Here is a 61,051-nt window from a genome sequence, read left to right as displayed (position 1 = left end):
CCTGTTCTCATGTATACAAATATAATTCGGGGCTGAAAGGGTTAACACAGGTAAAACTAAACCCTAGAAAAACCATTTACATTATCTTAAGGTACTGGTTAAAAAAAAAGGGGGGAAGAAGGAACGAGAAAAGGCCGTTCTGCCCATTAAGGCCCGTCCCTTGTTAGCACAGCATTCTCCCCTACTGGATGGTCTAATTTAACAGCACAGAATCTAGTCTCCTTTTAAGTGTTCCCAGTTTCAGATCCTACTATGCATGCATTTATAACTCTGTGTAGAACACTACCATTCTAAAATCAAGCACACAGTTTGATAAACGCCATGTGGACCCAGTACCTAGTTCCAGGCCATGCAGGGTCTAGAAACATTAGCAGTACCTTTTTTATCAAGAGTGCTCATTTGATCTTAGGCTTCCTACACTAACACTTCAGTGCCTCCTCACGCTGGGATGTTGGTGTGACAAATGGCTTCAGCAGATAACACTGCAATAAATGATAGACAAACTAATATGACAAGACACATTTGCTAAAGTAACCCAAGTCACCCACACTCGCACTCGTTTATTTATTTTATTTAACCCTCCGGCTGATTCACCTTCCAGATCAGGTTTCACTTAACATAAATTAAATACTTAAATCATAGTCCAATGCAAACAACATTATATTTGTGCTGGAAGCCGGCTTTCTTGAACAAGAAAAAAAAAAAAAGGAACAAGATCATGAAATGCAAATTCCAACAAAAAAAGCAGAGAGTGAGTGAAGCGGAGCGGAGTCACGAGCCCTCATCTGCCCACTTTGCCCAGCCGGTGGTCAGTCTTGGGGTCGGCGATGATGGCCTGCACGGCCACGATGGCCTCGTTGATCCGGGTCTGCAGGTCTCTCAGCTCCTCGATGTGCAGCAAGCGCAGGATCGCGGCCGCCTCGTTCAGAGTGGCGTCTGTGTGAATCACAGGGAGCGAAGAGTCAAAGACAACGTCCCTCCCTGACTGCAACACGGCTTTGTGTTCTCGTGAATCACAGTCTGCCTGGTTCAGACTTGAATGCCTAAAATATTTATTGTTGCTTTGAAGACTGCGTTCACGGAGGGGGCTAAGGCCTTGGCAGTCAGTTAGCAGACAGCTTCCACACCAGTGCATTCCCCGTATACAGCACTGTCACCTGTGTGGAGCAACAGCTGCCTGTCTACACTGACTGAGCACTTTCACACTGAGCCACCAAGAGGTCATTAAAAAGCAATCTGATCAAGCAAAACACACAAACAAACTAACAGCACAGGGAACCCCACCACATGCAATGAAAAGAGACAGCAGCAGGGACGCTGCAGTGAGGGGATCACCTCGGGAGTGGAGCGCAGAGCAACAGTAAACGGTTAATTGCTGGAGAGGATGCGTTTGCTGTTTGAAGCGGGTGCCTGTTTCCTCTGCAGCAGCTGTTGTGTCTGCGAGCGACTGGAAGGAAGTCACTTTAACCCTGGGAGGGCTGGCACCATCGTCCACAGTGAACACGGGACCAGAACAGACCCTGCTCAAATCTGACAGTGATTATGGGGCCTGCTCTGCAACACTACCCATCAAACAGAAAAACACATCTCGATATTTCTGTTACATAGCATATAGACAGAGGCAGGGCTCGGGGGAAGGGATTTCCCCCGGGGGCTACACATGTTACTACAGCACACTAGAAGCTAAATGCCAAGGGCAAGATTTCAGTCCAGGTAACTTCTCAAACTCCAGGCTGTCGTTGACAGCTTGCCTTTCTCCGGAAATAAAAATATAACAGTCTCCGAGTCATTTTTTTTTTTTTAATTGCTTTTTTTAAGTTTCATGAAACAATTGTCGCAGTACGGTACGGAGGGAGAGGGCGTCGTCAGTAACCGGATAAACTTCTGATAACTATTTCTGTGACACTAACAGCCTGCCTCGTTTTAATTCCAGCTGTCACACTTCTGGAAACAGCTGGCTCTCACGGTTCACTGTTTTGTTTTTAATTCCTGTTCATTCAGTTGGAGAATCACGATGGGAGTGTTGCTAAACCTCCCTCTCCAATCTGAATGGGAGCTGCAATTTTCTATGAAATTAATTAAAAAAATTCTATTGGGTGGATTTGATCTATCTCTAGTACACCCTGCTGGGATAAAGCTACAGCTAGATTTTTTATTCTTTTAGTTTTTTACGGCACTGAGGAATCACCCTGGATTGCAACAACCACCTATTCATAAAAATAATCAGGGCTAGTGATCACGTGTAAATTATTTTCATTAATATATATAAAATACAGATTTGCAATGGAGATACTGATTATGCAACAAATCAGCAAGGCTGTAGCGCCCCACAGTGGCCAGTGATGTAAACTCTGCACATCTTCTGAAGATTTGCTCCACACTCTGCAGCTTACCTCCTGTATCGAAGCCAAGCAGGTGCTTTTCCAGGGCGACCGGCAAACCCTTCAAAAGAAAAAAAAACATCATCATACAAAACAGGTCCCTCAGCCAAGCAAACAGACTACACACAACGTGCATGACCTCTGTCCCTGCATTATCATCATGAGGAATAGTTATACGACTGATGATGCCTCATTTTAACATGTTATTTAAGTTTGCAAATGCACGGAGACACTAGGATATGATCAGCCTATACTCTGCTGGAAAGCCACAGCTGGATTTCTGAGAGCATTTCACAGCACTGGGAACTCCCCAGGACTGCATCAGCCACTTGTTTTTAGGGATACTTCAATACTGACAAAATATACTGTCTAAAATTCTTATTGCCCAAAATGTACATTGTGCCAGTAGACCACGCATTGCAGAACGCCTCCAAACCCTCTCTTACCTCTTTGGACCTGCCTGCCTTTGCTATGGCTTCTTGAGTCAAGCGTTCCTGAACCAGAATTCGAATAGCCTGCAACCAGACAGCATGGAGAACATACTTTAAAAAATAAAGTCAACAGTAACACCCATTCACCCGTCACTCATTCTCCAGGCATGAAATGCGGTGTGCTTTCCCACTGAGACCTCCCGTCTTAACTCCGAGTACTGGGTCCGATGTAGTTTGACACACACACACCACTCACCTTCAGCATTACCAGGTAGTCGTCATGGCGTTGGATCTGAAGGAGATTGGCTAGAGCCAACACACCTGCCTTAAAATCAGGGTTATTGACTGGAAGACAAAGAAAGCACACAAGTGAGGCTGAGCGATGCGATGTTTTTCTTAACGCATGCTTCTGAACGCTTGAAGGCCAGTAAGGAGTGCACTCACTGTCCAGGTGGATGAGTGGGTCCGACTGGGTCCGAGTGTTATCGACGGCTGCGTGAGGCTGGCAGTTCTTGTATTTGTCCGCTGTTTGGAAAGCAAACGCACAGATTAGATCTCCAGGAAATAACTAATGTACAGTACTGCCGGCTTTGTAGCAACAACAAAAAAACTGTTTAAAAAGCAATATTGACACCTAGGCAGAGGCACAAAACTAGGTGGGACCAGAGGAGGCAATCAGGATGAACAGTGAACGATATCTGGCACATAATCGCCACCTCTGTGCTTGAGTAAGAATGGAAGGGGCCCTGCAGCACTGTACAGTATGCAGCTATAATGGTACAGTGGGTAGAGCTGTAAGACAGAAGGAGCCATATTCATAAAGCATTCACCTCTGTGATCATTTTGCACCATTTGTTTTGTAAAATGGAAAAACTGTTACAGAACTGGCAAGAAACCACTAAGCAGCTCTTACACTGGGCAGAGGGAGAGAAGAGGCGATACCGTACCATTGTCTCCATACTCAAAGCGCACTGCGAGGCTCAGCAGCCAGTCCACAGCCTCCTGCCGCTCCAGCACAGTGAAGGGGCTGGCAACATCCTGCAGGTACTGGAAAACAAAAGGGGAGGAGGGAGCGACTAGGGGATCCTACCAGTACTGTACTGAGGAGCGCAACACGATCAGCATGCATTCCAGCCCAGTGGAGCTGCACACTCTCACTCACACACAGGCAGACTGGCTCAGCATGCATCCCAGCCCAGTGGAGCTGCACACTCTCACTCACACACAGGCAGACTGGCTCAGCATGCATCCCAGCCCAGTGGAGCTGCACACTCTCACTCACACACAGGCAGACTGGCTCAGCATGCATCCCAGCCCAGTGGAGCTGCACACTCTCACTCACACACAGGCAGACTGGCTCAGCATGCATCCCAGCCCAGTGGAGCTGCACACTCTCACTCACACACAGGCAGACTGGCTCAGCATACATCCCAGCCCAGTGGAGCTGCACACTCTCACTCACACACAGGCAGACTGGCTCAGCATACATCTCAGCCCAGTGGAGCTGCACACTCTCACTCACACACAGGCAGACTGGCTCAGCATGCATCCCAGCCCAGTGGAGCTGCACACTCTCATGTTTTCCAACGCTCTCCCTCACCCTCTCAAAGTGTTTTGGCCACTCAGGGCTGTGTATGTTCCTCAGATTCCCCCGGTCTTCAATCTTGTAGTGTCTGATCTTCTGATCCTCGAGCCAGACTATGAAGTTCCTGAACTCTGTCTCGTCTGAAAGGCAGGTCAAAGGGAACACAGGTGAGCTAAAGTCAGTGCGGTTTGCTGCCCTCTGGGGGTCGGAGAGAGGCACTGCAGCTTCTCCTGCTCTGCACAGGGAATAAATACAGTACTTTATCATAAGCATTTATCATAAAACTAAAACTTCCAGCTGGAATCATTAATAAAAAAAACATTTAGAAAAAGATAAATAAATAAATAAATAAATAATGAACTGGCTCTCAAAGCAGACTTTTTTTTGTTAGTTTACTGCACTGTTTCCTTTTCGCTTTCAACGCAACTGAAATATACTTTTTAATCACTTAAACATTTTGTGTGTGTGTGTCTGTAATTTATATATATATATATATATATATATATAATCTCGTATTGGGCTCTGCGCCTTTGAAGCCGCAGTTTGTGTTCGTGTTAACGACTGTACGCAGACACGTCTGCAGTGGGTGTGGACAGGACACGCCGGGTATAACAGGCACACAAAAACCCTGAGCTGACCACGGACACTTCCCCACTTCGCTGACCGCTCCACTCCTGCACCATGTGACTCCACTCCTGCACCGTGTGACTCGACTCCGTGGGCCTGCGTGTTATGTTTCCCAGGCTGGCTCATTGGAATCCACACCGCTCCGCTCATAAGATTACCTTTGCAGTTAAACCCAGCGGGGTTGTGATAATCCAGAGCAGCGAGCTTCCTGCGAAACATCTTCAGACCTGCTGTGGAGATCTTGCACCGCGTTGGTTTAAAATCGCTAATGTTTCAGTCCTCCTCGCCTCACACACATCCGAGAGGCGGGCCACGTTATTACCAGCTCACGCCACGCTCCCTGTGATTGACGGTACAGCCAGCCAACCGAACAGCGCGGTATTTGGACCGGCGTCAGTGAAAGAGTTCGGTGGGCGTGGTTTTCATGTAATGTAACCGTAGAGATGATTGGTCGTGTTCTTACAGCTCAGACTCGCGGAGATGCGCGTTCTTCCAGGGCTGCTGCGTGACGTCACTCAACTCCACCCACAGAGATCTGTGCAGATTCTGCACAGCCCAGGGCAGCTTTGAAACGTTACTGCCACAGGGACGAGGCAGAGATCACGAGCAAATACCCACTAAAACTACTGCTGCCCCTTGTTAGTGGAGGCGAACGACATCTTATCATAAGAACATAAAAACATAAGAAAGGTTACATCGAGAGGAGGCCATTCGGCCCATCTTGCTCGCTCGGTTGTTAGTGGTTTATTGTTCCTGAATCTCTCCTGCTTCTTGAAGGATCCCAGGGTGTCAGCTTAAACAACGTTACTGGGGAGTTGGTTCTAGACTCCCACAATTATCTGTGTAAAAAAGTGAGATGCAAAATGAAATGTAAAATAATAATAATAATTTTAAAAAAAAATCCCTAGACAATTGTGTTTATTTATTACCTTAAAGTAAATACTACATAAATGAGTGTGTTATCATGGCAAGAAATACTAAAGTAAAATAAAATCAATAAATAATAATGTCACAGCCTTAAAGTCATAACTTTGAAGTCATAGTGCATTCCAAAGTGTTATCAGGGAATCCTGCGTTGTGTTTTCAAGCGCGTCACTGCGCTGCGCTGCAAGGTTTCGAGACGGCGTTTCTCTAGAAACTGCGTGTGACGTCAGAAAGACAGCAGCCGGCGCAGCCAGCTCTGGGTAACAGAACGCAACCAATGTGTAATCTAGGGATGCGTTTCTGTGACGTTTTGCTATGCTAGCGCTCGTTGATTGGTTGGAACTTCCTTGATAGATTGTTCCCCCACAACCGCTGATTCAGGATCAGTTTTTCAGTCGTTCTATAAGCCCCGCCCCTCTTAACGTATTCAAGCCCTGCCTCTTCATGACGGCGAAGAACAGAATAAAACTGACGTCACCGAATACCGCTATTCGAAACTCCAAACGAGCGGGGAACATTTACAGGTGAGTTTATCTGCTTATATAATCATTATTAAAGTGTTTAAAAAATAATAGCGTGCATGGATTCATTGCATGGTATGTATTGCACGAACCCAGAGAAGCATTCCATTGTATTTGCTCAAAGATGTCGTGACGTTTCTGTGTTGTACCAATCTGTTGCAGATTATTACTCAGGAAGAATGCACTTTGAATGGCACATTACTAATGCATCACTTGTTTGTAGTGTGCCCGTTTATTAGATCATCCTGTTGCTTCTGTTGTTTTAATTTGTTGTGCATGTGAAATCAAACCACTATATCTCAGATTCACTGAGATCCTCCCACCCTGAGGTCTTCATGCAGGTAGGCGTGTAAAGGATAGAAATGACAGATGTGGAGGTGTTCTAGGAAAGGTGCACGCTGCTGTGTAGCATCCTTTGTAACACATGCAGAGCTGCATTATTCATTCATTAGCTCTCTACCATCCACACAGCCTCCGCAGCGGCTTCAGTTCACTTTGTCATGAAGCGTTTTCGATCAGCGCTGATTACAATACAAAAAGAAAGATCTTGGACAACAGTGTGTGTTTTTATTTATTTATTTATTTTAAACAGATGCAAAAGTGGATTTAAACCCAGTACATTGTTCACATGGTATGGCGTTATGAACGTCAGCTAAGCATCATTCAGAGACTCCAATGGAAAGCTGGATTAAAAAGTCCCCCCCCCCCAAACCAAAACACCCCAACAACAGATTTCAACATGTGGCGTGCCCTGCAGGAGGGCTGTTACTGGCACAGCAGTACACGTGCTCTAGCAGGGTTAGGGTTGGGGTTGGGGTTGGGGTTGTGGTCTATGATTCTAGGCGACTGGTCGATTGGTTCACTGGGAAAGAGAAGAGTTGCTGGGGTTGGGGTTGGGTATTGAGGTTGGGGTTGAGTATTGGGGTTGGGGTTGGAGGTTGAGGTCGGGGGTTGAGTATTGGGGTTGGGGGTTGAGTATTGGGGTTGGGGTTGGGGTTGAGTATTGGGGTTGGGGTTGGGTGTTGAGTATTGGGGTTGGGGTTGGGTGTTGAGGTTGGGGTTGGGGGTTGAGTATTGGGGTTGGGTGTTGAGTATTGAGGTTGGGGTTGAGTATTGGGGTTGGGGGTTGAGTATTGGGGTTGGGGGTTGAGTATTGGCTGTCCTTTCCCCTGAAACTTCACTGTCGAAATGGCATTAAGAAGTTGTTCTCTGAGCAGGCGTGGGACGAACTCCACTGGTTGAAGCTATTCACTGAAATGCGGCTGTAGCTGTTTGTTTCGGGTCAATTTACATTTTAATAAAAAGAAAAACAAGGTTCAGGTTGAGCAGGAAATTAGCTGCAGCTTTCTCTTTGTACCACGTGAAACAAATCCTGACAATAAAAAACAGGGCAGACAGGCAGAAAGAAACACACAAAACCTAGAGGGCTGGCTAGAATGAGACTTGCTGGCTAGAATGAGTCTCTGCCCAGCTGGGTATTTGGTAAAGTTTTTACAGCAGAAAAGAAAATGAATGATTTTCCTGATCTGTCTGCTTGGGTTGAACTATGGGAATTAAAAAAATAAAAAATAATACAAGTTGAAAAGGGTACATTTGTCAGCTTTGCCCATTTCCATGCAGTATTACTGTGTTCATCATCATCATCATCATCACCACATTCATAACACTGAGCACGACACAGGGTTTACTCCCTAGCTATCATATACGAAGGTTAAAAAGAGCGATTAGTATCGTTACAAAACAAATTCACACTGCACTGCACTTCTTCTGTTAAATACATTGCGGTAAACACCTTTCATTTCTCGAGCTTTCAAAACTTTTTACATTCTTTCCTAAAAGGCATTTAGCTAACCTAATGAAAAACAAACAATCACAAAAAAAGTGCACAGAACCGAATAATCAATAATTGCCTTGGAAAGCGACCGTCTCGTGAATTTACCATTGAACTAAAGAAAGAAACAAAAAACATACAAAATAATGATACCGGTCCATACAGCCTCCAGGCACTAATCTTCATTAAGCAAATCAATCAGATTTGGAAAGAACCACAGAATGGTTTGTTTTTACATCTCTGTGTATCAGTCAGTGTCGGGCTGCTGCGCTGTGCGCTCTGAAGACTCCCCGATCTGAAGTTTGGATCTTCATCAACAGAAGCCTGTCTGTAAAACATGCACATCTCTGCAGCCTCCACACTCTTTTTTAAATAGATTTTTTGTTTCTGTGCGCGTGGACTGGGAAAGGCGCCCCTGCCACACCATGGGCTATACAAGTGTGTGTGTTGAGAGAGCCCAGCGCCCGCCGGCTCCTCCTCCCCTGCCAGCCTCCCTCACAGGATGGCGCAGAAGAACTTCTTCTCTCTGAAGGGGTTTTCGGAGGCTGGGACGGGCGACAGCAGCGGGTCCTCCTTGGCATGAGCCTCGCAGTACGACATCAGATCAGCCGCTGCTTTAGACACCTGAAACACAAACCATGCGCTATTGCTGTGCACTTTAGGACAGGGGTGTCCCATCCCGGTCCTGGAGGCTCATGATTCCACTCCTGGTTTAACAGGTACAGTGAGATAATGAGCTACTTCAGGGTCTGGATGGAGGTTTCATTGGTTCAGTTAAACCATTTAGAACAGGGTTGGAACAAAGACCAGGACTGGAAGGGCCAACTGGGTTACAGTTTAGGAGCTGCGCAGACATTTCAGATTCCTCTTGAGTAAAATCACAAGACTTGGCCACCTTTTAACTTTGTATCGTTTAGAAGGGGTAGCCAAAGTTGGCTCTTCCACTCCTGGTCTTTGTTCCAACCCTGTTCTAAATGGTTTAACTGAACCAATGAAACCTCCATCCAGACCCTGACGTAGTTCATTATCTCACTGTACCTGTTAAACCTGGAGTGGAATCTTGAGCCTCCAGGACCGGGATTGGACACCCCTGGAATAAGGACTACAGTGTAGAAAGGCTTGCATCATTGTTCTTGAGTCATGAAGTTCAGACCTACAGCATGGATTATCCAAGCATGCTCAGTGCTAGACAGAGACAGCTATAAAGAGGTATAGAGAACAATGCATATGTCTCCCTGTGAGACAGCGCAGAGCTATCCTGAAACACCACAGTAAAGGGAAGGGAAGGTTGAAATCGTCTGTGTGGATGCAGACTGGGTGCCACAGTGCCGGTGAGGGAACACTAGAGGGCACTGTTCTTTAATTCCGAAGCAGTTACGAGTCAAGATTCTACATCAGCCTGTAGAACAAAAGCACTGGGAAAGCACTGGCACAGAGCAGAGTGACAGAATCGGTTTGATTTCTGCAAGCACTGCAGCTGCACACTTCCTTGAGCCAGGGAGCAAAGGTCAGTGTCACGGTCACCTGAATCTTTTGTTAAGCTTAAGACCTGCATCCAAACTGCAAGAGCGACAGAGCAGGGGAAGGGGAGAGTGGAGGAGGCTGTTGTGGTTTGGTTTAGTTCAAGAGAAGGCTGCCCCTCCCCTCCCCCCTCACCCCTCACCTTTATCCTGTCGATGTTGGCCTCCATCTTGAGCTGCTCCACCAGTTTGCGGGCCTGCGCGATGCTGGCAGTGTTGTTACTGGCCATTGAGATGCTAGTTCAGCGTCCTCACCAAACCTGGAGGGGAGGGGGGAGGGGAGGGGGGAGGGGGGAGGGGAGGGGAGGGGAGAGAGGAGAGGATGAGCATCGTTATAGACTAGGGATGTAATATTCTGTTTAATTTTCTTTTTTTAATATCAATACTTTATTGTTTTAACAAAATAACATCAACACATTATCAGTTCATCTGCTAGCGTACAATAAACAAAAACACAAATATCACTCCATAGATACCATCAAGTGGTTAAAATGAAAAGGGTCCATTAAGTTTAAATGCATACATGATCATGTGTTAATGTTATACTGTAAGATATTGGGGATTTTTGTAACCATTCAAAAAGCTCAAAATATGAGACAGAACCAGTATCTTTTATTGTCCCAGGAAGGCATATTGAAATCCCAGGACAGCTTCCTCAAAACCAGGAGGATGCAGGTAAACGGGGCAGGTGGCAGTGGCAGCCCTACCCAACACACTTCTCTAGTGTCGATCCAGTAAAGAGCTCAAGTGCAAGGTGGGGTCCTGTCATCAACCCACTGAAACACTCAGTGGTGTAACATTCCCCTTACAAACGCTGACCACGGCAAACAATGACGCAGTGTTTTTACTGTGGTAGACTTCTTTAAGGGAGATAGGAATACTAATGAAAATTCATCGACAGATATTCCTGTTCTTGCACCCGACGGGACACTTCCTCCCAAACAGCGCGCTTTGTAGAGATCAGACCCTGCCGGCTGTTTAAATATTAACGTGCAAGCCTGTTCCCTCAAACCCCCTGCCTGCCTGCCTGCCGAGAGTGATCAGAGTGGGCTCGGCTTGGCTCGCTCACACCATTACAGCGTCTCAGAGGGGGACACAGAGCACAAAGACCCCTGGGTGTGCCTCTGCCCTGTCTGCCTGCCTGTCTCGCACTTTCAATTCGGCCCCGCTGGCTTCTGGTGGGGTCCTGCTGAGTTGTGCTGAGGGCAGCCAGTGATATGCCTGTTAGCGGGAGTCAGGATGGCTCTCCTGTCAGAGCTGATTAGATTCACCTCGCTTCCTAACACCAAACAATGCTCCTGTTTTCCAGCTGATTATCCACCCACGCGGTTTTTTTTCTGCTGTTCTCTTTTATGTCCTCTAATACTAACAAAGGCAAGCTGTCGCTGTTGTTTTAAACATCTTCCAGCACCACTGACATAGCCCAGAAGCAAACTGCACCGCAAAGTCAGCAAACCACAGCACCGCATACAAGCATCGTGACATGGGATTGTCTTTTTACTTCCCTAAAGGCGAGGTCATTCGTTTATGTACAGATGTGCGTCTTCGTAGAGGCTCGTTTCATCTCAGTTTCATGAAGCCTCCTCCACTGAAGCACTCAGAATGACCCTGCTGACCAAGCCCTGACCCTTCTCTGGGTTAACGAGCACAGCGGAACGACGAGACACAGGCAAGCCCAGCTCGGAGCTTTCAAAGCATAGGGGTGAGACTAGCGTGGAAAACACAAACACGAATCCTATAGCAATCCTGTGGAAATATGAACCATTTCCTGTACGTTTATGATAGGAGTCAGGGGCTTGTAGGAATCTTACAGGGTGAAGGAGATAAACGCACCTTTTACCCAAAGATAAAGAAGCATCCTGCATCAAGCATCCTTAATACGATCAACAGTAACATGGGACAGGTGGGGCATTTCTTGCCCTAAATCTTATTCCCATGAAGAGATATTCACATATTGTAATGTTATCCCGGTGCCAGCTTACCAAGGCTGTTCTTGATAAAATAAAGCCGTACTGATAAAACGTTTCTAGTCTCTAATATGCATGTCACTAAAAACAAAAAGGACAGAATGAAGTGTAGCTGCTGCTGCTGCTGTTGAAGTGCAGCCCTGCTCTGGTGTGGAGAATGAACCGCAATGCGAGTACAAAGTTCTGGAGCGCACTGTGTTTATAGCACACCATGCAGCCCTGATAGAACTTTGCACCCTCTAGTTCTGAGCTTCGCTTGATTGACACCCTGCACTTCTGCTTTCTCTGGTCTGTATTTACTGATCGCACTGCACCTGCAGGCTGTCCAGGGTGACCTATATATAGAGGAGGCGTACAGACAGGGAGCAGCAGCACCCATTGACTGATACTAGCATCTTTACATCATTGCATGATTACATCATTACATCATTGCATCATTGCATCATTGCATGATTGCATGATTGCATCTTTGCAATACTGGCTTGTGTTAAGTGAGAGTGTCGGGACAAAAGCCTGAATTATTAATGTTATCTTCAAAAAGAGAAACACCCAATATTATGATGAAAACGTAAATAATTCAAACAATTATAACCCTTTTAAAACCTATTGCTGCTCGCAAATCCAAGTTTGTTTTTAGGGTTGGGTTTTTCGTTCTCTAGTGCTTTGCACCACCAGCGCTTATTCTAAACAGGAAACAGAATCTGCCAATGCTGCAAAACAAAAAATAAATAAACCCAGAAGAACTAGAAACAACTAGAAACTGTCATTCCAAGTTAAATCGCATGCCTATGTATTTTTGCACATCATCAGTTTTTATTTCCTTTTAAGAAGATGAGCTGTTTTCAGTTGTGGTGGAAGCAGCAGCTAAGCGGGGCTTGCATTTGCAATCCATCACATCTGCCTTCCAGACTCCCCTGATCACTGTGAAGGGGTGCGGCCCAAATCCATCTCTGACATCATGTCTTTTGAGTCCCATACAGAAAGTTACAGGACACCCAGAAGAATCTGAATCTCCACAAGGAGACCGTAAACACTCCAGAAACACGATTACTACTTCCCTTTGACTGACTGCTGGAATATAACCACAACTGAAATCACTGGGGTGAACAAACCAACATGGTCCACACATGTTAACAATTATTAAAGGAGTGGATTATTAGCGTATTAATTGACATGGCAGACCAGGATAGCCTGTGCTAAATGCACAGTATAACCATGGGACAAGCCAGGTAAAACTGCAAAAATACCGTGCAAAAATACCATGGGAAGCTTTTAGAAGGGACCCGAAACACACACACTTGATTTCACAGATAAGATAACTCCTGTTCCCAGGGCTCTTTACCAGTCCAAAGCAGGTGTGGAATATTCATGTAATAATCTGCATTGCTTCCCAGCCTACAGCACTCTGCAGCACTCACACTGCCCCTCTGGGGCTGAGGCTGCGGGGTTTATTCTGCGTGTGTAAGACTGGAAGAACTATTACCTAATAGGACCAGTTTATTAACCTGATGTAAGCATGACTCCTGTCGAGAGCTGTAAACCCTTCACTTCAATAACCTTGCAAAATACAAAGCTAGAGCTCCCCTCTGTATTTCACTATGCGCTGTGCAGATGGGTTCATACAAAGCTAGAGCTCCCCTCTGTATTTCACTATGCGCTGTGCAGATGGGTTCATACAAAGCTAGAGCTCCCCTCTGTATTTCACTATGCGCTGTGCAGATGGGTTCATACAAAGCTAGAGCTCCCCTCTGTATTTCACTATGCGCTGTGCAGATGGGTTCATACAAAGCTAGAGCTCCCCTCTGTATTTCACTATGCGCTGTGCAGATGGGTTCATACAAAGCTAGAGCTCCCCTCTGTATTTCACTATGCGCTGTGCAGATGGGTTCATACAAAGCTAGAGCTCCCCTCTGTATTTCACTATGCGCTGTGCAGATGGGTTCATACAAAGCTAGAGCTCCCCTCTGTATTTCACTATGCGCTGTGCAGATGGGTTCATACAAAGCTAGAGCTCCCCTCTGTATTTCACTATGCGCTGTGCAGATGGGTTCATACAAAGCTAGAGCTCCTCTCTGTATTTCACTATGCGCTGTGCAGATGGGTTCATACAAAGCTAGAGCTCCTCTCTGTATTTCACTATGCGCTGTGCAGATGGGTTCATACAAAGCTAGAGCTCCCCTCTGTATTTCACTATGCGCTGTGCAGATGGGTTCATACAAAGCTAGAGCTCCCCTCTGTATTTCACTATGCGCTGTGCAGATGGGTTCATACAAAGCTAGAGCTCCCCTCTGTATTTCACTATGCGCTGTGCAGATGGGTTCATACAAAGCTAGAGCTCCCCTCTGTATTTCACTATGCGCTGTGCAGATGGGTTCATACAAAGCTAGAGCTCCCCTCTGTATTTCACTATGCGCTGTGCAGATGGGTTCATACAAAGCTAGAGCTCCCCTCTGTATTTCACTATGCGCTGTGCAGATGGGTTCATACAAAGCTAGAGCTCCCCTCTGTATTTCACTATGCGCTGTGCAGATGGGTTCATACAAAGCTAGAGCTCCTCTCTGTATTTCACTATGCGCTGTGCAGATGGGTTCATACAAAGCTAGAGCTCCTCTCTGTATTTCACTATGCGCTGTGCAGATGGGTTCATACAAAGCTAGAGCTCCCCTCTGTATTTCACTGTGCGCTGTGCAGATGGGTTCATACAAAGCTAGAGCTCCTCTCTGTATTTCACTGTGCGCTGTGCAGATGGGTTCATACAAAGCTAGAGCTCCTCTCTGTATTTCACTATGCGCTGTGCAGATGGGTTCATACAAAGCTAGAGCTCCTCTCTGTATTTCACTATGCGCTGTGCAGATGGGTTCATACAAAGCTAGAGCTCCTCTCTGTATTTCACTATGCGCTGTGCAGATGGGTTCATACAAAGCTAGAGCTCCCCTCTGTATTTCACTATGCGCTGTGCAGATGGGTTCATACAAAGCTAGAGCTCCCCTCTGTATTTCACTATGCGCTGTGCAGATGGGTTCATACAAAGCTAGAGCTCCCCTCTGTATTTCACTATGCGCTGTGCAGATGGGTTCATACAAAGCTAGAGCTCCTCTCTGTATTTCACTATGCGCTGTGCAGATGGGTTCATACAAAGCTAGAGCTCCCCTCTGTATTTCACTATGCGCTGTGCAGATGGGTTCATACAAAGCTAGAGCTCCCCTCTGTATTTCACTATGCGCTGTGCAGATGGGTTCATACAAAGCTAGAGCTCCCCTCTGTATTTCACTATGCGCTGTGCAGATGGGTTCATACAAAGCTAGAGCTCCCCTCTGTATTTCACTATGCGCTGTGCAGATGGGTTCATACAAAGCTAGAGCTCCCCTCTGTATTTCACTATGCGCTGTGCAGATGGGTTCATACAAAGCTAGAGCTCCCCTCTGTATTTCACTATGCGCTGTGCAGATGGGTTCATACAAAGCTAGAGCTCCCCTCTGTATTTCACTATGCGCTGTGCAGATGGGTTCATACAAAGCTAGAGCTCCTCTCTGTATTTCACTATGCGCTGTGCAGATGGGTTCATACAAAGCTAGAGCTCCCCTCTGTATTTCACTATGCGCTGTGCAGATGGGTTCATACAAAGCTAGAGCTCCCCTCTGTATTTCACTATGCGCTGTGCAGATGGGTTCATACAAAGCTAGAGCTCCCCTCTGTATTTCACTATCCGCTGTTCCACTATCCCCTGTTCTCACTTCTCTTTTCTGCAGAATTCAGCACATCGCAACATCCTTTCTCTCAGTAAAAAGGAGTCCTGCCGAGCGTTCTCAGTGTTCTCAGACACTCACACACACACACTGCACAAGCTGCCTCATTTCACATCCTCTAATGAATTACTTCTCATCTTCACATTGAATTGAGGGTGTGAATTAATCCATCCGCCCGGCCGGTCCCACCGGGAACAGAATCAGGAATCTAGGTGTGGAAATTGCTTGGATTGCAGCCGTCGTTTTGAGATTTGTTGTTATTCTGACAGACAACCTAATCCAGGAGTGCTTTATTGTTTGTTTGTTTGTAGCCCCTCCGGTCATTCACACCCAATTCTCACAGGGAAAGGCGAATCTCCACCACTAAAACAGATGAACACCGACAAACACACTTCTTATAGTTTAACCAGGAAGAGAACCTGCATCTCTGAAGGTCTCCTGGAAGACAGCAATACGTCACACCAGAGCTGAACTCAACAGAAACACAATGAGGTCAGGACAATCAAAACAGAGAGCGAACAGGCAGCCAGGCAGGCAGGCAGACAGGCAGGCAGGCAGAGAGACAGACAGACAGACAGACAGACAGGCAGGCAGGCAGGCAGACAGGCAGACAGGCAGACAGGCCATTAACACTGTCGAATGTTAAACTCACACACCTGCACTCAGCGGTTGAGTGCTGCTCTCTTGCAATTTAAACACAGCATCATGTTTACTCAGATACACTGGCTACAGTCTCGGGAGAGTTAGGCAGGCCGTCAAGAGGAGTTTTTAAAAGCCTTTCCACAGGCAGTACCACCTGGAAAGTGTTATCACCACCCCCCTGTAACACTGTATCACAAACAGGATTGTAGCACAGCATACAGCGCTGCTGGTGGCACAATGCTGCAACTGCAGCTACCTTCCTGTGTGTGTGTGCCTTGTTCTTTTCCAGATACTATTGTGCTGAAGCAATGCCAGTTCATTTTTCTCAAAAGCGTTATTGTGCTTCTATTATGGCATTAAGGCATGACGATCTGTCCTACACCACAGAGCCAGTACCAGTGCTAATCGCTACCAGGCAGAGGCAGCACCACTGTCCATCCTCACAACGCGTAGCTGTTCATGTGTCTGTTTTATGAACAGTCAGCATATCGGTCCGGGTCGGGTTAGAGTGAAGTCATCGGGGGGCTTGTTTCCAATTCATACATTTATTCAAGGAAACATGTGAACACATCTATATTAATATGGATTATGCTAAAACCATAGCACAGTGAAATGCACACGCAGCCCCAGCACAACGAAGCCCAGAGAACAGGAAGAATAGCCTCTTTCTTTTCAGCGCTGTTGGGAAACGTCCCGGGGTTGTGAACAATGGGGATTAGCAGAGAAGTGAGCGGTTTCTTGCCCTGTTTGCACACAATGGACCATTACAGCCACAGATTCAATAGACACTTTGGGATTCATTGGCCTCTCCACATCCCTACACCTGCTATTGGCTATAGAGTCACTACAACCCTCCGCAATGCTGAGACAAACAGAGACCTCTCCGCACTGTCCTGGGACCTCACAACTACTGTACAGTAACAAAGCCTCCGTCACATCCAGTGCCTTTGAAGCACTTCTCTGTGGGGTAAAAGAAACCAGTACACTGCGCTGTCAGTCCAGTGGCTCTCAGCTTCCTCAGACTGGGGTCTAAATCATTCAAACGAGGCTGTGGTCTGGGTACCCAGGTTACGAAAGCAGTGTCATTCTGAGTGGCTCTGTTGAGCCAATAAGTTATAAAGCATTTCTCTCTAAATCTGACCTGGATTTGCTTTGAGCTTGTCTGGAGAATCCTAAATGCCAGGACTGAACAGACTTCCTCTCTGCTGCCCCGCCTCCTCTCTAATGCCCCGCCTCCTCTCTGCCTCTGTACATGTAGAGTAGGAGGGGCTGGCAGAGTTACAAAGTCTCATTGCACATGATTTCCGATAGAACAGACTAGTGATGTGCAGAGAATACCAGGCGGGGTGCTTATCCACTGCTAGCTCCGAGGGCTCAGGGTCCCACAGCGCTGTTTCAGGGGGGAGGAATCGGAAGCAGGTTTGGGTCCCGGAGTGTCTCAGCGGTTCAGAGTGTCTTTGAAGAGAGCTGGAGCTGGAGGAGCTCATTGAATTATAATTCCCTGAGTCTGGGACAGATGGCAGGGTGTGCCCTCCCTCTTTAAATTACCAGCACAGCAGTAGAGAGGTGGGGGGAGCGGGGAGCGCAGAGGGAGGGATTGAGCGGGGGTGTTCTCATTCATTTATTTAAAAAGTTTAATCAGGCTGCCCACTTGAGAAAAAGAAAACGTTGCCCTGCAGACCAGGGACGAGCGGCAGCAGCTGTTTAATTAATATTGACGTTATTAATTAAACACGGACAGGATAAATGGATGGCCGGACAGACAGACAGATTGAAGCAAAACATTGTTTGAAAGGACATGGCCGTGGCTATCTGAAGCAGGGGAAGTCAGTTCATTGGCTTCAATCACACCCAGACAACACCACTTTTTACGAAGGAGTACAAACAGTTGTGAGCAGATCAATCAGTAATCATCCAGGAACGCCCGCGTATACAAGAGCCTCCCAAACACGATTCAAATATTATACAAGAGCCTCCCAAACACGATTCAAATATTATACAAGAGCCTCTCAAACACGATTCAAATATTATACCAGAGCCTCTCAAACACGATTCAAATATTATACAAGAGCCTCCCAAACACGATTCAAATATTATACAAGAGCCTCCCAAACACGATTCAAATATTATACAAGAGCCTCTCAAACACGATTCAAATATTATACAAGAGCCTCTCAAACACGATTCAAATATTATACAAGAGCCTCCCAAACACGATTCAAATATTATACAAGAGCCTCTCAAACACGATTCAAATATTATACAAGAGCCTCCCAAACACGATTCAAATATTATACAAGAGCCTCCCAAACACGATTCAAATATTATACAAGAGCCTCCCAAACACGATTCAAATATTATACAAGAGCCTCTCAAACACGATTCAAATATTATACAAGAGCCTCCCAAACACGATTCAAATATTATACAAGAGCCTCCCAAACACGATTCAAATATTATACAAGAGCCTCTCAAACACGATTCAAATATTATACAAGAGCCTCCCAAACACGATTCAAATATTATACAAGAGCCTCCCAAACACGATTCAAATATTATACCAGAGCCTCTCAAACACGATTCAAATATTATACAAGAGCCTCCCAAACACGATTCAAATATTATACAAGAGCCTCCCAAACACGATTCAAATATTATACAAGAGCCTCCCAAACACGATTCAAATATTATACAAGAGCCTCCCAAACACGATTCAAATATTATACCAGAGCCTCTCAAACACGATTCAAATATTATACCAGAGCCTCCCAAACACGATTCAAATATTATACCAGAGCTCCCAGCAACCCCCTCCCCAGACCTGCAACAATCTGGACCTGAGCTCCCAGCAACCCGTAACATTCATTCCAACACCTGAGCAGAAAACTAGGGCAGGTTTTTAAAGCTGAACTTTGCAAAACAAGAACTGAAAATTAGTTTCAAAAAGCACGGTGTGGTTTTTGTGTTAAGCAGAGATGCACAGCCCAGCTCAAATAAACTGAAACTGTACCGCAATTCTGAGCAAAGTGCACACAGCTCTTAGTGCTGCACGCTCATTACAAAAACTACATTGAAACACCCAAGCAGCCTTATGGGAACTGGACATTTCCTGATTGCAATCATCCCCTGAATCATTAGCAGACCGCAGCATTACCAGCCAGGGCTACACATTTTGCACAGCTGTTCTGAAATGGTGCAAGGTCATATTGGCATGTCAGTGCGATACCAATGACCCATTCCAATAAAGCAGCCCATGTACAGAACCATTGCTGTGTTGATAATGGACATGGTGTGATGTGGAAAGGGTGGTGATGTGTTTCAGCTTCTGTGTTCCTTCTGAGATAACACTGAGTCGTGTGTATGCCCTGTGTTCTCTCATCTCCATTAGCTGCACAAGCATGCACGCAGGGACTTCACACAAGCAGTAGCACAGCAAGATAAACCGCAAACATCTGTGCAAGAAATAACCGTGCTTTACTGAAACAACGCTGCACACGCCCCGGCATGCACAGCTCAATTAATAAAAACACAGAAACAACGCTGCACACGCCCCGGCATGCACAGCTCAATTAATAAAAACACAGAAACAACGCTGCACACGCCCCGGCATGCACAGCTCAATTAATAAAAACACAGAAACACAAGCCTGCGTTCGTTCATGCTGTGTGCTGTGTGCTGGGACTGGGTTCTGCTCTATTAGTATCAGTGGGCTATGTGCTGCAGACACCCCTGTGCTGTACATCAAATCTACATGAGGTTTCCCAGGTTAATATTGGGCTTATTTCTCCTTGATCAGGATTTTGATAATACAGCAGAATGTGACGTGACGAAAGAAATTCTCAAATGAATACACATAATAAAATACACATACAAATAAATGAGGCACTGCATCGCCTCTTACAAATATACTGCACAACGACATAGAAGAAAGAAAAAGAAAAGGGATTGCTGGGTTTTCCATTCCTCTACCATTCCCTTCATTCTCTACCCACCAAGCAAGATACCACTAGCAGCTGCTACTACTTCACACAAACACACACACACACACACAGTCACAGTGTGTCACTGATAATGAGAGAGAGGAGACACACACACACACACAGTCACAGTGTGTCACTGATAATGAGAGAGAGGAGACACACACACACACACAGTCACACTGTGTCACTGATAATGAGAGAGAGGAGACACACACACACACACACACACACACACAGTCACAGTGTGTCACTGATAATGAGAGAGAGGAGACACACACACACACACACACACACACAGTCACAGTGTGTCACTGATAATGAGAGAGAGGAGACACACACACACACACACACACACACAGTCACACTGTGTCACTGATAATGAGAGAGAGGACACACGCACACACACACACACACACAGTCACAGTGTGTCACTGATAATGAGAGAGAGGAGACACACACACACACACACACAGTCACAGTGTGTCACTGATAATGAGAGAGAGGAGACACACACACACACACACACACAGTCACAGTGTGTCACTGATAATGAGAGAGAGGACACACGCACACACAGTGTCACTGATAATGAGAGAGAGGAGACACACACACACACAATGACTAATCTGATCTCCATCACAAATATAAAAAGCATGCATTTCTGTAACCGGTTTGCAATGGGCTAATATACCACATGGTCAACACCAGTGTGAATCCCATTCCGGATTATATTCTAGATGGCCACGAAACAGAACAGGAAAAGCAAGCAATGATGTGTTCAGAACAACACAGAGAAACAGCAAGAGCTACACTGGAAGAGAGACAGAGAGTGATCGACTAGACATTATAGTAGGAGGAGCCCCCACCAGTATGGATTGGATTCTAGATTCTATATTCTACATTGTGTACGGAGGGAGGATGCTGGGATATAAAAAAATAAAAACAGACAGAACCACGAGAAAAACAATAAGTGGAAACAAATATCGTCTAGAACAAGGCTAAACCAGACGCACGGCCAGATGTGCGCTGCGTTCTGTTCATTTGGGTTTTTTTTAAAAATGTATTTCTTACCTTTTTCTTAGCTGCTGTCCTCAGAGCTGCTGTCCTGTGCTCCTGCCTGCTCTCTCACCCGCACTCACACTGGCTGTGTCTCTGCTCGATCGCTGGCTGGGCTGGAGTGGGCACTGGTGCTCTCAGAAGTTGTGCAAGCAGGCAGCTCCGAGCTCAGATCAGTCTCCACCCAGCCTGCCCTTTATTCAGTCAGCAACAGTCAAGCTGCGGAAACAGCACAAGACCACACCCCCCCCCCCCACCCCCTCCTCCGCTGAGCTGTATCCTGCCTCCCCACCTCCCCCTGTCTCTCTCTCTCTGCTCTACAGCCTCAGCCTCTCTCGTGGCTCCAGTCTAACCCTACCTCTGCAGTATGCACTTGACTCGTCTACAGCTTCTACACAATAGTCTTTTCTTTCTGGTTTGCTCAGCTGTTGCCTCACACAGTAGCCTCTGCAGCCTCTTCTACGGAGAGGCAAACGACCTCAATTCTTTGTCCTCCTCTCTCTCTCTCTCTCTCTCTGCTCTGCTTCTACAGCACTGTTGTTTCCAGCGAGGCTTGATGACTTCCCTCTTGTTTTTTTCTTCCCTCTCTCTATCAGGGCTCTGCTCTCCCTCTCTCCCTCTGCAGCCTGCTTGGTCTCAGTGGGGTTTCCCTCCGTCTCTGTTTCTGCGGAGATCCCAGCTCTCCCCGATCCCCTTTGCTCCGACCTGAGCTGCAGGAATCAAGAGGTTTAATCTTCAGGTCGGCTAACCACAGAAGATTACCCCCCCCCCCCCCCACCCAAAAAAAAAAATGATAGGAACAAAAGACCAGCAGCTAGTGTATTTTGCACACAAAGAGCCCCACATACACAGACACACAAGTGCCTCTCTCTTTACTGGTCTTTACTGGGCACCCAGCAGACAAGGTTTACAGCAAAGAGATTCATTTAGGAGAGGAGACCACAAACACCCCCAGTAATGGCATTTGCTCTCTTTTTATTTGTATTTGTTTCCTGTGTTTGTTGTTTTTCAATACTGCACCAGTATATCCTGGAAAAATTGATTGCTCCTTTGTGTTGCCATGGTGATGGTGAATGACCGATTTCCTATGCAGAAGCACTAGCTGAAGAAAGGAGAGAGAGAGAGAGAGAGAGAGAGAGAGAGAGAGAGAGAAACAGAGAGAGTGTGTAATCAAAATAAAAACGCATAATCCACTTTTCTACTGCCTCGGTGAGAGGGAGAGAGAGGGAAAGACAAAAAAAAAATTGAAGGAGTGTAAAGCCTGGCCTGGGATTGGCTTGTCAATAGGCCAATCACAACACAGCTGTGTGGGTGCGACTCACTCCAAGTCAACCAGTCTTAGTGCATGTGCAATAAAACTGAATCACAGCTGCTATCCATGTTTTTTATCCTTTATTTCATTCATCTCTTGTTGCAGAGCACACTGTGCCCCCAGGTGGTGAGATGTTGTTATTGCAGTCTTTTACCAGGACCCCTGGGACACTGGAGGACGTCATTGTATTCTTCTTGATGTTTGGATGTCTCACTGGAACACCCTGGCCAGGTGTTGCGATGCACGATCATAACCCCTTTTTCACTGCGTTTCTAATCAGTAAGAAGCGCACCCCCACACGCCTGCACTCCGGAAGCTGGCCAGCCTGTTCTCTACACCTGTGTCAGTGGATCTGCCTCGCTGAGGTTCCGGTGCAGTTTCAAAGATCAAACACCAAGAGGAAGTGCGACCTAACTTCCCCAGCCTGCTGCCTGCAGCGCACTCAGCGCGGATAGCATCTTAACACAGGCTTTACATTTCCTGTGCATTCTTCTCAAACAAGAGAAACAAAATGCAAATACAGACGGGAATAAGAATGGCAAATGGTATTGGTAGCACCAAAACAGCATGTGAACAACAAAAATGAATTCCTGTTTTGCACCCTGAGCTTGAATATGTCGCCTATAACATTTCAACCATCGTGGTGTAACCAATACAAATGACTTCTTCTCAGTCCTATACACTCATTCTTAATTCAATTGAATGCACACACCAAGAAGATTTAAAAGAGACTTGGAGGAGACAAAGCATTGTTTGCCTCCTTCCTCTTTTCTCAGGCAGCAACACCCCTCCTCCTCCTCCTCCTCCTCTCCTTTACTCTCCTGGGGGACAGCACAGCATGCTAGTGAATTAGCGCACTGTGCCATCTCACTGCCATGGAAGAGCTTGCTTTTTCATTAACTTTATAGGAGATAAACCACCTATTTGAAAATAAAAGGAAGCAACGAACAGGATTTGAACCCAGACCTGCCAGGTGAACGGCACAGCAGGTTGGTAAATGATCACACAGCACCACTCAGCTCCATGTGAGAAGCTGCCATAGCACACATGATCTCATGTCAACCTCTTTCTATTATTACTTGTATGAAAAGCACTGACACCTTGCCCCACGTTGTAGAACACAGTATCAAAAAGGGCAAAGTCTGAAAATGAAAGGAAAACACACGCCCCTAACATGGGGCTTGAAGCGACTGCCCTGGGAATCAGTGTCTGCTGCTCTACCAACAGAGCCAGCCAGTGAAACCCATTATTACATTGTGTGATGTGGACCTGGAATCAGAGTCCGCTGCTCTACCAACAGAGCCAGCCAGTGAAACCCATTATTACATTGTGCGATGTGGACCTGGAATCAGAGTCCGCTGCTTGGATCATGGTTCGAGGAAACCTGGGAACTGAAATCACTGAGATACAAACAGAGGACAGTCCTGTCAGAACATAAGAAACTGTCTCCTAGCCTCGCTCAACCCTAATCACTACTGCAAACTGTAGCACAAAGAGTCCCAGCACAAACCACTTAGACCTCCCCAGCAACCAGATATACACAATATCACGTACAGAGAACAGAGAGAGCGAGAAAACAGACATTATTCCTGTCCTGTTTTATTTGTATTTTTGGGGGTAGCATAAAGTTTGGTGCCATCTAGTGGACAGATGTTGTAATTACAGTGGTTCTGTTTCTGTGAAGGTGTTTTTTGTTTTTTTTTAAATCAATCTATAGCTCATTCTCTAGCATGCAGTGGTCGGCCTGTTTGTTCTGCGGCCGGGAGCTCTGCTCTTCAGATCACTCTGCAGGACTGCGCTTTCAGTCTCTTTAGATCAAACTTGAAACCCTGTGCTAAGCGCTTGGGACGGCAGCTGCATTGAAAACAAAGATTTTTGATGTGTTTACCATATCAGTGTTCAATATTTAGCACATCTAAACATGTTCAAGGATTTCCTGAAAACTGAAGTCGTTTACAGGTGGCACGCATGTACAAAAAAACAAAGTAACTTCTTGAATGTTAAAGTTTCATTTTAAACAGTGAAAATGCACTCTCCAACAGACCCACAGCAAATTATAAGACAAGGCAGAACTGACAGCAAAAGCTAGCTGTGTTACCAGGCTGAAGTGGAAAGGGAAGGAGACGCACATTGATCTTCTCAATTCTGGATTTCAGATAGCTGTGTTACCAGGCTGAAGTGGAAAGGGAAGGAAACGCATTCCTCTCATGTGATCTGCATCCAGAATGCCGTTTCCCATCCTGCCCAACAGCTGGAACTACTGCAGGACAACAGTGACCCACAAACTGTACATTAAACCCTGACTTGCAACATGACTTTCAAATACATGCAAAATATTCCAAGAAGTCTCACAAGGGGCATGCCCAATATCTGACTCCTCAACACTTACTTCCTGGGAAAAAAAAACACACACACAAAAAACACAACAACAAGCAGGCTTAAGCAAATAAATGTACCTTTATTGTCTCTTTGCACACCTGTACCCAAAGACACTCCTAGCAAGGATTCAGCTAGAGGCTTTCACAATATGAACCCACTTCGAAGAGCTCCTGAGAGCAGATCCTTTCACAGAAAGGATTATTTACAAGTCGTGCAGGTGCAGTACTGGCACACAGAACAATGCCTTCAAGAGGAGAACGTTCCATCCATGTGCTGTATGGCAATGTGTTTTAAACCAATGGTTTATTAAATCACTACAATTTCATTTCTTGTCTATATATATATATATTTGGTCTGGCCTAACCCTGCTTGTACCAGACTGCATGAAAGGCAAGTTTGTTTTGGTTTCTATGTAGAAAGCGAGACCCTGCAGTGCCTTCGGATACCTGCACACAGACAGATCTGACAGCTGTGTTGACGATCAGCTGCCAAGCCACAGCAACACGGACTGTACTGCTTCGTAGCTGGTTCGTTTTTTGAGAAGTGCCAGGTTTCACTGCACAATGCATGCAGTCCCTCCTGCCATGCCCAGGTGTGTGCACGCTTGCTGTAGATCCTGGAAGAGACTGCTCTGCTCTGGGAGTCCTATTAGTGTCACTGTGGGACTCGCAATACCATCCATACCTAGTACTCCACTTCCAGCAGTTATCAACAGAGCTGAATTTCAAAATACTAAAATTCAATGACAAGCGTTTAGTTTTTTTCAACTCCTTCAAAATGTTGCCGACGTTGAAAAAGACTGAGTGGAAACATCTGTCCTAGAATTTTTAGAATTGCATTGACCACAAAAAAAAAAACAGAACAAAGTGTAACAAGAGATATTAGCCCATTTCACAGAAATACAATCAATAACCGATAACCTGCGTTCTTTCCCAGTCCTACGGTTCCAACCAATCCCTCCCCCTTCCCACCAGAACGCGCCACAAACCTGCCAAATGTTTGCGCCAACATTCCTTCACCCTTGTGTAAGCCGGATGTTCTAGAACCCTGCCACAGCACAGGGGAATTCCACTCCGTTAAGAACACATGCATACACAGGGCTAGTCTGTTTTACAATAATGGTCTACACTTCTCAAACATTCCTGGGAGGTTTTTTTTTTTTCTTTCCCTGAAATAAAGCAGATGGTTTTAACTGCTCTTTCTATACTGACATGAGCAAGAGCATGGTTATAAATAGAGAAAAAAGAACAAAACAATTCAAAATCAATGCCACGCGCTTATATTAATACTGTCTGCAATGTAATGGTTAGTATAATACTGATCAACTTTTACTAAACAATTTCATTCTAAATCGAATAATTGCTCTCTTTCTATATAAAAAGTTTCATACAAAAATACTAATAAATGCTGATATTAAAAAGGAAAACAATATTTGTAAGCATTTTCCAGTTAAAGAAAATGAAATGAAAGCTGCTATTTGCCGTATCCTCTAGAACGGAATAGAAGAGAGTCAGCTGGCTTCTTCGCTGCGAGTCCAGCAGTGATCTAGCTTGTTATTATCATTATAATCATTTCATTAAAACTCAGATTATGCAAACACCTCTGCTGTTTATCTCCAGATGAACGCTGCAGCATTTAATTTGAAATGGCCTAAACAGCTGCAGCGTTTGCTCAAGTCCAGCCCTTCTTGGAGGGCGCAGGTTACTGGGAGTAGCGCAGTTTGAGGACGAAGACTCTGGTAAATCTGTCCTGTGTTGGTTTGTTTCTTGTTAAGGGCTGGATGTATTCAAGGGCAGAGAGGATATACAGGTTATCTGAACAGCCCCGTTAACCTGTCTTGTGTGCTGCTCTCTTCTGTCCTAAATGCAGCCCTCAAATCGCTGGTATTTGCAGGACAGTGAGGTACTCTAGGTTACACCTGTACAGGTTTCTTGATTGGGAAGGTCATGTAAAAAACGCCACTGTCATAATTCAATTATGAGAGCATCTCCATTACCCGAACACCCCCTGATCCCAGCTAGTCTGGAGAACAAAAGTTTTACTGCATTACAATTTTCTTTATTTGTTCACTTTGCTCTGAGTGATTGCTTGCTTGTCCTGCTGCTCTGAACTGAAACACCAGTATGGGGTGAGGTTGGGCGTGGTTTGCAGGGTGCTGATAGGTGACTGGTGTGTGAATCCTGTCCCAGAGCCGCTAGGAGTTATAAAACAGCAGGATCCAAGTGATCCACAAACCTGCAGCAATAGTTTGAATTACTTTCAAAATTTACAGCAACTTTTCAATTTTTCAGCTATTGCAGGAGAGTAGGACTTGAACATTAAAAGGAAAAAAACAAATCTTAAAGTTGCTTAAGTTTGCCGATGGATTCTAATGTTACACATCTCTACACTGTGAATCACAGAAGCTCAACCATGCAATGAAGAAATCCCATTGTCTGAAATAAAGAACACCACAAATGGTACAACATAGCTCGGGACCTGTGATCGTTCCCAAGGTGTTTAAAACAGGCAAATAAACACATCTCATAATACTATGATCACTGTTACACAACATGAGCCACAGCCTTCTCATGCTTCGATTGTCAATGCATACATTTCTATGGGACCTGCCGAGAATTAAAGGCACAGACTGGGAAATTTATGGCAGCGGAGTACAGAGTCTCATTGTTAAACATTACTGGCACAATATGCTTCTCCTGGATGAAGAGTCCCTGCCTGTTGGATACCAGGACTGGAGGACGATGCTGGCACTGTACTGGATGGGGAGCATTCTCTGGGACAGGCTGGAGGGGAGGGAGGGAGACAGAGGGCTCCTATACGGTGTCACAGAGCAATGCATGTACTGCAACCCAGCAAGAGCGCTGCTCAGAGTTCCAGCAGCCAGTACCATCCCGGCACAGTTAGCATGGCTTCAATATCGTCTCTGCCGCCACGCGCACTTTAACACAGTCTCGCTGATTGGCTGAAGCTTGTGTCTTTGGTTGTTAGCTCACACAATGACTTGTTCATCGCCGGCTGTATAAAAGTGACAGTTACAGGACCCAGTGACCAGAGTCCATTCCATTGTGTCGTTATAATGCGACTGTGTGTCGGGGGAGTTACATATCCGGAAGGGAATGACCTGCGAGGAATCTTCCCATGAAGCACTGAAGGAACAAGCGGCCTGTTCTGTTGATCCGCCAGCACTCTTTCAAAGAGGGGGAACAATCCTGATATCCTGAAAAACAGTATAATCCAATGTGTCCTGTATAATCCAAATGAATCCCTCCCCCTCTCTATCATGTCTTTACAAGAGGACCAGACAGCCCTGCAAAGAAGATGCTGCATCTCAGCGTGTGGGAGCTCGGACCACAGCAATCCACAAGAAACAACGGGCTTCCAGCGCCAGAGTCCACTTCTGTTTGATTGTCCAGCATGTTTTTTAATTTTTTTATTGTTGTTTTGCAAAGAAAGCGGAATTTGTGTGCTTGTTTAACAGATGCAGTAAAAAAAAAAAACGAAAAAGAAAAGCTAATTCAAAGCCATATTATGCACACCTGCATACATCCAGGGCTGCCTTTTCCTGTTCCCTTTCAGCTAGTTCACTGTGAACTATTCCAGACACTGTCCTTATGCTCCCTCCACGCCAGTGTCAGGGAGTGCCTCGCTCTCAGAGAGAAACACTTTATGCACCACTGCATATCATTAGCACACTCTTGAGTTTTGGCTTGTTCAGTAAGAACTATTTCAGGCATTCGTATAGGTCTATATGTTTCTATATAAATGTCCCTTTGATTGTTCTGCTCCCCGCACACTCGCGTCCCGCAGGGAGGAGGAGTCCTCGCAGCATGCTGCAGTCGAGTGGATTGTACTGCGCAGACACTCACCCTTCCCCTCCCCTCCCCTCCCATCCAGGTGCCAGCTGTTCAGACCACGAACTCAGGCACCTCGTTGCTGGTCAGGTCCAGGGAAAAGTACTTGCTGGTCCTCTTGACGGCTCCAGCGGAGGGCTCTCTGATGGCGGCGCACTGCTCGGCCAGGCTGTGGTAGCCGGCGTCGCTCAGCTCCGGCGCGCAGCCGAAGGTGTAGCTCTGCGCCGTGTCCTGGCACAGCTCCGCCCACTGCAGGCAGCCCTTGTGGTCGTGCCGGATGTCGTCCAGACTCTGACTGTGCCGGTCCGTCGATGACCTGGGCTTGCGGCACACCGTCTAACCAGACCAGGGAGAAAAGGGTGAAAAGCACAAGTGTACGGTCAGGTTCAGGACTGGCAGTTTTAAAACTCAGTGTTGTCATTCATAAAACATGCCGGTCTGATTTCATAGACCCAGATACATGTTCACATCCAAGCTCATTAATAAATGCTTCTCTAGATGTATACAACCTCACTGCAGGGATGGCAATAAGACTCTTATTGCACAGCAGTTTCACAGGTTTTACTACAAGCTTGATTAGTCACAGTGTATCGGTAACAAGCTCAGGCGCATCTTATTAAACTCCTAGTCAAACCAGGAAAGGATCAAACCGCTATGCAGTGGGTCTTATTTCCATCCCTGCACTAGATTCAAGGAAGGTAAATAAGCTGATGACAGTTCACACAAGTACCTGCGGCAGGGAGTCGATGCTCTGCCCTCTCAGCTTCACCACCGTCTCTGAAGAGCTGGAGGTAGATGAGCTGATGTCCTTCACGATCAGTCCTGCAACACAGACAGCATCAAGAGAGCATCGCAGAGTTAGAGCCGGGGCACAGGCACCGCTCCCCAGCCTGCACACTGCAGGAACATGCTGCTCCTGTTACACTGGACAGCTCATCAGCATTAGGCTGCTTTCAAACCCAATACTTCCTGATGATCCAACATGCGTGTATCAAGACATGACAAAATCCCCAATCTTAGACAGTGAAGAACAGAGATCCACACAAACCCAAGCAGCCATCTCTCACTTGGCATGGTAAAGGAGTCCAGTCAACACGAATGAGCCTCCCCTGTGGCAAGCTTATCCGAATAATCATTTTGTGCAGCAATATTACTATTCATGCTACAGAAATATCTACTGTACACCTCCCATATGAATAGGGACGGCGTCGATCGGGCAGTGTTACTGGCATGGTTTACAAGCCAGCGCAGTGCCAGCGTCTCACCCGAGTAGCCGTTGATCTGGCCTGTGTTCAACATGTCCTCTGTGATGTGGATGCACAGGTCCGGGCTGAACCCCAGATCACGAAGCTGCTCGTAGTCCTTTGGGTCGTCCACCAGCATCTCGATCTCTGAGAGAGGAGATCAATACAGAAGCACATCACGCATCACGACACACACCTCTACTGATAAGACAGTTTCATGACTCATCAATACGCACTGAACCGCCACACCCCTAGCCCTGCGAGGAGCCCCTTACCGTCGTCCTTGCCCCCGCTCTCTACCCCCGAGGTGTGAGAGCTGCCGTGGCTGGTTGTGGAGCTGCTGCAGGTGCGCAGGGGGTGGCGGGGGGCCTGGCTGGCGGTGCGGAAGCTGTCCGTCTCGATGCCCGAGGTGTGGGAGCTGCCGTGGCTGACGGTGGAGTGCCGGGAGAGCCTCTTGTGCCGGGAGCTGCTGCCTGCGCTGCTGCCACTGGCCCGCGAGCGCTTCTCCAGCTGCTCCATGTCGAGCTCCAGAGCGTCGCTGATGTACGACTCGCGGTACTGCTTCTTATCTGAGGGAACGGGAGAGAAGAGGAGAGGAGTCACTCACTACCGTACATCAACAGGGGGAAATCGACTGGTGTTCAGGAAGTGCTTAAAGTGTTCAGAACAGCCGCTTTCACTGCTGTGCGCGCACACACACACACACACACACTCACACTACTGTGCATCCCAGGAAATAAACCAGTGTGCACACTGCTGCAAATACATGAAGAAAAATAATTGCAATACTTTAGGAAAAGAAAAAGATTGTGCAGTACACAACACTGCAGGTTTATGCTGATCCGACACACACACACACACACACACACACACACACACACACACCTTCGTTCTCCTCCAGCCGGCGGACCTGCTTCATCACAGGCTGCAGGTTCATGTAGAGCTGGTGGCTGTGGCTCAGCAGCTGCAGCAGGTGTCGGGAGCGCATCGGGCAGCCGGTGTAGTAGATGAGCTTCCGGGCCGAGGGCAAGCCGTCCGGCAGGATCTCAAACTTCTTACCCTGCCGGAAAGAGAGTGCCGGTTAAACAGGGTCCACCGGAGAGAGGCGATTCTCTCCCATCACACTGGACTCTACTGTTCTTCATACAAGAAGGAATCTGACTCTTACTGGATAGCAGTGTCACCCATTCCAGGTTTTAATATGAGCTTGATTAGCCACAGTGTACAGGTAATGGGCACAGGTGTGCCTGATTAAACTCCTTGTAAAACCAGGAATAGATCCAACTGCTATGCAATGGGAGTCTTACGTACTGTACACAGGGAAACCTATCCTCCTTCAGTGCCCTGCTATTGGGAAAGGAGTGCTTGTATCTGCTGCCATCTAGTGGCCAGTGGCAGCAGTACAGAAACCAGCAGGGGGGGCTACAGTACTGTGAAGAGATGAAGCCGATTCACAGCCTTGTAAGCAACAGAAACCGAGTTGTATTACAGGTGTATGAAGTACGGAGCACTGTGGGTTATGCAGATACTGCTGATAGATTAAGACCTAGCATGTGCTAAACGGAGTTTGTTCTTCCCTGCTGCTGCAGCTGTGTTTGGTCTGGAGGTATTGACAGCTGAAGATCTCAAGACTGTGAGAAAAGAGCTGAAATAATAACTTTCAGCAGTGTGTCTCTATCCCTAACCCCCTCTCTCTGTGCGTGTGCGTGTGTCTCTATCCCTAACCCCCTCTCTCTGTGCGTGTGCGTGTGTCTCTATCCCTAACCCCCTCTCTCTGTGCGTGTGCGTGTGTCTCTATCCCTAACCCCCTCTCTCTGTGTGTGCGTGTGTCTCTATCCCTAACCCCCTCTCTGTGCGTGTGCGTGTGTCTCTATCCCTAACCCCCTCTCTCTGTGCGTGTGTCTCTATCCCTAACCCCCTCTCTCTGTGCGTGTGTCTCTATCCCTAACCCCCTCTCTGTGTGTGCGTGTGACTCTATCCCTAACCCCCTCTCTCTGTGCGTGTGCGTGTCTCTATCCCTAATCCCCTCTCTCTCTCTGTGTGTGTGCGTGTGTGTCTCTATCCCTAACCCCCTCTCTCTGTGCGTGAAACTGGAACACTGCATTCCTCTGCCTTCCCGCAGGTTACCAGCCATTCCCAGAGCCTGCAAAGTAATACTATCTGCTGTGGATAACAGCACAGGTCAGCCCACTCCCCAGAGACACAGAGGAGCTCAGAGTTCAAAAGAGCATACGTGGAGCAAGCTCCCATGGCAGAACTGCCCTCACACCAGAATGGGAGACGCACGAACAGAGCAGCGGGACGTTTAGGAGCCGGCTGGTTCATTGCATGGTCTTCACTTCCAGGACGAGTCTGCAAGGGGTTTAAGAGGTCCTGAACATGCATGCGAGCATTCCTCAGCGATTCCCACCTCTAATCTCTTTAAGGCACTTTTATTTGGGGTGTAAATCAGCAAAGCCTGTTCTTAAGAGAAGCCCCTCCAGGGTCGTTACATTTGAAACATCAGTAACAGGCTCCCTATCCCTTCAGACACACAGCACGAGACTTCGATACTTGCTGGAACGCACTGGATGGAGCCAGCGCAGTGAAACGCAGCCACTCCCCCGACGTCTTATTGGGTTCGCAGCGACGACGCTGCTTCACAAAACGAAAAAAAAAAAAAGACGCCAAAGCTGGATCTGTGTGAAACGTATTGAAACGTGCAGCAGATTATTATCCAGAGTATTTCTACATGCTAAAACTCTAAATCCAGTTAAAACAAGCAAGAATTAAAAATCAGAACAAAATCTGGCAAAAAAAAAAAAAAACACACACAGCGCGGCAGGGATCTACCAGCAGAGCATTCAAACAGCTGGCTGCAATCACCTTGGATATGACAACCAGTTAACAGATGAGATGATAATCTCCAAACAGCCAAGTCCTCGCCGACAGAACTGGGACAGAGCCAGCGACTGTGCTAATTACAAGACGCTTGTAACGGAGGATACTGTACAGGGATGGGAATAAGACTCCCATTGCATAGCAGGTCAATCCATTCCCAATTTTACTGAGTTTAGTAAGACACCTGAGCTTGTTACCTCGCCGCTGTGGCTAATCAAGCTCGCATTAAAAGCCAGAATGGGTCTTATTTCCATCCCTGGCTGTACAAGCATTTCACTGCAAGATTTCATAAAAGGAGTAAAATCCTGATTAGAATGCAGATCATTTAGGTAAACAATCAATCAATCAATCAATCAATCAATAAATAAATAAATAAATAAATAAATAAATAAAGAAAGCCATTTTATCTAATTATCTGTTACCAGGAGGCATCGTTTAATGTGTTGTGCTTAATTGACATAATGGCGTGTGGAGGTTTAATTAAACGCAGCAGTTTGCACATCCCACACCTCCCCTCCTCCCCTGGGGATACACGAGGTTCACAGACTCGTCTGCCTTGAACTTTCCAACTCCATTTAGTTTTTTTTTCTTCTTTTTTTTTTGCAGTAGAGCGAGCTGGTCGTAATTGATTTGGTCTGCCGGTCTCCTGGTTCTGTAAAGCTTAACTGAATAAAAATCGCAGTGGAACGGGAAGCTGCAGGATGAAGTGTTCTCTTTCCCATGGTCTGCTGGGAAGTTCCCAGCAGGATGATACACCCTCCCTGTCCCTCTGCTGACGAAGCTATGAGGTCTGACGCAAGCGAATAGCTCTTTGGACACCAGCTGAATGTTTTCAGGGTGGCTCTGGCGAATTTACTTTACAAGCTCATAATTTATAAAAAATGTAATCAAAACATGTGGTGCAGCTGGAGAGGAGCAGCACAGAGCTGGGTGGGGGGTGTCGGAGAATATGTACAAATATATAGATGAGAGTGTAGAAGAATGTGCATGTTCTATACAGTCTGTGGAGTGTACGTGACTAACAGCACTCTCTGTGAACTAGTTTATAGTATTCCTGGTGAAGCACACAATCCCACTTGAATCCGTGCAGGTGAAATGGTAGAAAATGCCTATGGAGGTGTAACAGACATTGGAAGAGCCAGCAAGGTCTACTCCACTCATCTAAACAGCAGCAGATCTTAACAGCGCTGCCTCTTACATTTAGAAATAAAGTAAACAAGACTGCTGGATGTTTCTCTTTCCTATCCTTGGGCCTCTTGTTTAAACGCAGTGGATCTTGTGAATGGTTCTCACTACACTAACAGGACCAGTGCAGCAGATTGAACAGGACCCCGGTCCCGAGAGTCTCCACTCACCACGAACACCAGCTTCCCCACGTTGGTCCAGGGGAAGTCATACAGCAGCTGCTTGGACTCGCCCACATTCTGAAACACAACCAGAGACTCTGTCAGAGTAGCTGAAAACACCTTCATTCCAACTGCATACAACCCTGTCCTCTCAGCATCACCCTCTCCCCCCAGTACTAAATCACTGAAGCGATTTGTGCTTTGGTAAATTCTCTCGTCTCTTACCTGAAAGATCTGAATCCCACGCAGAGTCAGTCCAAGGGTCAGGGAGGCCTCCACTTCCCTTTTGTCCTATGAGACAGAGAGAGAGACAGAGAGAGAGAGAGAGAGCGAGAGAGAGCGAGAGAGAGAGAGAGAGAGAGAGAGAGAGAGAGAGAGAGAGAGAGAGAGAGAGAGAGAGAGAGTAAAAGAGTGAGAGCCCTGCGTGCGTCTCAGGCTGTGTGTAGTCAAGGCCAGTGTACGCAGCCCCCCCTCCTCACCTTGTAGAGTCGGTAGTAATGCACAGCCACGTCATCCAGAGGGGCCGACTCCTTGATGTATTTCAGATGAGCCTCGGAGGCCGTCAGCGCAAACTGGTCTTTGTGCATGTTGGGAACGTGCCTCAGAATGTACTCCTTCCCCCTCTTCACAATCACCTGGGGAGGGGAGAGGGGCAGACACACACAGAGAGAGAGGAGATCAGTACAGCAGGTAAACCTCCACGGACTACAGCTATAACACAAATAATATTCAGTTATTTTTCTCTTAAAACGCAGCTGTTACAACTGCGGTCAAAATGCCTGGCCTCATTTAATCCAGCCAGAGTAGTCACAGTTTCAGTTGTCATGAGAATAAGGAAAGGGTTAAAGGACGCGAGATTACATTAACTAAGCCATTGACTTCTCCAGAAAGCTGGTTTGTAAGCAGGATGAATATCATTAAAATCCTGAAAGGAAGTGTGGGGGGGGGGGGCTCCAGTTCAGCAGAGGAAACCCCTCAGAACGCCTGCCAGACTCCACAGCTATTCCCAGCTTATTTTCCCGGTCTGTGCTTTCTCAAGGGCTTGAATAAGTGACAGACTGTTAAACACGAGAAGAGAGAGGCTGTAACCAGAATCTCTGCTGCCGGAGCTCGTCCGTAACGCTTCCCTGCTCGCGCTCCACGTGGCTCCTGCACACTAGAGCCGAGATCTTCTTTCAGCACAGAGGGAAGAGGCCCTCCTCACTCACCCAGGGAGGGAAGTAGTCCTCGGGCTCGAAGTACTTCCCAAAGTGTTTGTTTCTTTTGTAGTTTCCCAGGTCGGCCTGCAGAGCGAAGGCTGCTAGGAGGAAGTAGGCCTCTTCTCGCTGAGGACACTGGGACTGGAGCACCTGCTTCCTCAGGTGCCAGTAGTAATAGAAACGGGCAGTGCGGTCACTGAGAGGGACACAGAGAGAGGGAGAGGGTCAGAGGAGCAGGGAGAACGCCATGCAGCAGCTGTGAAAGCAGATCCAAAAAGGATGAACCTAATGAATCAACTGCTAGAGGACACAGAGTGCAAGAGGAGACACAAGTCTCCAGGGTTGAGGTTTCTATTTAAAGAAACTGTCCTGGGTTTTATTTAAAACAAAACAAAACAAAAAAAACCACTAAAACATTCGTTGATCCTTACCCTATCAACCTGCCGTTCTCCACGTAGTACTGCGCCCTGAAATGAATGATCATCGGGGGCCCGAACTGATCGATTCCCTGTCACGGAGAAGAGGACACGGCATTACTAGGCACCATTCTTCAGACACAAGAGAAAGGGGTCTGATCTGAATCAGCTCGACAGCCCGTCCACCCCCCCCTCGATTAGCATCACTGAATACAGTGCAAAGAGCCCTGCGAGACAGCAGGGCTACCAGTTTATACAGTATAGTGTGACAATTTACCAAGGCTGGTATCTGTGGGCACACTCCAACAGGTAATTGGAATACTGCTTATAAATCAGTCTGTCCACGTTAACATGCGTATCATGAATTGATGAGAACGTGATGTCGAGGATTGAAATAAGAGCCCTATTGCACAGCACTTTCACCCATTCCAGGTTTTAAAAGGAGCCAGATTAGCCCCAGTGTATCGGTAACAAGCTCAGGTGTGTCTCATTAAACTCATAATAAAACCAGGAATGCATCAAACTGCTAGGTCTTATTTCCGTCCCTGTTACGGGGGGCAGTACCGCACTTCTCACCTTACTCGCCTCCCTCTTCCACTCCTTAGGGCAGTACTTGGAAAGCTTCTGACCCAGCTCCATGTATACCTGTTCATTATCTACAGGAGGGAGAAGCAGAGCAGGTTAATACGGGAGCTGCTCTGAACATTCTGCAATCAAAGATATAGAATAATCTCCACATGGACATTCTACTGTAGTTCTACAGTGCCTGCAGGACCGAGGCTCCCCATTCTACTGTAGTTCTACAGTGTCTGGTAGCTGCACTGTTTAAACAGACAGCTTTAATTCGAGAACCAGTGTCTAGCAGTGAAGCAGGAAAGCGGTCCCAAGCAGCCCCTGCAGGACTGGCCCGCACACAGCTCCTGTTGGTACGCTGATTCCACACTCAGAGCAGACGCATGGACATTCTCTCAATTAAAAGACAAACAGCACTGCATCAGGCAGCTGTCACCATCCATCACCCTGTCCCACCACACAGAGAAGCATACATGGCCAGAGCCTGGAGACAGACCCCCCCCCCCCCCCCCCCCCCCCCCAACACACACACACACACACACACACACACACACACACACACACACACACACACAGGGTCACGACATGGCTATTGTATTGTGTGTCTGACCTCTGGTCAGTGGAAGTTACTACAATGAAACAGGAACAGCCCAGTCTCCCCTAATTACTCCTGCACTAAATAAATCTGTCTCTTAAGACTCTTCTCACTCGAGAGGGTCAACTGGACGTATAACATCATTAATAATCTTAATCAAGAGAGGCTACACATCACAACAGGAGGAGGCCGGCACTCACTCTGGATGACACTGAGGCCGAAGAGGTGACAGTCTTTGAGTCGGATGAGATCACACACCTGGATGAGAAGATCCTGACACAGCGTCTTCACCTGCACACAGACAGTGTTCAGACAGGGGGAGGAGAGTGAGGGCACGAGGCAAAGCTGCACTGTTACAGCTGGACAGACACCACCCGACATAGCGCTGCTGGAAGTCATCTGCGTTGCATGCAAGACTAGATGTGAAGTGCTTTGACTGGCTTAGAGGTATGTTACAGAATTCATATACTGTACAGAAAATAATCCATGAGCAAGTTCAGGGCACAGAGTAACTAACCAAATAACGTGTGCACTGTGCCAGTCTGTTTCCCTGTGCTTTTAATACCGGATCTGCAAATTGATCACATCGCAGGGAACATCTTCCAGCCAGAAAGGTGTAACCTAACACTGAAATATGAGCAGCTCATGGTGATTTACTGCAACAGCAAGTTGGATTGATTTGATCCGTTTGTATTGCAATTGTGTAATTGCATGTGCTGCTGACAAGTTGTACATGCGTTTGCTCAATAAAGCCTGTGTAGAAAATGGAATTGGAATTGATTAAAAGAGAATGGGAATTGGAAACAGATTTTAAAAAAGGAGTGGAGCCTAACCCTGGTGTGGACAGGGTACAAGTGCTGTTTGCAATGAAGGTAGAAGACTGCTGCCTCTTGCCTTCTTATTCAGAGCTAGTATACAGTAGTATAAACCCTAAGCAGAGCACCGCACCCACACACTATCCTACACAGAGTTTCTGCCCTCTTCCCTTCCCAATCACTAACAGGACCAGCCCATGGAGCTCACGTTGACAATGATGTTGAGGGTCTCATCGTTGGGGAGGAAGACGCAGACACAGCGGCGGTCCTGCATGGCTTTGTTGTTATGGAAGTTCAGCTTGTTCATTTTCGTCCTGCTGGGACGATCTCGGTGGCGGGCACCAAGCCCAGTGCCAGCGCTCGCTCAGCTGTACCCGATGACAGCCCTGCCAACACGTCACACCTGGAGGGGGGGCCTGCCGGCTCGGGCATGGACACTGCCAGGCTGCACAACTGGGGAGAGGGAGGGAGAGAGAGCAGGGGGTCACTCGTATGAAACAGAATAAAGCCCACTTAGTATGCAACACTTCACAGTAAGCAGTAGCTGGAATTTTAATGCAATTACTTAACCAATCAAATATTATTTCCTAGTTTCTGTATAGCATCACAGGGATGGAAATTAGACTCCCATTGCATTGATCCTCACCTGGTTTTACAATGAGTTTAATAAGAAGACACACCTGAGCTTGTTACCTCTAATCAAGCATGTAGTAAAACCTGGAATGGCTGAAACTGCAATGCAATTGGAGTCTGGTTTCCATCCCTGCACTGAAACTATTCAACATTCCTAAATTGCATCCGCTGTATTACATTTGGTGAGCTTGAAACGCATAACAAACAAAGCACAACCATTAAAATGTAAAAGCTGACCTAACAAGCTCTTCCACAGGAGCCTTAACCAATTAGACAACTAGACCCATTTCAGGCACAATGACACCACTCTGCTTGACATTCCACAGCAACAGACTTCATCCGACAAATGCAGTTCAACAAGACCTTTGATACTTACATAAACAGAAATCCCCACCCGGTCTAGACCGAAGAGAAAAAACGCAGACTAAATACGGCAGCGTGGAAATGCGAAGCCACAGAACACATCTGTCGAAGTTCGCGCTGGCATGCTGAATAACTGAAGCCCTCCAGGTAAAACCAGAAGTGTTATTAGGGCTGCTGCTAACCTTAGGAAAAGCAAGTCAATGACCCTGCACCAGGAACTCACTGTGCTTCACACTCCCAGATCCTGCTTCCACAGAGCAGATTACCGTTTAATACGCGCTGGACTTGAAATCAGATTCTTCCAAGAGTGTAGGATTGTTCAAATATTCTTTCACTTTTGAAAGTCGGCTTAAAAATCTGCATAGACTGCATCACAACAGAGAACCAGGGGAGTACAAGTAAACCCTGTACCCCATCAAACAGTCGTGGAAACCGTATTTCAGATTTTCATTCCTGCACTGCTTTGATCAAGCAGACTCTCTGCGTACCTAGCAGGAGTGCGAGGATACTCGTACCTCGTAAATACAGCCTCGCTACGGGAGGACACACGTCAGCGCCCCGAATGAGGGGGACATGTGGTTTCCGATCGGCTTTTAAAAAACACTCGAATGAGGAAGTTAATTGCCATTGATTGGTACTCAATGGTAAAGGCGAGAGAAGGACAGCTTTTCTTGTTTTGAAATGAAGAAGTGCGTTTTGATTTCTTTAATACCTGAACATAAATGAGAGTATCAGTGCACCCCTATTGTCTAGCCCATATTACAGGTCTAATGTTAAAGAGAAGCTCTCAAGAGCTGCTCCGAAACACAGAACAGACATACCGGTATATCAAGAACGAAATGAAACGACCGCTGAGCAACTGGCAAATGTAACTGGAATGTAATGAATGCGACGTGGACAGGCTACAGTAGAGAGCTTTGTGCTTTAACGCGATCTCCACAGCGATCAGTCCGGCATCACTGCAGGGCTCAGAGCCACGCTGTGACAGCGTGAACTCAAGAGGGCTTCACAGCACCACCAGGAGCCCCTTGAAAAAAAATATATATATATCACACACTTTGTTTCCGGTGACACCTGTGATAATCTAACCCCAAGCCGCAGGGGAGGGACCTGGGCTGTGCTGGGATAAAGACTTCAACAAGCTCCCTCAAGCGAGAAAGTTATAGTCCTGCTGGAAACCCCTGCTCTCTCTCTCTCTCTCTCTTTCTCTCCTACACAGCGGCCCTCTATTCTGTTGCCATACCCTATTCAGCAGCAGTGGGTAGAGCCAAAATTCCATGAAATCTGATTTGAGTGAGGAAGAGCGAGCGAGCGAGAAAGCAAGAGAGAGCAAGTGCACAGCCAGAAAAAAAGTGCTGCAGTCAGGAGAATTCCACTCCAACATGTGTTTCTCATTCCGACAATTAAGCCTTTTGATTCCTCCCAGCTCTGCGCTCGCTGCCAGAACCTCCCCCCATCTCATGGCATGCGCTCTGCTCCACAACTCCCAGCTTCTGATTATTATAGATTTCAATTATGTTATTAATAAAAAAAGAACCCCCCCCTCACAAAACTCATTAGGCTTTCAAGCCTTTACCTCCTGGGAGTCGTAGGTTCAAATCCAGTTTAGGTCAAACTGGTGTAATGAATTTGGTTATTGTATCTCAACCAAGCCCCCAGTGGACACTCTTTTCATTTCTAACAGTACAAAATAGTCCAAAGTGGATTACATGCATCCCAGTCGCTGAAGTTCGAACCCAGGACCCAGTGGCTCTTGATCCCAACATTACACCACGTGGCCTCCAACTGACTGACAGGGGATCTCGATTGCATGCAGTCCTGCTGATCTCAGGATGGACTGTCCAAGTGGGATTCTACAGCTCCACAGTGACTCGTGCAGGACAGGACCCCAGCAGGCTGTCCCTACACGGGGCAGAGGGATCCGAGAGGTCCTCGGCACTCACACAATGAAACTGCAATGAAATACTCAAGACTCAGAGGCCCATGTAAACTGGAAGCAGCGGAGTGAAAGTTCAGTGTGACAGCCGGGAACTATAAATAGCTGAGACTCCAGAGGCCACTCACACTGAAACTACAAAAAAAAAACAGCATTGATTTGAATGCGTGTGCTTGTGTAGTCTGTTTTTAACAGGGTTTGAAGTGCCGTCACATACTACAGGACACTTGAATAGGCACATGACATTACACTTTGTTTTCTGTGAAAATCCTGAAAACAGGTTTCATAGATGTTACAGTATGCCCCAGTAAAAGCATCACCACAGGAGGGCAGTTTAAGAATAGCAAGCTGTGGTACGAAAATGCAATAGATTTTCTACATTCTTAAATCTCTTAAAAAAAATATATTATATATATATATATATATATATATTTTTTTTTTTTTCTTAAATACCAAATGCATCACTGGACACAATGGCTTTGATACACAGGGCCCCCCCAAGGTCTCAAATTGAATCACAGTGTGTTAACGGATTACTGGAGTGTGTGTCTGACTTGACAGAGCATAATGGAAGAGGCTCTTTCTCCTACACCATGAATCAATCGCCTTGCACAAGAAAAACCTCAACGCTAAAGATAACCAGAAGGTACGTTTGGGCAGGACTCCTCTTCCACGAGCTGCTGCAGAATGCAGGCTCGGAGCAGCCGGCTCAGCTCCGGCTCGGAGCAGCTAGCTTAGCGCATTCAGCCAGGAGGCACGGTAGAGCAGAGGCGATGCGGGGAGGAATGGCTCATGTACCGACACAGCCTCTTCACCAGGGTTTGAAATGTAGCCATGAGCTTTTACTCTGGTGTACACGGTTTCCTCTTCATTCATTTCTGTAAAACATTAACCCATGCACCTACAGTTTTGTTTGATGTACAGCAAGCCAGATCTGTAGTTCACACGGTTAACAAACACACATTTCACTAAGTAAATCGGAGATCTGCATCATTTGAAAGCCTGAATCCTTGTGATACATCATGTAAAAGAAGGATCACGATTCGTCGATCCACGATGAATCATTACACCCCCAGTATTTAGACAGACCTTTCCTTGTCAGTTTTATTATATATTGATTTGACACTTGCCACTAGCACTGCTCAGGCAGCGGCAGGCAGACTAATACTTCTCTCGTCTATATTACGCCTGCAGTCCCCGCTTGCCAGGATTACTTGCATCATCCTGCACTGTGAAACGCAGCAGCAGCAGCAGCACAGCTCTCAGAGTTGCTGGCGAGTTCCCTCAGGTCCGAGTCTCGCACCGAATTCCCCAGGAGCCTGCGAGGAACAGCAGATGAAAGCGACGCCGGCTCACATTCATCCCCGGCTACCGATCCAGGGGTCGCAACATCCCTGCATTGCTGATTCACTCCAGCGATCGCTGCTGGTGCCCCATGGCTGTCACAGAACAGTGCAGGGATTGGGTCACGTCAAAACAGTGAGGTTTTAAACCACAGTACTGGTTTAGAAGCACCGTGAAGCAAGGCAGATCTAAAATGAATATTGTAGGTCCTGGTAAAACTGATGAACAAGAAAAACAAAAGTGGCCTGTGATGCCTTCCTCCTATTAGAATAAATCAAAGACAGCTGAATAATTTGATGATGTACAATACTGAAATGTATCTTCATGCAGACGAATGCAGAGAGATGTGAAATCTTGTTTCACAGCACAGTCACTTACGCAAGAAAAAGTGCAACAGGAACAGGACCTCTGAGCTGCTTGAACCGATTGGACTGGTGTGAATCAATACCTTAAAAAACTTACTTCAGAGCCAAAAAGAAAATGAACCGGGCACTAGTCCAGATTGGGTTTGCTTCCCAAGTTCACACACCCCCTCACTCCACCCTCCACCCCCCTCAAATGAAAAATCATTTTACAGAGCATGCCAGGTAATATGATACCAAATGATTAACCTGGAACTAAATTCTCTGGGAACATTCAAACTTTTAAAGAGTGCAGAGAATAACGTTTCACTCGTCCCGCTGGGGAATGAATAGCTATTTCACAGTCTGATACTGATTTCAAGGGGGGGGTGTTGGAGTAGAATTGTGATTTATGGTTAGGATTATGTATAGAAGCTCCTGGAAGCGTTGATATTCCAGAACCATTTGGCTCCGGACTAAACAATAACGTGCACGCCAGACCTACGACTGCACGGTGCACTACCTGCTCCACCATACAGAGCTAACAACAAGTCTATCATGAACGACCACGTGTCTAATTACACATCCCACAGAGAACCCAGGATATGGGGACCTTTTCAAAAAGCTGCTGCTGCTGCTGCTGCTCAAGGTCTGGATTTCTTAGACCTCACAGTTCAGGACACCTCCTCAAAGACATGCTCATTCTCCCCAGTAGAAATCCTCAAAGTGAAACCTCCCACTGTTTTGCTGTTTGCTTTGGAGGCAGAGGGTCGAGGTAAACAGTCACACCACCTCTGGATTAATCACAGGCTTTCCGAGACCTGACAGAATACTGAAGAAACCTCAGACCTACTCATCCAGCCTCCCCCAGATCCACAGCCCTCAGCAGGCAACAGGGTCACCTGGACTGCGGGGCTCCTCACACACGCTGTACATCACTTCACTTAGCTGCTGAATCCTATTGCATGCCGAAACATACTGCATGCTGGTGACGTTTGCGTGGGAGCTGAACCAGTGGAAAGGACAGTGTGATTGAGCATTGCTCTTCCAGGAAAGACCAGGAATATCCTATTTTTTTTTTTTGATTTTCCATTAATCCAACAGACATTCTTTAACACTGAACAACATGAAAATGACCCAGGAAGCATAACCAGACACTGATACATAATGAATCAGTACGTATGGGTAACTTCTAGGCTAGATCTATTCTTTCAACAACAAGGAAACATACAGTACAATATGATTTTACAAAATTGGAACCTGCAGAATTTCAACACAGAGGCCCTGCAGCACATGCTCACACACACACACACTCATGCACACACACGCTCGCTCACGCACACACACCTTCACTCGCCGTGACGAGGCCGGGATCTTGTGTTGTTTTCTGCGACATTCCTGTCTCACCTCCACGAGGGCCGGGGCAAGTGTGGACACGCAGAGACTCTACAAACACTTCCATAGAGATACAGGCAAAGAGCACAGACTGCATTCTTAACACTGAATCTCATCAAGCTTCAGTTCCACTCTAACCCACATTAATACATTTAAACACAACAGTACCAGATTTACTTTGAATAACCACAAGATTATAAATCACGAAAGGGGATCGGAGAGAGAGCAAAACAGCTGTAGGGTGCCGAGTGAGAATGTCGCAACCCTCTAGGAACAAGACATACTTCAAGCAGGCTGTCTATGAAGCAGTGACAGAAATCTCAGCTGCATCAGACTGGACAGCACTTTGAGACACTCCAGATCACAGAGTTTAACCCCACACTGAGCTTATCACAATACCAAAACACTGCAGCCAGGCTCATGGCACTGGCCTGGCTCAAACTCCTAAGCAAACTCCCTATTGCTGTACCTCAGGGATGGGAATAAGTTTTACCCTTTCCAGGTTTTACTGCGAGATTGATTAGCCATAGTGTAGATAACAAGCTCAGGTGCGTCTCATCGCATTGATAGTAAAACCTGGAGTGGATCAAACTGCTCTGCAATGGGAGTCTTCTTGCCATCCCTGTACTTGCAATCGCTCTAGCACAGTGGATGAACACACGCGTTTCAGACAGTTCTTGATTCCCATGGGGTGTCGGCTGCTTTTTCAAAAGAAAGTTACAACGTGCCACAGCAACGATTTCAGCCCCTATAAAATATGTTATTTATAAACTTCACTGGCAGGGAAAGGCTATATATTAAAAAAAAAAAAAACCAAGACATCTGTTTTACAGGTGATGCAAGGGAAAAAGAAAACAAGAAATACTACACACCTAAAACAGAGACAATGTCCAGGCATGTCTCAGCACAACACACAGTGGTTAGTCACATGTCTCCACCCCCTTCACTGCACCATTGCAAAACAGGCGCTGTACACTCCTGTGCTGCTACTCCGAGAATACAACAAGACTTCCACAAGAACAGAGTTCTTCCAACAGAAACAAACCAAAGCGGACTCCACCAGAGGTGGCAGTAATGCAAACTCAATGACAAGCGTAGCTTATACTGTCCCCAAAACTAATAAAGCATACCAACAGGTGAAAAGCAGGACTTTGCTGGGAATGTGCTCCAGAGTCCAGGGATGCAAAGGGAGCCTTACTTCCATCCCTGGAGTGGTTGATTGAATCCCAGTCACTGTCCCTGGCGCTCAAACAGCCGGGATCCTTCAGCAAATGCAACAGATCGAGTACAGGAGCAATGTACTGTGTTAGTGTCCTAGCAGAACCTTCCGGGAGGGTCCAATCCTCACGTAGTCTAGTCTATGCACATTGAATCCCAATGCAATTCTGCTGCATTTCACATCCATGCAGAAATACATGGATCTAGCCATCTCCACATTTCCAGGATGCTGCTGTTACGGAATGCTAGAGAGTTCTAAATTCTCTCAGCCCCATAAAGTTTTGGAACCCTACAATGTGTGAAAGAATTGCAGCGCCCTCATTGGCTAGTGATGACGTCAATGTCAAGAGACAGCACTGGCAGCTGGAGCTGCATGTGGTCTCAGAGCAGGAGCAGCCCACTGGAATCTCACAGGCTTGGAATAAATACTGCTGTACGCATAGCCAGTACTGCACAGATTCCACAGCATGCCATAAACTTCAAGAAAGGGGACATTCTTCAGGGAGGATGACGTACCTCATTATTATTATTTATTTCTTAGCCGACGCCCTTATCCAGGGCGACTTACAATTGTTACAAGATATCGCATTATTTTTACATACAATTACCCATTTATACAGTTGGGTTTTTACAGGAGCAATCTAGGTAAAGCACCTTGCTCAAGGGTACAGCAGCAGTGTCCCCCACCTGGGATTGAACCCACGACCCTCCGGTCAAGAGTCCAGAGCCCTAACCACTACTCCACACTGCTGCCCATTCCCACCTTTAAATACTGAGTTACAAATGCACTATAAAAAAAGACCGAGGGATGCATATGACAAAACGTTTGATACACGACTTTGTTTAGTACAGTCCTTCCCAGCAGCTGACTGATCCCAGAATTTCATCTAGGCCGCTTCTTGAAAGACCTTAATGATTTCGGCAGCAAAAATGTGGCTTGGCAACCCCTTCCACTGCTCTCTGGTCTCTGTGCTATGCGTTACTGGCTTAGAGTCAACTCTTTAGGATTTTAAAAACGTAATCTCCCCCCATCCCTTCTTTGTTCTAGCTAGGCTGCAGAGATCCAGTTCCCCATTTTCATTACTCTTATCTTTTAGCCCTGGGAACAGTCTGGTTGCTTCGATGGACTCTACCCAAAGCAGCAATGTCACTTCTATAGTGCCGAACTGAACGCTGTATTCGAGGGCCGGTCTCATTGGAACTGTGCAGTACCACCGCGAGCGAGGGGAGAACTCGAACCCAGGCCACAGGGGTCACAACAACAGCCAAAACAGAGGCAGGGGGGGGGGGCGTGTTTTCATAAGAAACAGATTCAGAATGTTTCCACAGAACGGGCGGAGGGTTCAGACCTGACATGTTTTAAAAACCTACACAACATTGCTGCATGAGGAACAAAACCTTGATATTTAAAACTCTCTAGTCAGGGTGGTGCTGGGTAATTGCAGTTTGACAAGCTTCTGTCCCATCAGTGTGTATTTATAAAGACAGGGATGGAACCAACACTATTGCACAGCAGTTTCATCCATCCCTGGTTTTATTACAAGCTTGATTAGCCACAGTGTAGCGGTCACAAGCTCATGTGTCTTGTTAAACTCCTAGTAAAACCAGGAATGGATCAAATTCCTATGCAATGGGAGTCTTCTTTCCATCCCTGTACAAAATAAAACATATTTCCTTTTCCTCCAGTTATTTGTAGAAAGCATCCAGATTTGCCCCCCAAAAATACGGTTAAAAGGAGGAGGCAAATTATCCTCTTTCCTCAGACGTCTATTCAAACTCTGCTAATCAAACTGGGTTTAAAATATAACTGCTGGGTTAAATATTTGTTCAGAAAATATTCGTGGTCACACATCAGAACAAACACCTGTTGATAATGAATGGAGTTTCTTCACCATGACCGCTTCTTAACCCCCAAATCTGGAGCGTGACATTGAATCACCCCCCCAAACCCAGAGCTGGCAGTAGAGACATGGCAGCCTGGTACAGTGTTCCTGTGCCTGATACAGGCTAGCTGTGTACGGGAGGGGAGCAGGTCATGGTCTGGCTGCTCAACGTCCCGCTGCTGGACGTGCTCATTGTGAACAGATCCAGGGTCAACATGAAGAGGGGAGGGCCAACACACATGAGTGAAGCTTACTATAAAACACCTACACCTCAAAGTGCATTTTAAAACACTACAAATGAAATCTGACAAACGATCCATTACACATGAATAATAATAATAATAATAATAATAATAATAATAATAATAATAATAATAATAGGCCATTGCAAAAGTTTGTCCTGTCAATTAAATACACAGCACAGCATCTGTTCAAAGCAGCCGCCAAGTTGAGGCAGAGCTGGGTCAACACAGGAAAACAGCCTGCCATTCTAAAAGTTGTCCCCCCTCCCCTCCCCTCCCCTCCCCTCCCCTGGACTCTGAGGAGCTCACTGCAGCACCTCCTTCATTATTGTGCATTGCCTCACCTCAACCACAGAACTCAACTACGCTTTGTGTAAGAGTGCTGTGTGCTAACTGAGAATCCACAGGGATCTCTGGGCTCAGCTACTGAACAGCTTACCAGAGAATAATCCACCTGGGAACAGTGTGCCCACACCTCCACAAGGTAAAAAACAAAACAAAACAGGAAAGCATGACTGAGCCATTATTGTAGGGGTTCTGAGAGAGCCCTAAAAACACACCTTTGAAGAGAAGAGTCACCCAGCGACGTCACAAAGCACACTTTCGTTATGACGTAAACAATTCCGACACAATCATGACAGTACAGCTCTGTGCAATCAAAAACCAGCAACTACTCGTGAGAGTCACCAGAGAGACCAGCTTACTTTATTTCAAAACTCCGCGTTAGCAGAAGCTATTCCACTGCGCTGCATTCTCAAACAGGGAGCGCGTACGCCCGTTAGAGACAGGGGGTGTTTTTTGGGGAGGCTTTTGCAATCCATTTAGAATATGACTTGTAATTGCGCCAAGATGTAGAGGATGTCATTCCAGCGTTGCTCTGTGCTGTATGCAAGCCCTCTGATCCAGTTTAAAACGGATCTGTGATACAGCGTGGAAGATATTTAGAAATGCAGTTACGAACTCCATAGCACTTTTGTAATAGGAGACTCTGCTTTCAAGCAGTTATTATTCTGCCAAAAAAAAAAAAAAAAAAAAACACACCCAGGGCCAGACTGCAAAAATACTTGATAGACCACTTCCTTCTGGAAACGAGTCATTTTTCCCAGTATTTTTATGAGAGTTCTCATGGATTTTCAGGCACCCTGAGTTGTTTGTCTTGGACAGCAGCGCGTTAGGTGTAGAATTCAGAATGCAGAATGTTGAGAGTTCTCTTTGTGGTTCTTAGAATATCCGACACAAAGCAACATTCGGGATTGTATTAGAACAGCGACGACGTGGTTTAATGAAACTTCATCCACGCTTTAACAAGACGAAACCCTCTTAGTTTCCCCGTGCCTGATGCGAGTGATCGACGCTGCCAGGATTAAAGCACCGCAAAGAGAAGAAAACTATCGATGTCTGCCTTTCTTTTCATTAGGGAATTTGGTGTTTTGTGTACAATAAAAACACGACCGATATATGACAAAACTGACTGCAAAAAAAAAACTAATATAAAATAATAATACAAATTACTCTAATAATAATAATAATAATAATAATAATAATAATAATAATACAGCAGAATGGCTTAATTATTGAACGACACAGGCGTCATCAATGTCTGTTATGTCTCAATATATAAACTAATACAGACAGTTTTCCGCAGTAGGGTAATTTTACAGTTTTCACCTCGTACTTAACTTCATTAAGTAAACGCTTCGCCGGCTGTGTCGGGCAGGCTCAATCTAAAAGCTTTTTAACTTCAGGCTGCTTCTAAAAAGCTCGTCTAACTACAGCACCCATGCCTGAACTTCAAGCTTAACAAGCAAACCAGCACTGTCCCAACTTTCCCCGTGTACGCAGCGGTGCTGTGAAGTGCAGAGGCATCCACCGACTCATGCATTCTATCAATTTAGGAAAAGCGCTCCGGACTGACAGCACCCCTCCAATAAATACATACACTGTGTATACAAATACAATCACATGCACACAGAAAACAAATGCGCTTACCTTCTCGTGGGTCCAAAACAATCCTGTTTGGCATAATAGTACAATCCCCGTACGCCTGGGTAGTAAATGGTATAGTTTCCCTTTGGTTTAGCGAACAGTTACACACTCGCACAGCGTCCCGACTCGTTAGTCTCTGTGCCACATCGCGCACTGCAACAGCGCACAAGCGGCTACACATGTGGAATGGGGGGACGGGCAAACCACAGTCGCATTAAAAAAGGGGGTGGGGTGACTGTTTACATCCTTAAGAAGCCGTTTGTTATTTGGGGTGTCGTTCTTCGTTTTACGGAATATCGTATTTTGTAGATGGACTATTCCTATAATTAATTGTTTGAAACAGTTTTGTTCCGTGTTTAGAAAACAAAACACAAGGTAAAGAAGGCCGCATTTCGCTGATCTCCCTCTGTGGAGCAGTTTGGTATCGTCCGCGGCGAGCCTGTCATCTACGCGAGGCTGCCTGCCTGCTTCAGGAGCGCAGCAGCTCAGAGGACGAGGAAGGAACCCTTTACTCTCGACTCCTCCCTTTTAAAAAGAAATACTGGGGTGGCAAATGCTGCCTCCTGGCTACTAATTACCGTTTGCCCCGGTTTCGTGTAAACCTTATGATCTCTACACTGAATATGCTCCGTGTTTTTATCTTTTTACACTCATGTCAAGTTTTATGTTTTACTGGTTTTACCAGGACTCAGATAAAATACAGTAATCGAGTCAACGTACCAGCTGCTCCACTTTCCCCGTGTTAACCACGGCACGACTATGTAAACACGTGTTTACAGCAAAATGCCACACGAATGTGCTGAAAGCAAACACTTCTGAAACAAGCGAAGCAGATCGAACCGTCACGGTCCAGGCAAACAAGGCTACTGGTTTTCACGGAGTCACTGTACGCGTCCCAGTGAAAGTGGACCGGGGTGTGGTTTGTTACATTGTTGCCAAAATAAAGGCAGCCTTTGAAAGTCTGTGCAGAGTAGCCACGTGAGGGAAGGACAGCACGTGGCACTTTCTTAAAGTCTTTGGGATTATTAGCTGTGATGATATATTCTTGGACAGATTCTGAAAAGAATGAGATAAATAGATTGATAGATAGATTCTGCGACGGGAATAAGACTCCCATTGCATTCCATGCTTGGTTTCACTATGAGTTTAATAAGAGCTTTGTTACCTATACACTGAGGCTAATCAAGCTTGCAGTAAAACCTGGAGTGGATTGAACTGCTATGCAACCTGAGTCTTATTTGCACCCCTGAGATTTGATGTGACTGCAAGGTGTTTCAATTGATCTGCATGAATACTTTGCCATTCCTCAGATTTCCTCTTCTAATTCCTCCAGGGAAGTTATGGGGCTGGGAATCTGATCAGGAAGTGCAGAATTCCTGGAACACAGAGAGTGCCAATCACCCCTGACAACCAAGCGCCTACTACCTGCCCTCTGCCAAAATCTATCCGCTGTCTGGCCAATCATGACTGAAACTCACTTGTAAGAGGGGAGATGCAGCATGTATGTATCTTGTATGAACACAGCACTAAAATGTGTGCTAGTGGGGTGGATGGCTCCCCACGTGATTGAAAATCAATGCAGCTCGCTCCATCACACAGTGCCTTCTTATGATATTCAGTGTGCAGAGCGAGGCAGAGAAACATTGAAAAGATATATGCGTGTGCACACTGGAGTAATCTCAAACTCCGAGGAAAAACCTTCACATGCACACTGCCCCAAGTCAGAGAGACTCACTGGGGTGGAAAACCGTGCTTCTAATTACTGATACACCCTCCAATGCTGCTCAAAATAATAATAATGAAAAAAAAAAGAGTTCAACAGCATGCTACTAAATGAGAAGGCCAGTCAGACAGTGTGCGGTTCACATTTCTCTCAGTAGCAGTTTGTAGTTGTGGGCTCTGTTCACACAGATTTAACCCCTGAGTTATTTAAAGAATGTTTTTCTGAATACAACAGCGACGACGACGACAATGACAACAGCCACAGCAATTCACATTTCTGTATGCCTTTCATCACAAGGACCTATTTCCTGCATTGTAAAACTCAAAAGCTGTGTAAAAGTTAGGACTTTCTATTTTTACAACTTCGGAGCCCTCCTTCAGGGCCCTGTCAGCTGGTCTGCCACTTTACCTCTTAACCACAGTGCAGAACGCTTTGTGTCATTCTTATATTGTCACTTTCCTCTGTAATATGAGGAGACACATTGTATTGGCCCAGACTACAGTTACTGCGCTCGGAAACCAAGGTGAAACGGGAGACAATGCCCTAGCCTTGCGATAGTATCTCTCTGTAACAGCGCTATTGTCACTTTCAACAGGAAACACTGGTGGGGGGAAACCCAGGCACTGGGAGGTATGGAGAGGAGACTTTTCTCCCAATTAGAAGGACAAATTATAGGGTACATAAGGACCTTTTTATTTTATTGTGTTACATGTTCCCATGTGTTGCTACAACTGTTTACGTAAGATGTGTGTATTGTTTTATTTTTTTATTTTTTTAACATTTTTACCACTTTTTTAAACTTTTAAATTGCATTCCCTGCCCCAAGATGGCTTCCCATGTACCCGCATGGACCTCTCAGAACTACATTTCCCATCATCCTCCTGCTCACATATGAGATGGATTTACCAGCGAGCAGGAGGAGGATGGGACACATGGGAACATGTAACACAGTAAAATAAAAAGGTCCTTATGTACCCTTTAACAACTCATTTCCTTTGATTCTGATCACATGTGAGGCTGTACTCTGAAAGAAGTCTAACTATTGTATCAGTTTAAAAAGAATATTAATTAAGGAGGATGCTAGCAGGCAGTAATCGAGGGGGTCTACAAAAGCTTCGGTGACACGACATTAAGTGTCTGTAATTACTGTGTATTTTACAGAGTAGTTCTTTAGTAAATACATGTGTACTTACACAACATTACAATGTTGTTATGCAGAGAGGAAAGGCAGCAAACCCCTTGAAACACGACCCGTACAATGTGGTGCTATGAAAGTTTAATCCAGCTGCTTTGTGGTGGGTTTAGTTTCTTTGTTCAACGCAATGGAAATGTTAACATCTGAGCTCCTAACCTTCTCGAAACCTGCTTTGAAACCTGAGAAAACAGCGAAGGAGCCCGCCGGACACACAGGTAATAAAACAGAGAGCGAGGGATGCCTGCTGCCTGCGAGGAGCCCGAGTGGTCTGGAGAGGAGGCTGTGTGTGGTTTTCCTCTGAGGTGCTGTGCCTGGGTCCTGTCTCATTAGATAAACAAGGGAAAGCTGGCTGTTACTGGGGGTCATCTGCACACTGTACCCCAGGTCAGACAAGAGCCGCGACACGGTAGATCTTGGATTAACATCTACAAAATCAACACAGCAGCTCTGCACAAAACGACTCCCCACCCCCCTCCCCTCCTCCCTGCCGCACATGCACAGGGCAGTGAAGGTCAAGTGCATACATACAAATTAGCCACGGCACGATTCGACCTCTCACCTTACGACCTCTGACCTCTCATGCCTTTAGGGAAAAGGTTACAAATCTTTCAATCTGGTTCAGATTTTCTTCCTCCAGGTTTCAGACCCTGCTGTACAAACCAGCACTGCACGGTGCTTCCAGCTCCTTGATCGAGGACAAAAGCTGGAGACAAATTGCCTGGCGTTCAGCGGAAAACTGAATTCTTACACACAGAGACAGTTCATTGTTAATTGACTCATTGCCCGAGACCTCCCAAGCAGTGCTGAGGTAGTACTAAGAAAGAAATTCTGCAGTACAGTTTTAACGAGAATTAAGTTTCAATGTCTTTAGATAATCAGGTTTGTCTATATTTAACAGTATTTTCACTGTCAGGGCTGTAGAGACACTTTTAGTAGAATTCAACACAAACCGCGTTGTCTTCTAACACAAATCGTGTTACCCTTACACACATACTGTGTATTCCCCCCTCACACACTTTACCGCCTTCATTTTATCACACTTCCCCCAGCATACTACTACTATACCGAGTATGAATGAGCATGTACAATTACTGCAGACCACATAACAGCCAGGGGGTGAGACTGTGAGTGTTGTCTTATGAAATTAGGCATGCTTTTACGAGAACTGTTTCAGCTCAGAGCGCAATACAAACCTCTAACCAGCTTGGATTAGGGGCAGTTGCCTGGCCTGTTTGAAGAACGACAGACAGACCTGCCCAGGGTATCGGTGCAGGGAGGAGAGGAGAGGTACACATGACAATAAACAAAACTGCAAAGTAATGTGACTGGTTTACATCATTAATGTGATGAGGATGATTAGGTATTGAGAGTGCTGTGTGCTGCTGGGGGGGGAGTTCACTGGTTTACATCATTAATGTGATGAGGATGATTTGGTATTGAGAGTGCTGTGTGCTGCTGGGGCAGGGGGGAGTTCGGCTTTCCTTTTTTCTTTGTTTATACACTGGTTGTGCTTCCCTGAGCTGCAGTGTATTGCAGATAAGCACGTCTGTTTAGGTTACAGAGTGACTCAGTGGTCAGAAGGATTCAAGGAGGGAGGCAACTTGTGTGCCTGGAGCTGAACATACCTCTAGATAGTATAAAAACAAACTGGACAGCCAACAAGCGTGGCTCCCGTGCACAGGAGGATAAAGTGTGGAAGAATGCTGACGAGAGCAAGCTCTTTTACTTCTCATTCACTTGAGCTTTGTATTTTAAATAACATTTTAAAAAGCATTTCTAAGTGCAAGTAATTCAAGGCAATGCACTGACCCAAGCTTTCCTAATGAAGCAAACCCCCATTCATCACTCCCCAGAAAGTATTAAGACCCGAATCAGCACTATTGAATCATGAACAGGCCTTTCTTCAAAGAGCGGCCAGTTTATTATAAATTACCTTTAATGCAATTTAGTGTGATATGCCAACTATCCCATACACATCAATGAGATGTTTTCTTCCTCTGAAAGGTTCTGAGGCTCTGTCAGAAGACGGAGGGCATGTGGAATGAGTCACGTTAAGATGCAGTTTGATGTTGGAATCGTGCATTGGCACAGGGGTACCCAGCACAGACAGCTGCGTGCACCGCAGGTCCCTGGAATGTGTTCAAAAGCAGTCGTTTTCTCAAAGCATTCTCGTTAACAGCTAATTGGGAGCTAACCATTCCAATCATGGAAGATAGCTATTACTCCTGTAATTCATATTAACTGTTGTGTGTGCATGTGTGCATGTGCATGTGTGCTTGTGTGTGTGTGTGCTTGTTTGTGTGTGTGTGTGAGTGTGTGTGTGTGTGTTTGTGTGCGTGTGTGTGAGTGTGCGCGTGTGTTTGTGCGTGAGTGTGTGAGTGTGTGTGCTTGTGTGTGTGTGTGTGAGTGAGTGTGTGTGTGTGTGTTTGTGTGCGTGTGTGTGTGAGTGTGCGCGTGTGCGCGTGTGTGTGAGTGTGTGAGTGTGTGTGCGTGCGTGTGTACGTGTGTGTGAGTGTGTCAGTTTGTGTGTGTGTGCTTGTGCGTGCGTGTGTGCAATGGCTCCATTTGCTAGTTCTAGGTCTCTCTAAGAAAAACAAGGGGTGCCATTTAGTTCCTTTCATTCCATTCCATTAAGGAATTTTGCACCATTTGTTTCTTTTTCAAAAGGAGAGAAAAAAAAGCTACTGGATCAGCAGAATCAGAATTAACAACTGCCAGCACGCATTGAAGATGACGGTGTTCTTTTCCATTTTCAGGCTAAAACTGCTGTGCGGCTGAAATATAACTAAGCATGAGCAGCCCTTATAAAGTGACATCGACCTGTTATTAACTTCAGAATCCCCAGGTAATAGGATGAAAGCTCTTATTGCAAGAGCACCCCGGTCCCATGCTAACTAACATGCAGGTACTGTGTGGGTTAGGTCCTGCCGTACAGTAATCCATGAAGCAGCATTCTAGTACAGCACCTTTGAGAGTTTCAGGAATGCTAATCTCCCATTGCTTTTTTTATTGGCACTGAGTATTTGGAGTTTGAAAGCTCTCCTTGCTGGAGTTGCCCTGGGATTACCCCAGATGGCTATTTATAGCAGCAATACTTGCAGTCCTAGAGCTGCAGCCAGCGGGCCAGCAGGGTGAGCTGGCTCAGGGCCCCTGTACTGAGAGACAATGGACAGTGAGGATCCCAGTGAAGGGCCTGACGCTGAAACACGACACTCAGAACTCCCGCTACTGGCACGGAAAACCAGCGCTTGAGAAACGAGCAAAGGGCTTTTTCTTTCAGAGGGTATTATTGAAGCAAAAGTAAGCAATGATAATGGGTTTCTGAAGAGCGAACGCAGGTAAGGGAGGGCGTGCGGGGCCGAGCCTCAGCTAAATCAATCCATGCCTTGTGGTCAACAGTAACTGGGCTTGGTATTGTTTAAAATTAGAAATGAAGAAGGAAAAGGAAATGGACGCAGTGAAATAAATGCGTTTTTTAGCCTCCAGAAAAACTAAAACAATGGAGTCAGTGTTTTTGTATTTTTTCCTGAAAGAAAAGAAAAGAAAGAATGTCTTTAGTTCTGCCGTCTCGGAGTCTCGGAGTCTCGGAGTCTTACGCACTCCGGAGACAAATGGCACTTACTTACTGGCCCTTAGACAGGAGCTCCCTGCCGGGCTTGGACAGATGCTCTGCTAACATTATGTATCATATTCAGGTGCTTTTTGGATGGGGGTAATTCTCCACTACACTGATCTCACAGTCCTATTCACTGTGGCAGGTGCCTTAGCCGGAAGCAAAAGCAACACAGACCGGAGACCCTCAGTGCAGTGTCACAATCTGCAATCAAAAAGATTCAAATGATTTGAAAAAAATGAACTGTTGCTCTAGAATCACTTGTTTACAGCATCACCCTGCCATTGCTTTGAAGAGATGTTATTTTGTATTGTTTTGACTGTTTTTAAACGCTGTACATCTGATGCTCATGAAGTTGACAATCCTCACAAGCTATTTTAATACCTCGCTGTTTAACGTGTTTTACCAACGCGCTCCTTAAAGAGGCTGTTTCTGTGACAAGGCGAAGGCTGGACGCGACCCTCATCTCATCTCACTGACAGGAGACAGAATCCGTAACGCGGGGGAACGGAACATGCAGCTGATAAGAATCTTTATAACCAGCCAGCCCGAGGCCATTCGGGGCGCAGCTTTGAAGAGCTAACAACGGAGTAAGAGTGATGTGGGGCTCGCAGGCCTCAGGGGGGCTTGTGACCTCACAGCTGAACCCCCACCCCTGGATTTGAGGAATACAAACAGACTGCAAAATCTGAACACACGGATTTCAGAATGCAAACAGACTGCAAAATCTGAACACACGGATTTCAGAATGCAAACAGACTGCAAAATCTGAACACACTGATTTCAGAATGCAAACAGACTGCAAAATCTGAACACACTGATTTCAGAATGCAAACAGACTGCAAAATCTGAACACACGGATTTCAGAATAAATCCAGGCAAGTCAAACACTGCAACATATAAACCAGCATAATCCAGAGCTTTTGCTTTCACTTTGCTTGCCTGGAGAATTGGTTATTATTTAAATAATATACCGGCAATTCAAATGAGATGTGTATTAACCAACACATTGCTAATTGAATTAATTAAGCCTATTATTAATCTATAATGAATTACATGTCCGTTTACCGCATGTTATAGTCTTAAAACTAATTAAAAAAAATATTGGGTTCAAACTATAATAAAACACTGATTTGTTACAGAATTATGTGCATTAACTAATGCACACCACATAGATTAATTCATATTAAACCCTTAATTAAGATGAATTAGTCATGAACGCCAACACAAACTTGTTTTTAAAGTGTGACTAAAACTGTTATAGCAGAAAGGGAAGAAATATCTGAATTAGTTCTGCATGAATCAGAAATGAGTAATCCAAGATGAACAGCTGATAGTGTGCATTAGCTGGGACGGTTTTAAAGCAGTCAGCATGTCCTCTGCTCCTCGGAATCAAGCACAGTGTTCCATGGAACCATGCCTCCCCCTTTGAACTGTGCAGGCGTTTGCACTCTTTTGAATCTGGTATAGCTCCTCCCATAAAAGGGTGCCTCCCCTGTACAACGTCTTACTGTAAGTACATTTCATTCAGGATCATTCAGGATAGAACAGTTAGGATCATTCATTTTCATGGGCTGTGCATTTATCCATTTATAAATAGTACGGTCCCTTGAAATGAAAGAAAAATCATTCTAAAACCAGCTTGATGTGAATGTAAAGTACCACACTGTTTCATTTGCTCAGCTGTCAGAATGTGCCTGTGGGAGGCCTGGTTCCACGGGGAGGCCTGGTTCCTCGGGGAGGCCTGGTTCCACGGGGAGGCCTGGTTCCTCGGGGAGGCCTGGTTCCACGGGGAGGCCTGGTTCCTCGGGGAGGCCTGGTTCCTCGGGGAGGCCTGGTTCCACGGGGAGGCCTGGTTCCACGGGGAGGCCTGGTTCCTCGGGGAGGCCTGGTTCCTCGGGGAGGCCTGGTTCCACGGGGAGGCCTGGTTCCTCGGGGAAGCATGGTTATATGACACACCGGTGGGCTCCTGACGTACAGGAGTGGAAATCTTGTTTTTGTGTGTGTGTGTGTTTTTAACGTCTGGGAAGAAGAGGCTCAGAGGAAAGAAGAGCTGCCACTGTGATGGGCTGAGGTCTGGCGGTGGAGAAGATAAACAGCTCCGAGGTCAGCCCAGCTGCTGGAAGGATTGTTTATGTACTACAGTATCAGTTTGTTTTCATGCCACTCTGGAGCACAGCAGGGGAGGGAGGTGCGTGCTGAAGTCACAGCTCTCAGACAGACAAACCCTCACAAACCCCCACAGACTGGCAGTCATTATAGAGCTCCAGGGGCGTGATGGAAGCACTTTGTTTGTATTGGTGAAGGGTGTGGTGTGTATGTGGGGAGGGGAGGTTCTTAGCATTTGTTTCATTACTCAGCCCCCTCTTTCCCAAAGTTTATCTTTCACAAATGTTCATTTCCTGTCTTTAACATTCTCTTTTGCACTGCCAGGATTTCACTGTGCTTTCTCTGTGCTTTACCACATGTTGTTTTAGTATGCTTCTGCCATGGTATACCGCAGGAAACGTTTTCAATAAGGATTAGTAAAGGCTCCCCCAGTTTACATGTCAGCTTGCAACCAGAGAAAATGGTCACGAGAAAAAGGCAGACTAGGGGCCCATCCATGGAGCTCATGTGTAGAAGCTCACATTGCTGCATTGCCACAGCTTGTGCTTCCCCTGCGATGTGGAAGAAGATGGAAGAGTTACCATCCCACACATTTCATGAGCAATTCAATGTACGTGACCTTTTATGATGGGACCTTGGAGACGGGTGAAGGTGGCAAAAACCAGCTGCCTTCCCTGTTCATTACTATTATTATTATTATTTATTTCTTAGCAGACGCCCTTATCCAGGGCGACTTACAATCGTAAGCAAATACATTTCAAGTGTTACAGTACAAGTAATAATACAATAAGAGCAAGATAAATACAAGCAAGTACAAGTGTGACAAAATACAATTCAATAATACAGCAGATAACAGTGACAGTGATAGTTACATCAAGATATGATTAAATACCAAATACTACAGATTAAACACTTGGCAGATTACAGTACTCTGAAGTACAGGATTAAATGCAGTAAAATAGGGGCCAGATAAGAGTAAGTAAAGCACATTTAAGGAAGGGTGATAGTGTCCCAGGGGAAAAACAGAGGAGTTCTATAGGTGCTGTCTGAAGAGGTGAGTCTTAAGGAGGCGCCGGAATGTGGTCAGGGACTGGGCGGTCCTGACATCTGTAGGTAGGTCATTCCACACTGCGGAGTGAGGGTGGAGAAGGAGCGGGCTCTGGAGGCAGGGGAGCGTAGAGGAGGTGGAGCCAGTCTTCTAGTGCAGGCGGAGCGGAGAGGTCGAGTTCAGTATGCAGGGTGCTGTATATGAGCCTTTCAGCCAGCCCCAGTGGAGGAGCGTGTGTGCAGGGATAGTGTGGAGGGAGGGTGCAGCATGCCAGGACCCAGGCCTGGGCATGTCTATGCAAGTGGAGCCGGGGTGCCCAGCAGCGCCAGAGGGCAGAAGGTGAGGCATCAACCAAGCATGCAGCCAAGCCTGTACATTACAGACAATCACTCACACAACAGAGTGGGGCAAGCCCATGCAAGGACCGAAAATGATTAAGTCAAAAACCAACTGCCTTCTTCCCTGCCATTTCCCTGAAAGGATCCAGTCCATCACCTTCCTTTTCTGAGTCATCCTCAATCAGGTGACACACGTTCAGCATGTAATACAATATAATGTAACAGCAGACACTGTCGCTCGTGCAGGCGGATTTTCAGGATTTTCCTGCTCAGGTGTAGCAGTTCATTTCCTGAATAGTCTCGTGACGGTTGAAGCCTCGTCTCTTCGCAGTGCTGTGATTCGTGTTGACACACGCACGAGTGGCAGCAGTTTCTCTTCTTTCTCTCTTTCTCTTGCGCTCGCTGTAATCCTGATCTGTCTCGCTCCGCCCTGATCCCCTCAGAGCTGGGCTATCAAAGCTGCCAGGTGACACTTTCACAGCTCCTTGTTTTTGTACGTTCATTAGCGAGATGCCCCTCTCTATAACTCTATAAAAGATCAATGCACAAAGTTATTCTTTAGTATTTATTTTTTCTGGGGGCCAATCTGGGTTTAGTTTCCTAAGAAAATGTAAAGGATATGGGCTGAAAAACAGTCTCCTGGCCCCCAGTCCTTCTTTACACTAACCACTCAGCCACCCCTATTGGCATTAGAGACAGGATCAGGGAGACATGTAGCAGTCAGTCACAACACTGTGACAGGACTGTTACTCCCCCACCTCCCAGGTCAGACCTCAGCTTCTCTAGGCTACTCCTCAAGAGCCACACATATTGTCCCAGTATCACTCAAACCTGGTCACCAATCAGGCAGAACAAAATCACAGAAAACAACTGAAAAAATAATTTGATTGATCTCCTGGCAGAATCAGAGCCAAGTCGCTAGTCCTCATGGCTGCTCCTCAAGTGATTAGGAGTGAGTGAGACAGTCAGTCAACAAAGTATTTGGTCTGCAAAAATAATCTAGTAGAAAATCTAGTAGAAATTCTCCAACTGGACTGGATAACTTTAATATAAAACAAAGACTGCACATTCACCAGACCAGACGAACTGCGCTGCAATGCTAAATTACTGATTGGTAACTGCAAACATACTGCGTAAGTTCAACTGCTACTCAGAACTGCATAGCGTGAAATACTAGTACAATGAGAAATGCCTAATAGTATTAGCAGGCTTTATCTTACTTAAACTTCTTGGATATTACTGAGTGGCCACTCATGCATGTAACCACTATCCATCAGCAGTACTGAGCTAGATGGACAAGGGGAAGAGCCCTATAGAATCAGAGAATACTCAAAGAAACCTAATGCAAGACAAATGTGTTCGAGAAGTGTCTTATTGAGTGTCTGTGGACTTGACTTCCGCAGCAGCACAGAGCAGTGGCATGAAGCAGTGCAGAGCTAATCCTCTCTGGCATTGCAGGGCCTGGAGCTGGACTGTGCAGCTGCTGACACATGGAATACATTACAGCCTTACAGCCGCGTTCTTCATAGGGAGTGACGCTGCTGGGAAAACTTAAAAACAAAAAAACAACACCCTTAGAAAAACAAGCAGGCCGGCAGTGTTTTGTTTCACTGCGTGTTCTTCTTGTTCTTGTTCTTGTTCTTGTTGTTGTTTGCAATTATACAGTTTTCTATAAAGAACTGTGCTTCAAAGGCTATAGTAATCTTCAGATAGGCTAAGCCTCAATTCGCCAGTCTTCTGCATATAAATAGCACAAATAAAAGCACAATGAATTCTGAAGAGCAATGGAAAGCCAAGACCCTAGCTGGTGTGTCCCTCCTGGGCACCCATACAGAACTGCGCTTGCTCTGTAATGAGGGGGAG

General features: G+C 46.2%; 3 protein-coding genes across 3 annotated transcripts; all 3 read right to left on the bottom strand.

Moving 5' to 3' along the window:
* Nucleotides 1-555: 555 nt before the first annotated feature.
* LOC117973914 (RNA transcription, translation and transport factor protein-like) lies at nucleotides 556-5,379 on the bottom strand. The gene is made up of 8 exons (XM_034927511.2): nucleotides 5,183-5,379; nucleotides 4,413-4,537; nucleotides 3,760-3,859; nucleotides 3,257-3,337; nucleotides 3,069-3,157; nucleotides 2,828-2,896; nucleotides 2,394-2,442; nucleotides 556-936 (listed from the first exon to the last, which is right to left on the bottom strand). Exons 1-8 carry the CDS (start codon nucleotides 5,241-5,243, stop codon nucleotides 782-784), a joined length of 729 nt encoding a protein of 242 aa, XP_034783402.2. The 5' UTR covers nucleotides 5,244-5,379; the 3' UTR covers nucleotides 556-781.
* A 1,650-nt stretch (nucleotides 5,380-7,029) lies between these two features.
* On the bottom strand, nucleotides 7,030-21,430 carry LOC117416553 (guanine nucleotide-binding protein G(I)/G(S)/G(O) subunit gamma-2). Its single transcript, XM_034027701.3, has 3 exons — nucleotides 21,227-21,430; nucleotides 9,964-10,080; nucleotides 7,030-8,924 (listed from the first exon to the last, which is right to left on the bottom strand). The coding sequence occupies exons 2-3, from the start codon at nucleotides 10,048-10,050 to the stop codon at nucleotides 8,796-8,798; spliced, it is 216 nt and encodes a 71-aa protein (XP_033883592.1). The 5' UTR covers nucleotides 10,051-10,080; nucleotides 21,227-21,430; the 3' UTR covers nucleotides 7,030-8,795.
* A 3,531-nt stretch (nucleotides 21,431-24,961) lies between these two features.
* On the bottom strand, nucleotides 24,962-49,568 carry LOC117414853 (FERM domain-containing protein 6-like). The gene is made up of 14 exons (XM_058990583.1): nucleotides 49,166-49,568; nucleotides 38,030-38,274; nucleotides 37,207-37,297; nucleotides 36,415-36,494; nucleotides 35,854-35,930; nucleotides 35,432-35,618; nucleotides 34,703-34,858; nucleotides 34,449-34,514; nucleotides 34,233-34,301; nucleotides 30,883-31,057; nucleotides 30,273-30,566; nucleotides 30,019-30,144; nucleotides 29,484-29,575; nucleotides 24,962-29,089 (listed from the first exon to the last, which is right to left on the bottom strand). The coding sequence occupies exons 2-14, from the start codon at nucleotides 38,126-38,128 to the stop codon at nucleotides 28,808-28,810; spliced, it is 1,794 nt and encodes a 597-aa protein (XP_058846566.1). The 5' UTR covers nucleotides 38,129-38,274; nucleotides 49,166-49,568; the 3' UTR covers nucleotides 24,962-28,807.
* Nucleotides 49,569-61,051: the final 11,483 nt, after the last annotated feature.

Source organism: Acipenser ruthenus, chromosome 18 (assembly GCF_902713425.1).
Source record: "Acipenser ruthenus chromosome 18, fAciRut3.2 maternal haplotype, whole genome shotgun sequence".
Taxonomy (NCBI): Eukaryota; Metazoa; Chordata; class Actinopteri; order Acipenseriformes; family Acipenseridae; genus Acipenser; species Acipenser ruthenus.
Note: the sequence above shows the minus strand (reverse complement) of the source record. Positions and strands in the feature narration are given on the sequence as shown.

Coding starts and splice junctions, on each gene's coding strand:
- LOC117414853 (XM_058990583.1), bottom strand. CDS start 38,128: ATGAACAAGCTGAACTTCCATAACAACAAAGCCATGCAGGACCGCCGC. Junction 37,298..38,029: donor CCCTCAACATCATTGTCAAC/GTGAGCTCCATG, acceptor GTCTGTGTGCAG/GTGAAGACGCTGTGTCAGGA. Junction 34,302..34,448: donor GTGGGATTCAGATCTTTCAG/GTAAGAGACGAG, acceptor GTTGTGTTTCAG/AATGTGGGCGAGTCCAAGCA.
- LOC117973914 (XM_034927511.2), bottom strand. CDS start 5,243: ATGTTTCGCAGGAAGCTCGCTGCTCTGGATTATCACAACCCCGCTGGG. Junction 3,860..4,412: donor GGCCAAAACACTTTGAGAGG/GTGAGGGAGAGC, acceptor TTTGTTTTCCAG/TACCTGCAGGATGTTGCCAG. Junction 2,443..2,827: donor AGGCAGGCAGGTCCAAAGAG/GTAAGAGAGGGT, acceptor TTTCTTTTGAAG/GGTTTGCCGGTCGCCCTGGA.
- LOC117416553 (XM_034027701.3), bottom strand. CDS start 10,050: ATGGCCAGTAACAACACTGCCAGCATCGCGCAGGCCCGCAAACTGGTG. Junction 8,925..9,963: donor CCAACATCGACAGGATAAAG/GTGAGGGGTGAG, acceptor TTTGTGTTTCAG/GTGTCTAAAGCAGCGGCTGA.